General features: G+C 33.8%; 1 protein-coding gene, 1 long non-coding RNA gene and 1 pseudogene across 3 annotated transcripts; 1 reads left to right on the plus strand and 2 right to left on the minus strand.

The window, feature by feature from the left end:
- Positions 1-7,414: 7,414 nt before the first annotated feature.
- LOC145073832 (TATA-box-binding protein-like) lies at positions 7,415-10,563 on the minus strand. 2 transcript variants are annotated; one of them, XM_079020316.1, is made up of 10 exons: positions 10,326-10,563; positions 10,020-10,128; positions 9,111-9,198; positions 8,920-8,991; positions 8,751-8,801; positions 8,600-8,644; positions 8,415-8,507; positions 8,124-8,225; positions 7,973-8,046; positions 7,415-7,672 (listed from the first exon to the last, which is right to left on the minus strand). In XM_079020316.1, coding segments are annotated over exons 2-10 (603 nt in total). In that variant the 5' UTR covers positions 10,097-10,128; positions 10,326-10,563; the 3' UTR covers positions 7,415-7,671. The 2 variants fall into 2 exon arrangements, with proteins under 2 accessions (XP_078876442.1, XP_078876443.1); XM_079020317.1 differs by lacking the exon at positions 10,326-10,563 and adding an exon at positions 9,762-9,819.
- A 21,362-nt stretch (positions 10,564-31,925) lies between these two features.
- LOC145076709 (uncharacterized) lies at positions 31,926-33,397 on the plus strand. The gene is made up of 4 exons (XR_013692766.1): positions 31,926-32,527; positions 32,688-32,781; positions 32,994-33,109; positions 33,198-33,397. It is a non-coding gene; the product is annotated as an uncharacterized LOC145076709 (long non-coding RNA).
- A 21,916-nt stretch (positions 33,398-55,313) lies between these two features.
- Positions 55,314-56,688, minus strand: LOC145076632 (bZIP transcription factor 44 pseudogene; annotated as a pseudogene).
- Positions 56,689-72,089: the final 15,401 nt, after the last annotated feature.

Genomic DNA, 72,089 nt, shown 5'->3' on the forward strand with positions numbered 1-72,089 from the left:
AAGTAGAAGGACGATTTAAAAAAAAAAAAAAAAAAAAAAAACAACAACATGATTGATGATTGGCCTTGCTTAACCGTGTCTCTGTCTCCTTTGGAGACCAGATGGTCAAATCATGTTTCATTCACGTGTAATAAGCGTGTTTATAGTTACAAAAAATCATGAAAAACAAATTGCAAAGAGAAATTAAATATCCCCTTACTTTTCAATTTTTTTAATGCTCTTCATAAATTTTGAATAGAGAATCGATAATTAAAATAAACAATTCAATTTGAAAAATGTTCTTCATATAATTATCTATCATAAGATTAAATTTTTTATAGAGAAAACAAAATTAGGTCATAACACAATTCTCTACAATAATCATATCATATTGTTTAAACGGAAATCAAGTGAGTTTTGGCTTAAATAATCATCAAAGTCATAAAAATGTACCAATTTAGCCACTTTAGTCCTGATCAAGTTCAATAAGTTATCAAATTCATGATTTTGTTCGATTTTACCCCTTGTAACCTACGCCTCCAGGTTGGCGCCAAAAATGAAATACGGCTCCCGGATGGCACCAGAAATGAAGATAACTACTATTAACCACTTTTCTCTCCTATACAAGAACTTGGAAATGTTCCAGAAAAGTGTTGGATTCCATATACTCAAAAATCAATCATCGGATTCTCTCTATCTCATCAAACACATGGCAACAAGGTATATGTGTTTCAGATTTAGAAGTGGTCTGATTTCTAAATTTTTATTCTTGGATTATCCCAATCTGATTTCATGATAACTCAGGCTATAGGGTCGAAATCACAGATTTTGGAAAGTGATTGCAATTACGATCCTAGGAATTATCCAAATAATATTGATATTCTTAAGACCCAAAATCTAACAATCTTCTCACAATGGCTTATTTGTCCTTTTTTTTAAAAAAATACTTTTATGTTTCCAAAAAAAATTAGTTTCATGGTAGTATCACATTTGTAGAGAGGCGAAATTGAAAACGTTTTAAATTACAAGAGAATTTTAAGATATAGTGAGAAATGGTTAATCATGCTTAAGTTGCCTAGGAATGACGAAGAAGAAGAAGGTGGGCCAAGTAAGAGAGAGAGGTTCTTCAAAATTGAGAAATTAAAGTATGATTTATTTTAATCCATGTGGACGCTACACCAGCCTAATGGCATGCACAACCTACAAACCTATTATAGTTAGGGGTCGTTTAATAGTTGCTGATTGGGTTAAAGTTGAATGAGTTAGAAGCTAATTGAGTCAGAAATGCTGACTGAGTTCATATCTGACTAAGTTTATGTTGTTTGATAATTTATCTGAATGGAAAAAAATGACCATATTACCCTTGTGTTGTCTCTTGTGTTGGATAAAATAATTATAAAAACACAAATTATCATATAAAATCCAAATTAAACATACATCAATTAAAATCCAAATACAAAGTGTAATACAAAATCCAAATACAAATTGTCATACATAATAAAAAAAAAGTATATCATTTAATGTGAACCATTTGAAAGTAACTGATTAGCAATCTGGTCACGCAAAGTAATCATATAGTCAACGGCTTCTGAACCCCATTTTATGCCTTCTATGTTTTGGCCCTCACTTCCTCCACCACACACATTAGGAGTAACCATAGTGTTTTGTTCAAAGTTCATAAATAATTCATCTTGAATATTGTATTTCCTTATAAAATTATGGATCGCAACACAAGCAATGACTATATCTCTTTGCATTGGAAAAGGATAAGGATTCATTCGTTTTAAAATTGGAAATCTCGCCTTCAATACACCATAAGCACATTCAATGATATTTCTAAGTTGTGCATGAGCATGATTGAACCTTTCTTCCTTAGTTAAAGCTCTGTTTCTTCGAAAATTTGCTAACCAATACCTAGTATTGCAGTAGGGAGCCATAAATCCCCGGGTGTTGGTGTATGCAGCATCACAAAGGTAATATTTATCTATAGATGATTGACAAATTTATCATATAAATAATATAGATAATAAAACGTATAGTAAAGTTACAAACCTGGTGAAGGGAATGGAAATCCGGAAGTCGGGTTAAATGCAACTTCTTTCAAAACTATAGAATCATGTGTTATGCCCTCTCATCCAGCCCATACAAAGGTGAATATCATATCAAAATTACAAATTCCAATTACATTTTGATAACATTCACCTTTTCCTCTTCCCCTATAACGAGTTTGTTGATCAACGGGTACAATTGCATGTATAAGTGTTCCATCTAGTGTACTTATTGCTCTGGGAAATGTGTACATTAGCCGTCTATGTCGTTATGAGGTATTTCTTGTTGGAGTAGACGAGGTTGGTACTATAATTTCTTGTGCAAAACACATCATTGCATGTAATACCTCATGAAAACATTGATGAATCATTTGTGTGGAGTGATGAAATCCTTCTTTAACAGCTTGAAAACGTTCATTATGTCCTATAACATGTAAAAACATAGTCATCTTCTCTTCAACGCTTATCGTCCTACTACATTGCAACCAATTTCTTTGTGTAAAGTGCTTGCATAATAGTACAAATGCATCTTGTGAAAGACGTATCATATCGTAACATTGTATAGGACATCCGTGTATAAACTCTTGCGTATACACATACCCCTTTGCTACCTGTTCGCTAGCTCTTATTCTTTTAATTATTCTTTGCCTTTGTCGGACCAACATCAACCAATATCACGAGAATATAAGGAAATATAAAAAAGTCACATTCTTTATCCATGTGTCCTGTTAGATGTCAAATACAAATTACATTTAAATCAATAAAATAACAATCAATAACATAATAATTCATAACATAACAAACCGTAACATGTAAATACTAAAAGCATAACATTCCATAACATATAAATTCATATAACATAACTGTACCTAAGAAAACAATCCATAACATAACTAAGCCATAGCATACTAATGTCAAACAATGAACCATAACATACTAATGTCAAACAATGAACCATAACATACTAAAGTCAAACAATGAACCATAACATACCAATGTCAAACAATGAACCATAACATACTAAAGTCAACCAACTAATCCAAACTTTCTTCCCGCATTTGTTACCCACGACTCACAAGTTGAAAAGTTAAGGCACAACCAAATTTTCCTATTGCCAGCACTTTCAGCAAATAACATAAGAGCAGTGGTGTATTTCAGATCATATTCTCCCCACTCCAACCTTGTCAACTTCGCCATACAAGCATCCATCTCCTTGTCAAGATTATTTGCTTCTGTGAATGCTTGTGCAGCCTTGATAATTTCTTTTCCAACTTCTTTCAACTCATCATCAAGTGTGGTTTCTTTAGGACCATTTCGTTTGCCCCCCTTGTTTTTTGTCTGCCCAGATGATTCCTCACTAGTAGGTTGAGGCACTGTTGAGCTTGGGGTATCTGGATGAGGTGATGGTTCTTCCATCTCTGTATCCTCAAAAGCATGTGTACTGAAGGTTTTATTGGGATGAGGTAGTGCCGAAGATGGCCCCCAACTGTGAACACCGGTTGAGGTCGCCCCATCAAATAGTTGGGTACAAATATTAGGGCAAGGGAGGGGTGCATTTCTCAGCTTATCTACATACTTGTTCAGCTGTTTGAAAATTTAATAAATATTGTTAAAGTAGTAAAAAAAATAATCTAATTTAAAAAATATGTATATATATACCTTCACTTCCGCTTCCCATTCCTCATTAGTCATGTTAAAAGAATTTGTTACGGGATTGTAAATATTTCTTGTTTTGTTTTTAAGTTTTAACCACACTTCATACTTTGCTTTTAAATAGTCGTATCGGTTTTTCATTTGTTTTTTTTTTCGACAACAAAATTATGATCTGTTTTCAATTTCTCCGCGACCACAGCCCATGAGCTTGCTTTTAGGCCACTACCCTCCCATACATTACTTGTTAATTCTTGTATACACGCTTCCAAAAAAGTTTTGTCCACCAATTCTGACTTTCAACTAACCCTAGTTCTTTTATCCGTCATGTCTATTGTAAAAAGGAAAAAAAATAGCTAAATCATCCACATAACACACATTTACAAATAAATCATCCACATAACACACATTTACAAATAAATCAAGCAAAAATGTGATTTCATCATATTTTCAACAGCATATAACAATCTTTTATAAACAAAAACACATTATAAATTGATTTTATAAGCATACAACAATCTTTTATAAACAAAAACACATAAATGTGATTTTATCATATTTTCAACAACATAAAACAATCTTTTATAAACAAAAACACATAAATGTGATTTCATCATACAAAATAAATTTTGATCCCATAAGCATATAACAATCTTTAATTTCTGATTTCACACAAACATGTACAAACATTAGCTCATCTCAAAAACACATTATGAAGGGTTTTGTGAGTTCATGTCAATTGATTTTATGTTAACCCTTCAATCTAATTTAATCCAAGAATAATGAAAGAAGTAATTTCAAACTTTGATTTCAGCATGAAATCAGTAATTTGACAACAAACATGAAAGGTTTTGTGATTCCAGGAAGAAAAAAAAACAAACAAAAAAAAACGCAGAAACATACCTGCAGTCTCCTCACCGGCGCTGTGTGGTCTTCGACGGAGAAGATGGCGCAGGGGGTGTAGTCGCGGTATCAGATGTAGGCGATGGAGGCGATCAGCTATTGGGGATCGGTTTTTGTGTACACTATTGGCGAAGGAGGCTGGAGGCGAGAAAGGGCAAAAAAACGCGTCCCTTATTTTCCAGTCAGGAGGTATTTTTTGACGGCCCGAGTAAGCGGAATGGGGAGGAATGGGCTGACCGAATCAGCTATAATATGTCATTAACAAACATTTGACTGCTGACCGGGTCAGCAGTCAGCACTGACCGGACCCGATAAGTTCAAATCAAACAGACCCTTAGTCTTTATAGCCAAATCGAACAAAAAATTATGTTGATTCGGTCTGATCAAAACTTAAGTGGCTAAATCAAGATACTTTTGTGGCTTCCATGGTCATCTAAGTCAAAACTTTGAATTTGAAATGACTTTAAAATATTGTTTCTTTTAAAATCTTTGATTTCCATACAAATATAAATCTTTTGGATTTAAATATCATTGTATGATATGGAATGTTATAACTTTAATAAAAGGGAAAATGACTTAATAGGGCGATATAGTTTTGATTTTTTTACACATTTAGTTACTAATGTTTGTTTGTAGATCTTCGAATATTTAACTTGTTTTTTATACACATTCAGTCTTTATAACTGTCTATTCTAGGTTAAGTTAGGGAAAATGACTTAATAGGCTAATATAGTTACCAATTTGTATATATTTAGTCTTTAATGTTTTCTGTTGCAAAATAAGTGTTTGTTGTTTTTGTACACATTTAGTTCTTATAATTGATTTTTTTAGGTTTTGTTTATGACATCTTACATGAGGCAATCATTAGTGTTCTCATATATGGCTCGTCCCTCACGTATATAACCTAATTCATAAAGCGATCAAATGATGTTGGTGCCCTAGTTTTCTCTAACCAGAAGATGTCTTCGGCTTCAGTTTCATCTATCTCCATAGTAAATAACGAAATTATTTGTGATTGTTTCCTCCATAATTCCTTGGTATGTCTATTTTGACTAACTTTCTACAAATAGCTTTTTGTTCTTTTCAGATTGGCATTCTTTCTTACCCGGCTAATTATCTTTTTTGTTACCGGAGAAACCAGGTAAAAAGTGCAAATTTTGGCAATGGGTTAATAAAGAAAATATCAAACAGAACGATGTATGACACTAATTAATGATGGAGGGGGTTTTCATACGTTTCACGTATCAGAACACCTCGTTAAGGATTGTCTCACATAAGATGTCATCAGTAACATCTAAAAAAACTAATCATAATGACTGAATGTGTATAAAAATAATGATTTATTTTGTAACAAAAAACATTAAGAATTAAATATGTACAAGCAGAGAACTATATTATCATATTAAGTTATTCTTTTTGGTTTAACCTAGAATAGTTGGTTATAAGGGGTTATAAAGATTGAATGTGTACAAAAAAAAAAAAACAAATTAAATGATCAAGTATGGACAAAAAAAAACATCAATGACTAAATGTATATAAATTAAAAACTATATTGCCCATTAAGTCATTTTCCCTTAATAAAATCAAAACATATAAAGAACCTTTTGGATTAATTTTATAGCATAGTAGTTTCAATTATGTAATAACTCATGAAAAATAGGTGAAAAACGATGATAATAGATTGGAATTGGTTTTGTTAGTAAGTTTGTGATGATGGTTAGTTGAAAGCTGCCAAATTTTACACAAGCGATGATATAATTTGATGCAGTAGTCTCACCGATCAAAACTCCTATGTTTATTTTTAAACCGAGAGCAAACAGATTGTGTAAAAGCGTGGCACTCAAGTTAAATTTACTTTCGTTAAAATAACGAAATTTGGGTAACTTTTGACACATTTTTCTTTAAGTTATATGTTTTTTCATAGTTGTTTTAATATGCATTGTTGAATACTTGAATACCCTAATGTGGGGTTCCCATGAATTAGTGGTGGCCCTAATTGAAAGTTAGCACGATAACAATGATCTTCTAGGAATATATATATCTAATAGAGGGAATCCAGACGAAGTCAATATTAGTTTTGTTATATGTTTTAACAAAAGAATGTTATTTCAAACGTTTTTGTGATGCTGCTCATGTTAACAAGTTATTTTGAAGCATGTTTATGATGAAATAAATATTTCTAGTGGCATAAACTTGAGGTTATATTTGTAAAGCATATTGTAGCGATATATATGTTGTTTATTGTTTTTTTTTTATGAGAAATTCTACCAACTAAAATTATTAATGTATATAGGTGTCAAAGCTTCTTCGTGTTGATTAATGATTATCCTTGGGACTTTCATCTAGAGTAAGGTGAGTTCATTTTGATTTCTTAAATTGGATGCACACAAAATTTGGTTTTTATGCAAATTGTTTCTAAAAACATCTATATGTTATTGAAATGTTGAACATGCTATAAAATGTTATATATACCATTTAAATTTCATGCAGCCTTATGAAAGTTTTATAAAATTTATGTAGCCTTGTGGAAATATAAAAACATGTATATTTGTTTTCAAAACAACCACTTGAAAACCATTGTTATATGTCGATTTTCATAACTAGACAAATTAATCATTATAGAAATGCCAATAAAACTCATGGAAGGTTCAATTTTTTGCAAATAAAAAAATGCACTATTTTTACTAATTTATACAAAAAATGTTTCAATCGTTTTACAAAATTATAGAATTGACACATGTAACGATGTTTCCAAGTTATATACATGTAAAATGTGGAATATTATATTTAAATTACCACTTTTATTACATAAATTATAAAATAACCTTATACAATTTAATCAAACTCAGAAGATCAATATATAAGAGCCCTGTTTTGGATATAAAAACTTGAAATCAAAATCATTACAACTTAGAATAACAGCAATAAATTGAGACTAAGCTGACAAATACGCCCATTTTTCATTTCCACCATATATTTACAATACATTTTCTTTCATAAGTCAAAGTCAAAGTCAAGGTCAAAACTCCCAGAAGTCAACTTGAGCTCACCCATAACTTCATACCATCGAACCATATATCCCACATATAAATCTGCACCACAACATAAAATCATTGTTACTTAACTAATAACCTAAAAGTCAAAGTCAATGTCAATTGACCATTCTCTTTCTTGACATATTTCAAAATGCAAAATGACATAGATGCCCCTCCCAACAGCTCAATAACAGCTAAGTTTTTTGTATACGTAAATCGGTTTTTTCCATAATCTCATATTCGGGTATTCTTGTAATTTTGCTACTAATTTTGTATTTGAATCTCGAAAATGTGAGAGACCCTTCAGGGGTAAATACGTAAATGTCAAAATAATAAGTTATATCATATATATCATACCACTGCTGATTCTTCCTGAATTCAGTTAAAACTGGATATATATTCTCGAATGCAGTATAAGTCTCATCTCTAACCTGAAATTGCATAACAAACAGGCTATAAAAACATATTTTTTTTATAAATAACCTAAAGAAATTAACCATCAAAATACCTTAGCTCCTGTTAGAACAATTTTCCCAGAAACAAAAATAAGCAGAACAATTTTGGGTTGTTTCATCCTGTAAATTAATCCTGGGAATAATTCTGGTTCATACTGTATGAGAAAACAAAAAATAAATAAATAAATTGTTAAAAACAACATAAAGCTTTCTAGGGCTATTTTCAATGATGAGGATGAAAAGGGCATTTATGTCTTTTGCGCAGACAAAATATCAAGATTCAAGAGCAAGTCTTTGTAGGGGACAAAAAGTGTTATTTTTGGTATTTTTTTTTATAAACTTACACTTGAAAAGGCACCATGAGAGTATGCAAGACCTTCAAGTCTAATTGGAAATTTGACATCACATGACCCCACAATATTTTGTATCTTAAAGTCCTAAAAAGCAAAATAAAGAAGTTAATTATATCAAAAAAAGACACAGATAAATAGACCGAATATACAAATAATAACAAAATTAAAAATAATACCTTGAATTTTGCCGGGAACCCGAGTTTTTGAATAATCCGAGCATACTAAAGAAAATAACATATCCATCATAGATTTAGAAAAAAAAAAAAAAAAAAAAAAAAAAAGTACATTGCTATTTTATGACTTTATCCCTACATAAATTAACAATACCTTCCTTGCTGCAAGTTTTGATTGTTGTTCACTCTTGGCTCCTGTACAAACCTGACACAATCACCATTAAAACATTATATTATTTTTATGTTCTTCATAAAAATAAATAAGTAAATCTGATTCTACATAATGTTTTGAACCCAAAAAAGTTCAAAAATGCAAAAGTTACCATCTTTCCAGAAGCAAAAATTAGGGCTGTTGTTTTTGGTTCTCTTATCCTCATGATCACAGCAGCAAAACGCTTAACAACATTAACAAAAAAAAAATGTGATTCGAAATTAACATTTTCTATGATCAAGAATCTGTAAATTCACTTGAATAAAAATTATAAAAACCATAACTGAATGATTACAAGAGTACCTTGGGGTTATATTCAGCATTACGAGCTTGTAGTGCAATAGCTTTAAGATCTAGTTTGCAATCCAGATTGACTGTAGAAACAATGTTCCTGAATTTACAGATATGACCTTCTGATTAGCTTATATGATTGCTCAAGAAGGAGATTTTTGTCATTTTGATTATTGTATGCATGGAAAGAAATGCAGTGGTTAGTTCCAAATGTTGTATTAGCTATTTAGTATTTAACTATTTATCAATTTAAATCTTGAATGTTATTAATTTTTGAAGTTATAATTAACTGGTAAAAGTCTACTCTTGTTAGAAGGATTTATAAGTTGTAATTAATGAAAGTTGTGGGGGTATGTCTGGAAAGTGCAAAGTTCAAGGACTGAGTTGCAAGTTAAGCTAAAGTGAAGAACTGTTTTAAAAAGTATGTAAAGAGGGGGGAAATGGCAAAAATTTATTGTTTCTTTAGTTTGTATGTTTAATTTTGTTTGAATATGTCGTTGAACTTGGTCAATTAGAGAGAGAATATAAATTATTGATCAAAGTGCATTTCGGGTATTATGTTAGCAATTCCTTCTGTTAAATCATAAACAAATTGTTAGTAGATATTTCAATTTATGAGTTAACTATTTAACTTTATTTAACTTGAAGAACATATATACATACACTAATTCAACTTCCATAAGTAGCCACACTTGGAAAAAGAATCAATTCAACTAGTAAACTGCATACACATCGACATCCATTAAATCACCCACAATTGATCATCTTTTTTTTTCAACACATTTACACACCAAACTGTGCGTGTTAGCAAATCAATACGACCAAAAAGGTTGAAAATTCTGCACAAATCACACCTACTGGATTACCCGATCATTATAACAATGAAGAATACACGTAGAGATGAATCATAACTAGACTTACTGAAGAGTAGGAACAATTCCAGATGGATGCTTGGTGAGATCAACTGGTTGACTACCCTCCATTACTTGATCCGCCATTACTCGATTTATCACAAATCGCTACTTAGATCCTGAACCAAAAACAAAATCAACCTAAGAATATCTCCTATGAAATCGATTCAAAAGTTAGGTTTCTGGAACTTCGAAAAATAGTTTCACGAGCTATATAATCAACTCATCATCCATGTACAGATCATTTAAATACGGGTAGAGAACTTGGATCTCGTAACCAAAAGCAAAAATTCTGAAGAACGGGTTCTAATCAGACCTTTACAATGCGAAATTCCAATTAGGGTTTCTTCAATCTTTTGAAGCTTTAGCTGAATCAAAACGAAGATATGAGACAAAATTGGTGAGATTTGACAAAAGGGGTTGGACAAATCGCGGTGAAAATTTGAAAAAACCGATCTTTTATATGAACAGATGATTTTATAGCTTTCTATGGAGAGAGATTTTGCGAATAAAGAGGGAGGGGAGATGGGAGGTATGTGAAGCCGGTGAAGATGTGATGCAAGGATATTGGGGCGTGGGGTTTGTTGTATTTATATGATTCCGCAAATACCCTTTTGATGTGTTTGGCTTTGGGGGCATAATGGTAAACTCCAAAAAGAAAGTATACACTGACGGGTTGTCATGTGATTGTCGTTGAAGGACGAATGGAAGACATACACGTGGTTAGGAAGCTACTGTGATCAATAATATATAGTTTGACCTACAGGCCCATTGGCTTTGAAGGCTCATTTGTGAAGAAATCGTATATTGGGCCTCAATAGCCCTTTCCGAATTAATGTTGGGTTGATCTTTAGCAACGGGTCTTGGAATGATATGTTATATGGAGTAGTCTTTTGTGGTCCAATCTTTTTATGGACTTGTTTTTATACGGTTTGATTTTTTTGGTTTGGTATCGCTATATGGTTATTTTAGTAAGATTTGGTTTTTTCTTGTTTTAGTCCGATTTTTCTTTTTCTAGTTTTAGTTCATAACATTATCTAACTGTAAAACACAAACATATCATTAATATTAAAAAATTTAGAAATAGACATACTATATAACTTGAAGATATTATTAAATAACATGTAAAAACATAATTTCATAACATGAAAGGGTCATAGGTTCATAACATAACCAACTTGTAAAAACTTAGACATAGGTTCATAACATCAAATAAGTTGTAAAACTTGTAACATTCTAAATTCAAGACTATAGTATTAAGTTAATAAAGTAAATAAATAGATGATGATTTATTTAAATAAGTCATTATGGGATAATCATATCATTAGTTGATATTAAATTTAGAAAGTTAAAAGTGAAAATAACAACACTTCCAAGTCCAAGGGCCAAAAGTGCCAAGTTGACAAAGTGAGTTGACCAAAGGGTTGACTTGATTAATGGAATGGACTATAAAAGTTATTTAATGGATGAAGAAAGGCTTCTTATGTCAGAACTTAAGTTAAAATCACAAATATTGAGATTAAGTGGGTTTTGACCAACATGAGCAGACTGAGGGGACCAAATGGTATATTTTGGGAAATAAGATGCACCTATTCTCATCCTATGGAGATAGAGCAAGATTGAGCTCTACCATTCCTCTCTAATGATGCTTTTCATCTCTTTGGATTCTAGAGTTTGATTCAAGTGGAGATTTGATCATCCAAGCAAAAGGCAAAGGAATCAAAGGCTTTCTAAGTATAACTTCTCCTCCTCTAACTCTATTTTTGAGTTTATGATTGGGGTTTAACCCTAATGTCGAATTTGGCTTCAATTAATGATTAGAGTTTGGTTTTATAACCTTCCTTGAGTAGTTTTGATGATTCCAGTCTTAAACCAATCATTTCATTGATGGTTTTGATGATTTAGGTAAAAAGATCACCAAGAACCCTAGAATCCCAAATCAAGAGATTTTGTGTTTGAATGTGGAATTATGATGGATTCAATGGCTTGTATGATGTTTGACAACGATAAACCCAATTGAAATGCTCAAACACATCTATAATGGTAAAATGTTGCATAAACATAGATTTTAGGTGATTTTGGGGAAATTGTGATGAAAAAATGAAATCCTTTTTTTTGTGACCATTTGATGAGTATATGATACTCATAAACACGAGTTGATACTGTTAGAATTATTTGAATGCAAAAGCATAAAGATTTAAATGATTTTTAGTTGCATTTATGGAATATTTAGCCATAAGGGCATTTTGGAAAATATATTGATAAATACATAATTATTGACATCTAAGAAGTCAACGTATTCATGAAAACAAATTAACATTCTAGATATGTTATTGCAACATTAACATGAAGGAATGCTAGTGAAGTTCTAGCTATAGGAATTGTTTTGGCCCAAGGGTAATTTAGGAACATGGAATGGAAATGAGGATTCCATAGTTACATTAGGTACTTACAATGAGATTGGTTATGGTTGTATGTACTTAACAACACCCGATGATGTATTAAATGATTTAGGAATAAGTCATATTGTTTAGAGAGTGTTTTTGAGAAATCTGAGCTCTTTAACCTTTCATTTGAGTGTTTGTAAGCATTATGAACATAACATTTTAATTAAGGACTTAATGAATTAAGTTGAATGTTTTGACATGATAAAATGTCCACTAGTAGTGCTTGGAAACCTTTACATTTGTTACAAATGGTTACCTAAACGACCAAAACCATCCAAGCAAGTTTCAGCCTCAAAAAGTGATTTTTTTGGTGTGTTTGGGCTGCCTAAGGACGCGACTCGCGTGGTCAAGCATGCGACCCATTGATCGAGGTCATTGTCTCAATAAAAAAATACACCAACTAACTTATGTAGATAGGGTAAGTTGGGTCGAATCCACGAGGAGTTCATGGTTAAACTTTATGTTAAGTAATCAATGAAAAATAACTAATACTTACAATTATCACAAAAAAAAATATTTAAACAAAGAGTAAACCAACAAGCTTGGAAATTTATTAATTAAAATGAAACTCTCAATGAGAAAAGTAAGGTACTCCCGGTTTAGTTGTCGGACAATTCAAATTCACACACTTTTTTTCCCTAAAATCCTAGTTCAGTTACTTAAATGCTATTAGGTTCATTATCTTGTAAAACGTAGTGTTAGGTACTGTTGGGTTTTGGTATACTACAACATCCTATGGTGCATATACAACCCTAAATGCTTTGGATCTATGTTTTCTCTAATTATACATGCAATATTGTTTACAAAGCATTAGGCCTACAACTAGCATATAATTGATATAAACAACATGGAATTTAGTTATAGAGTTACCTTTTTGTTGTAGCTTGTAGTTTTGGCATTTAAGAACTTAGTGTCCTAAGTGTTGCACCTCAAATGGAATCACAACACACCTTTGGACAAAGGATGACTTTTGAGAAAATATTCTTACACTCAAATCGGCTCATGAACTCTTAGAACATCTAGTGCACGATTTTAGATGCTAAGGGGCTTCTTATATAGTGTGGCAAGATTAGGGTTACATCCATGTAAACCCTAATGCCATGACCTTTCATATTACCTAGGATCCACGGGTTAAACCTCCATAGACTATCCATGGACTACCACATTGGTTTAGCCCATCCTAAATAACAATTGGCCCACACTATAAGAATCATTGATTTACCAAATCAATCCTCATATAGTTAATTAGTCTCTTTTGATCACAAAATTAATTCCAAATTAATTCTTGATCAATACTATTTAAATCATATGATTTCATGTTAATATATTAGAACTTATAATATATTAACAAATCATAAATAACATCTTCTCAAAAGTCCATCCTATTAAATTGTCCTGGTGATATGCAACCCAAATGGACCTTGCTACTCTCGGGTCAAGTACATACCAATTATAGTTATGGGCTTAGACACCTAATCCAACATTTTCCCACTTGGATAAGTCTAATAACTATTATTGCAAGTATGACTCCACAACCCGACTAGCAATCGTAGCTCTTAAAAGTCGTTGTCGAACTCTTACATAGTCAATGACGCGTCCATTAGATAAGGGATCATATATTCATCCATTCTAGATATCATATGGACATGAGACATGGATTATAATCATTCTCTCTGTCCATCTGTTGTTTCTGGGTTTCCGATTTATGACAACCAACTAATTGAACAAATCAAATCAGTCTAGGCTTGGCCAAGCACTTAGGGGTGTCATCACTGAATCATCGAGGGGCCCACAGATATCGCTTTTATCCACATGGGGTAAAAGGAACGAATAAACTTTGACCCAAATTCTTGCTTGTATTTACTCATCAAATTACACACAACAATATTCAGTTCTATTCCTTTTTCCCTCTTAATGCCCTAGGCATTTGGAAAATTAGAACACGAGAATATTATAGCATATGCAATCGATCCTATACCCGAAGCATATGGGACACGATTCATAATGTCTAACATAAAGACATGATACTTGATTTGTCTTTTGCTATAATATTTCTATTTGCCATGTTCTCACAATTAGAATTATGAAGAGGGATATCGTAATCATAATCAAATTTTAGAACGCAATTAACATTTCCATATAGAATTTCCTTATGTCGAATCCTTTCAACACGACATTCATATATGTCATTGACTAAATTTGATTAAAACCTCAATCTAAGCTTTTAGAATTGAAACAAAGTATGAATTCCCCTCCCTTATTTATTGCAAAACAACTTTTCAAACCCTGCAACTTTGCGATTTGAAACCTTTTGTCTTTCTATAATTAACATTACTAACTCGTAACACTTTCCATAATAATTATGCTCCCACTAGCATAATAATTATTATCTTATTAGCATAACACTTGTGCTCCCACTAGCTTTGACATGTATTCAAAGATCGGCTGGACTTCTAGAAATCAATACTTATTGACTTTCATTACCAAAGTTCAGATTTCTTATATGAGATGCTTCGATAAGACTTTATCTAGGCTTTTCAAAATCTTACACCTTTCCTTAGATAGTTCACATGTGTGTCTAAACAATTTTAGAACTTACAACCATAAGTCTGAAATGTTTAGACCTTTTTCTATTTCTCACAATTCGAACTATGAAGAGGGATGCCATAATCATAATCGAATTTAAGAATGCAAATAACATAATTGCTAACTATTTAAAATCTACTTAGTGAAAGCGTTTCCTCACAATCATTTTCATGAATTTGAGAGAAACCTTATGACACTTAGATTTTATGGTGTATGTGTTCCTATCCATGTGAATTTGTCATAACCATAATCACAAGACAAAGTTAGTGACAAACCCAAACTCATTTGGACTGAACTTTTTCAATCTTAATTTCTTACCACCTGGCAGCACAAGGTCCTACCATTGCTTCCTAGGTTGTTATGCAAACAACTGAGAACTCATAGAACTCACATGCATAGTCAACTTATCTGGAATGTGCACAGAAACAAGAATATGTCAACACGATAGGTTACAAACCGCAAGTAGTGTGCTAGTGTTTAACAATAGGTTTACCTTTGATTAGTTATTGAACCTTTCAAGATCTTTAAGACTCTCACTGACCTCTTGACATATAAGATTCACTTTGTCAAGGAACATTACTTGACAAAAAATATTCAAGAGTTAGTGTGGATTCTAATCCAAACTAACACTTCACACAATTGGCCTTAGTTGGTCTTTGTTTTATCCAAAACATCACAACTTACCAATTTCATATTTACAAGAGTAGAAAATATTTTACTCTACATTTGATAAGTGTTATAAACCTTTTCTTAAGATTATGTCACTCAATGCTCAATCTTGAAGTATGACTCTAAGACTCGATTTGGAACGAAGTATGATTCACCTTTTTTATTTAACCATTCCAACAATTCATGATTCCTATTCTTAGCCATAGAAATGCACTAAGATGACCTCAGAGGATCAATTTTGATATGGTTTTCATAATAATTAAGATGATCATAAAACACGATACTAAAGTACTCTCTCATCTTTTCAGATTGGAGAAACTTTTATATTTCTGCCTAATTTGATTCTTCTCATTCGTTCTGTCATACATTGAAACTTTTCCGATGTTCATAATTATACTTAAACTTGTAAGCATAACCATATTTACTAAACTTTAGTAAATCATGACGAATAGTCTTATCGATCTTTGTGGTGGACCTCGACCGGTACACAACCAAGTGTACCTGATCCCCTGGTCCTTTACCTGAATCACATATACATGTGAACAAGGAATTAGTCGTAATTTCCCGAAGACAAAAATTCTCATTCATCACACAATACAAGTTCATGATTCCAAGTTTCTATCCAATTGAAACTTGGGTGATGAGAATCTTTCCTTATTTGGTAAATTCTCGACACTACCACAAACGAAAGAATCAAATCCATTTTTCCAATATTGCTATCAATAGAAACATATAAGCAACAATTTTTCACAAATGTCATTGCAATGAGATATAATAAAATAAAACAAAATTTTATTCATTTATAAAACGCGGAAAACTTTTCCTTACAATGCAATTACAAATGAAAACTAAGTTACTACATATTTCTAAGCAATCTATCATAATTCTTTAAGCAGCAGCTCAAAAATTTGATCATCGAACCATGCGATTGAAATCCATCTTCACGACCAGATTCAACATACTCTTCCTTTAAGCTTCCTTCCTTTTGCATGATCCTACAAAACATCAAAATGCAACCTTGTCACATCATGTATTAAGAATCAACAATTAGGAACTTAATAGAGTTAGATAGTGGACTTACCTGAAGCAGAACCATACAACATGACTAAAGTTCTCACTTCTCAGGTAGTTAGGGCAGCTTCGATTCCAATGTCTCTTTCCTTGGTAATAGAAACAAACACACTCATTGGGAATGGCATATGGAACAATCTCAGATTTGACCTTTCCCTTATGATCAAAACTTTTGATCATGGCCAATTCCTTTCCTTTAGGAGAAGGAATCATTTTTGGGATATCCATGTCATTGCCTATGTCAGCTTGAGAGGTAGATCTTCCATTCAAATTTGCTTGACCATTGCGCCAAATCATTGCTGATTTAGCAACAATCAGCAAATAAGTAAGATCAATGAGGGTCATGTCGTGATCTGTAACATATTAGTCCTTAACAAACTCACTATATGACTCGAGAAGTGACTGAAGAACCCATTTAATAGCCAACTTCCTTGGGAACACGATACCCAACATTCTCAGCCTGTCAATGTGTAACTTCATATCCAATACATGTGCACACACAAACTTTCCATCCTTGTGTTTGTTATCCAATAGGGCTTGAATGATCTTGAAATTTTCAAGTCTTCGAACTTGTGGGTTAGGGAGAATAATTGGAGGAGATGGAGGAAGTGAAGCATGACATTGTGGAACATCATCTTCATGTGGAAAGCTTGTTCCAAAATATTTGGGAAGACCATAGTTGTCCGAACTATACATCTACAATGGGAGAAATTCAAGTTAGTTGATATAAGTCCTTAATATAACGCCCAAATGAAATATTAAGGCTAGGACCCAACACAATATTTTACAATTTGGAAGAGGGATGCCGTAATCCAATTGCAAAATATTTGAAGGTAGGTAAATGACGATTTACCAATTTCCACCATGAAAAACGAAATTGACCATTAGGTTTTAAATGGATTAAAATTCCTAGATCCCTTGAGATTCAGTGAACTTTTCAATGACATGTTTAAATCTCAATTGTGCCCTTCAAGTTTGTGATTGGGGTGTCGAGGATCACAAACAAGGTGTGAATAACCATGCAAATTAGCTTGGTACACCCAATGTTACAACCACCTAATCAATGTGCCGGTTAACCACACACACTCCATTGATCTATGATTAACATCAAGCTACCCTTTGACACGCATTGTCAGTCCCAGATTAGTGTGCCGATTAACCACACACGCTCCACTAACGACTTAACAAGGTGCAAAGTGCAATTTCATGGAATAGCACCATTTTCACATTTTTCCTAAAGTAACTAAGATTGAGAATTTAATAAAAGTTTAGTTACTTTATAATTATCATTATACTTATAATGAGAATTAATGTCCTATCCTACCCGTTTGGCTAATGACCCTCCACCAGTCAAGGAAGTGGTGGGTGAGAGTGGACACCCATTAAACTGCCATTTTATAGGCAGTAACCTTATACCCCCCTTATATACCAGCTTCGTAAATGAGGCCTACTAACGGTAAGACTGAATTGTCTTATACATATATATATATATATATATATATATATATATATATATATATAAATATTAAACCTATAATATTATAATGGTATAATGGTAGAATTTTAACTTTTAAAACTCTAGGGTTTGGAACTAAAGTATTCAAAAGTGAGACTTTACAAATTCCAAAACTTGAGGGCAAGTTTTGAAACTTGTCAAAACTTTTCATTTCTCTAACTTATGAGTTTAATGAGGTTTTATGAAAAAACTTTTCAAGTTCCATAACTTGAGGACAAGTTATGGAAGACCTTAAAACCATTTAAGATGACTTTTAAAATGAGACTCTTGAAATTCCATAACTTGAGGACAAGTTATGGAGTTCATAAAAAAACATTTATGAAAAACTTTTCATTTTTCCATAACTCGAGGACAAGTTATGGAATTCATAAAAGGCATTTAGATCAAATATTTCAATTAACACAATAATCAATTAATTTTTCTATGATCTAGATTAAACTCATAAGTCAAGATAATTCACATCGACTATTTACAAGAAACTAGTCTATCAAATAAACTATTAAAAATCTTGAAACTATGACAATTATCTTTTAATTGGACAAGCATGATAATTACCTTATGAAAGAACACATTTCATGGTTCAAAAAATAGTTTGGGGGTAATGATCCAAATCCAATTTCTGGCCAAAACATGAACTGGACTCGTTGAGTTGGCCATTTTATGAGGGGACTCGACGATTCACCCAGTGGACTTGAAGAGTTCACTAGGTAGAAGACAGAAAATTAGATTTTTTCACTTTGAAAACCAATAAAACATCAAGTATAATGGAAAACAACCCTAGACTTTGATACCACTGTTGGGTTTTGGTATACTACAACATCCTATGGTGCACATACAACCCTAAATGTTTTGGATCTATGTTTTCTCTAATTATACATGCAATATTGTTTCCAAAGAATTAAGCCTACAACTAGCATACAACTGATATAAACAACATGGAATTGAGTTATATAGTTACCTCTTTGTTGTAGCTTGTAGTTTTGGCCTTTAAGTACTTAGTGCCCCAAGTGTTGCACCTCAAATGGAATCACAACACACCTTTGGACAAAGGATGACTTTTGAGAGAATATTCTTACACTCAAATCGGCTCATGAACTCTTAGAACATCTAGTGCACGATTTTGGATGCTAAGGGGCTTCTTATATAGTGTGGCAAGATTAGGGTTACATCCATGTAAACCCTAATGCCCATGACCTTTCATATTACCTAGGATCCATGGGTTAAACCTCCATGGACTATCCATGGACTACCATATTGGTTTAGCCCATCCTAAATAAAAATTGGCTCACACTATAAGAATTATTGATTTAGCAAATCAATCCCCATATATTTAATTAGTCTCTTTTGATCACAAAATTAATTCCAAATTAATTCTTGATCAATACTAATTAAATCATATGATTTCATATTAATATATTAGAACTTATAATATATTAACACATCATAAATAACCACTTCTCAAAAGTCCATCCTATCAAATTGTCTTTGTGATATGCAACCCAAATGGACCATGCTACTCTCGGGTCAAGTACATACCAATTATAGTTAAGCGCTTAGACACCTAATCCAACAGGTACATCATATGTTATTCAACTGGTTGTCTTACTCCCTAAATCTATTTAGATTAGGAACAATTAGTGAATTGGTAATAGAATGTCTTGCAACTACCTATTACAATATTAAGCATTCAATATCACAAGTTGGAATAACACATGTGGATTCAACCAATTGTCTTTGTTCCTAAACTATTGAACTTGGAACAATTGGTGAATTGACAATGCACTATATTAGTTATGAAATCAAACAAATTCATACAACCCAATTCCAATCATTATCACCAAAAGATTAACATATATGTTATTCCAACTTGTGATATTGCATGCTTAATATTGTTGGATTCAACTAATTGTCTTTGTTCCTAAACTATTGAACGTTGAACAATTGGTGAATTGAAAATGCACTATTTTAGTTATGAAACCAGGCAAATTCATACAACCCAATTCCAATTGTTATTACCAAAATATTATCATATGAAACACAAAATAACAGTTGAAATTAACTAGAACCAAGTAATAATCATGTGTGTTCATCCAAAAGTCCTAAACATCCCCAAAAGTAACCTAATGGTTTAGCCTTCCATCGAGGTCATAAAAACGGTAACTTGGATGAAATGAATAAAATGCATAGTAGAATTCATAAACAAACTTAAAATCATCCAACAGTTAAAGCATAATGATTATCAAAGGATGAAACAAATAAACCTTAGGGAAGAAGTAATCATTTCTAAAAATTGATCAAATTGACGAGATTCACCGGTTAAATGATCTTCAAACGTTTTTTGATGATGAATTGAATAAGATCTCGCCTTGAATCAGGATTAAAATGGAATGTAATTGTGTTTTGAAATGATTATAAGGGTTAGAACCCTCAAAAACATAGGTAAGAACTCTGATTTTCAGAAGTGGGAACCCTAAAAACGAGTGCATGGGTCCCTATTTACATTTGTGGCAAAATTTATGAAAATCGAGCGATGTGGGACGTTTGACGTGCTTGGGGACGTCTTAGACGTTGTGTATAACACATAGGCGTCCTTCGTACATCTTTGCATTCTCTCTCTATCGTCCTTGAATTGCTCTAAAAATGGCCTAAGACGTTCGGCGTCTTAGGGGACGTCTTAGACGCCATGTATGACGTCCTTCACAAATCTGAGCACCTTAAGTAACACGTCGTCCCAAAACGAGATGTCTCAATAACCCCCGATGTCCTTGATGATGTCATAGATGCCTCCTAAGACGTCAACTAGGTCTTCCTCTGTAACAACGTAAATTCCAAAACAAAATTTTCATTTTTCATCAACCAAATTCATATAAAAACATTTTCAAATATTTCCAGTACTTAGTTTTTGAAACATAACATATCCTCATAAAATCAACTCTCTCTCTCTCTCTCTCTCTCCAGTGTGTACGAGTCATGCCGGCGCCTTCCCACGGCCCTAGCTAGTACCTGAAACACAAACACAGCAACTGTAAGCATAAATGCTTTGTGAGTTCCCCAAAATACCGCATACAAAACATACGCCACTCGGGGCTATAATACGACCCTCTGGTCGATATGTCTCGGCGAGACTCTCCAGTCCCGTAGCTCATTGGACCCTCTGGTCCGGTCATAGCTCGTTGGACCCTTCGGTCCAGTCTATAACATCATACAACATACGTATACCACATAGCACATAATCTCATACATAACACATAAGACCCTCTGGTCAACACATAATACCACTCTAGGTAACGTATAGTGAGAAGACTCACCTCGGGTGTCTCGGTAAGTCTCTGACTCGGTAGAAATGTGATCTAGCCTCCGCCTAATCACATAAAGTAAATACTCTCATAAATACAACTATGCTCAAACATATATTAACACCCTCAGAAGGGTAAAAGACCATTTTACCCCTCTCTTGGCTTAGAGGCCTCACTGTTGACCAAACCCTAAAAGTCAACAAAAGTCAACGGTCAAACTTTGACCCGACTCGTCGAGTGCACTTGGGCGACTCGGCGAGTCTACACGTGTCCACTGACTCTCTTAGTCCCTCTCTTGGCACGTCGAGTCCTTCCCCTTACTCGACGAGTCACACTTGGCATGAATCGCGGGGCCACCCCGACTCAACTCGTTGAGTCTCAAGAACAACTCAGCGAGTTCCGCCTTGAACTCTAGTCCCCCTAACTCTCCCCGACTCACCGAGTTAATTCCCCAACTCGGCAAGTCTACTCACTGAGTGATTTACGGGAAACCCTCATCCTACTCGCCGAGTCTGATCTTCGGACTCGGCGAGTTCATTCCATGCACAAACTCCATAGTCCTCCTGAGGTCAGATATGTTCCTTAAAATCACGTAAAGTTCAAACCTTGACACTCATATAACATCTAAATGGTCTAACATGGTGATTTAGCCCCAAAAATGACATCCCAAGCTCATGGCTCCCAAAATGACTCATAAAGCTCCAAGGGTTAAGGTCTATGGACCTCTTTGGGTCCAGATCCAAGGCATAGACTAAAGAAGGGACCAAATGCTCCACTTATCCATCCTCTAAAGAGGTTAGAAAACCCTAACACTAAGATTCAACACCAAAACTGAAGAAGGTCCGAACAAATACCTCAATATGAGCTCTATGAACTTAGAAGTCACCAAAATCACACCTCCTTCACCCTCCTCTTGCCTTGGTCACTTCCTTCTTGCAAATCCACCAACAAAAGGATCAAGAATGGCCTCTCCTCCCTCGCAAACGCTCTAGATCTCTTAGGGTTTCTCTATGGGGTTTGGTAGCCGCAAATGACGGCCTTAAGGGCCTTTAAATAGGTCCCAAACATAGGAAATCAGGGTTTCATTAAACAACATGGACTCTCCGAGTCCGACTATGAACCCAGATACGAATCCGCGACCATACTCGGCGAGTTTAAACACCAACTCGCCGAGTCTCCTCACAACTTCCAAAAATACAAGAATAAAATATTATACCTGGGGATCCGGATGTTACATCCTCATTTTCCTGCTCCGAAATATGTTGAGATGTTGACTGTTTTGACCTTGGCGTCCTTCAGTGAGTCATAAACACCTAATCCACGCCCCTCGCCTTTCGGTCACATTTTGGTGATGAAAACAACAGAATCAGCAAAACACACAAAACATGAAATTTGTGGGAATTTGTCTCTAGTTTCTGATACTTCTTGTGTCAGGTAAATCGAAGCTCCAAAGCTTTAGATATGACCAAAAAAATTGAAGAGTGATCAATTTTCCCAACAACATTTTTCTTCATAACTTTGCACAAATTGTCCTCATGCTTATTAGCTTCCTTTTGCTTGTTTTCCTTGCAGATTCCACCCACTTTTAGATTATATAATTATCTGCACATAATGTTCAACATTCCATTAAAGTAGTGCCATTCTTGGGTAATCACACATCAATTCAATATATTTAATACAATTTATTGTGTTATAAATATAGATGGATCACCCGCATGTAGGGGTCAGAATGCCTATCTCAATCTAAAATTTGAACTTTAGTATTTTCTTCATAACTTTTGCATATAGACTCAGATTTCCCCAAGGTTTTTGTCTACATTTATATTTTTACATGATGAGTGGTTTAAAGAAATAAAATTTAGTAATAGAACCTATGAGAGGTATTTTTTTCATTTTAATAACTTATGTCCATATTGCATCATTTGTGTTTGATGAGTGCGCTGTAAGGAAAGGAACTAGAAGAGGACTAGCTAACTTTCATGTGATTAAGGTGAGTACATGTTGGCATTTTCCGACTATGGGGGTACATGGCAAAATGATCTTATGATAATGAAACACCAATAATTTAATAAATGTTTTGAAATGAACATGTTAAATACTTTTTAAAAGATTTATGTTTATTCTTTTTCAGCAATTAAAAAAATACTTTTGAAAAGAATGACTTGAAAGCAAGAACGTTTTAAAAGCAAAGAATGCTTTAGAAGAACAAATGTTTTGATATGTGACATGTGTTATTTCAAAGTGTATCTTTTAGTAACCTATGTGTAACATCTAGTTCCTGGTACGTATTTAAATTCAAGTGATTTTGTAATTTACTGTGGGACTTGGCGAGTTGGAGGCCCAACTCGTCGAGTAGACTCGACATTATGCAGGGGTTTTAATGATCTACTCGACAAGACGGGAGACCGACTCGGCGAGTAGGAGCTGTCTGGACAAAACCCTAATGTTTGGGGTTTGCACCCTATTTAAACACTTTATATCATCCCAAACCAGCCTCCATCACCCTCCCAACTCAGAGAAACCCTAGATTGAAACCCTAAACCCTTATTGAATGTTCTTGAGCCTTTTGGTGCTTTTTGTGTGTGTTTGAAGTTGGAGAAGAAGAAGGAAGCTTGGAAGTTCATGTAGAAGCAAGGAGATCCAGAAGTTTTACATCATTCTCAGATCATTCAAGGTAAAAAGTTGGAACCTTGACCATCTATCTCTTACATGTTGATTTGGGGCTATTTCTACCCCTTTTTATGAGTAAAGAGAAGAAAAAATCGGATTTTGTGGGTGTGCTTAGAGTTGCACTTTGGATCTGGGGCTATTGGGGACTTTATGGCATAAAGGTGCCAATTTTGTTGCCATAAACACCCCATGCATCTTGTAGACCTCCTTTTATGGCTTTTTAAGCCAAAGGCCCCATGCATGTACATCAAGTTTGTAACTTTACGTATAAAATGGACCCTAAGAGGCTAGATCTATGGTTTTGATGCGTTAAGACCCATTATAATCGACTATATAGTTTTGGAAAAATAGGGACTTGACGAGTCGTTCATGGGACTCGGCGAGTCGGGGTGTATTTTCCACCAAATCCTTTTTGTTTATGGACCAGATGTTAAGATCGAAGGTTCCCCAGTTGTTTAGGTTCGCTAGGGACCTGGAAATCATAGGACTCGGCGAGTGGATGAACAGAATCGGCGAGTTCAAGGAAATATCCCAACCACATGAAGACGGACTCGGCGAGTTCAAGGGGAACTCGGCGAGTCATAGACTGAACACCTTCTTATGGATGAAGATGAACTTGGCGAGTTCAAGGAAGAACTCGGCGAGTCGGTTGAAGATAGTCCGATGTGTTGTTGAAGGCGAACTCGTCGAGCTCTTGCTAGACTTGACGAGTAGGGACAAAATTATGGCATTTTGTGGATATGGGGACTCGACGAGTTGGTGGGCCAACTCGGCGAGTCGAGTCAACCAGATGTTGACTTTGACCAAAAGTTGGCTTTGAACAAGGATTTGACTTTGACTTTGACTTGGATTTGAGTGACTCTTGTAAGAGTTATGAGTATGACTTGATAACTTAGAAAAGTTGTCGTGTAGGGATTGAGGATTCGGGGAGAGTTGATTTTCACATCGAGGACAGTGTAGACACCACACGACATTGAGGTGAGTTACCCTTCAGTAGAAGTGGGTCTAAGGCACCAAGACCGACCCACTAGTAGTTGATTACAATTGAGATGATTGTCTTTGTGATAATTTTCTGGTCTACTATTACTTGATGAGTTATGTGACAGTATGATATGTTCTATGTGATAGAGGTATAGGAGGGGAATTGTCCCCCGATTCGGTCGTTAGGAACGAATGGTAGGTAGGACACCCCAGATATGTTTAACAGCTTGCTTATGATATGTTATTATGTGATAGTAGTAGGGGGTGAAATAGTCCCCGTGACCCGGGTAGGCAGGAACCCCATAATGGCCTGACATGGGTAGGTCAGCACCCCAGAATGGCTTGACATGGGTAGGTCGGGCACCCCATAATTGCCCGATAGTATGTATGATTGTATGGTGTGTGGTATGATGGGGGAACTCACTAAGCTTCATGCTTACAGTTTTTAGTTTTGGTCTTAGGTACCTCTTCAGCTAAGGGGAAGGAGCCGACAGGGTAGCAGCGCATCGCACACATATGATTTCCGCTTTGAGAACTGTGGATTATACTCTGATATTTCACTATTTGATGACTGAGACTTTTGATTTGGGACTTGATGTTTGAAATGATGACAATGATGTTTTCCGTGAACTATTTTAATAAGTAATATAATTAAGCAAAAAAATTTGGGTCTCGGTTTTGGAATGTTACACTATGTTATGATAAATGACGATACGATATAAATCACGAGAAATATGAAAGCTAAAAGAAAGAAAATATGAAATGAAAACTATCCAAACCATGATTACTAATAAGAGGTCTTGAGGAATCTAAAACGGTGATACCTCCTTTTCGCGAAGTAGACGTTCTGAAAGCATGATGCCTTGGTGGATTGGTTTGCTCTTTCCACCTTGGTTTTGGAAATCGAAAATGGAAAAGAATGTAATGAAATGATGATATAAGAAATTTGAAATGAAAATGGAAATAATGTAATGAAATGATAAAATAAGAAATTATACTTATGATATGTTATGTATGAAATGATTTTACAAGTAAACGATTGAAAATGTTTATATGGTATGTATGAAAGGAGTTTTCCTTGAAAATGATTGAAAATGTTTTGTGGTCTAAAACCCATGTAAGTGAGATATGTTGTCTTACATATCTTTTATTAATGCCATGTATCCTAAGTTGCACTTAAGAAGAAAAGATGATAGATGGAAGTTAGAAGTTAAGAAATAAAGAATGGAGTGGAACTTGTTAAGCTACTTATTAATTGTATTGGTATAATTATTATTTGCTTGCCATGGTTTTATTAATGCTTAATGGTAACACCTAATGTTTTTTTGGGAGTGAGTTTTTATTAAATGTGTGTTTATTCCCGAAAAGATTTTATAACCATAGCTTTGAAAAAAGTTTAAAAATTTTGGGGTGTTACAGCTTAGACATATGTTCATAGTAGACATAGGTTCGTAACACCAAAGTGTCATACCAAAAGCGAAAATTCCAAAAATTATAGGTGTTTTTGTAATATTTGTATTCTTAGTCAGGGGTGAGTATTATTTAACGGGAGTGATGTTGGAGATGTACTTGCATGTAGCTCTTGAGAATCAAAATTTAAGTCTTATTTAATATCTGTGTTAGTGTATGAAGTAGATCTTTTTCCATTTTTTCTTCCAATTTTTTTTTTCAAATATGATAGGCCTTATACATAATCTGTGTTTGTTTTGTTGTCTCTCCACCAAATCATAGTAGTTATAAACTAATAGTTGCAAAACACAAATTATAAGTTAAGTAAACTAATTAACTAAAGGGTTGTTTGATAGTTTCTGACTAAGTAAGATTTGACTTAGTCAGAGCCTGACTGGGTCCGAAGTTTGACTGAATCTATATCTGACTGAAATCATGTTGTTTGATTATGCGTCTGACTAGTTGTGTTGACTGTTGAAAATGACCATTTTACTCTCCTATTCTATTTTTTAGTGGTATGTCATAAAACCAAAAAAAGTACATTGCAGGTTAAAAAAACTAACCAACAAACTAAAATACATTGCTATGTAGTGCATGTATGAAAAAGAAAAAAATACATTGCATTTTTTATAGTTTTTTTCACCAATTTCTTTTCAATAACCTAGATAACAAAACCATCAGGTCGTTTCCATCATTAACCTTCTCCACCGCTTCCTTCATTTTCAATGCCAATTCCTCAGCAAAAATCAAAGACCCGATGAAGATGTTTGCATCTTAAAGGTCTAAACATAAGCTATCCAACTACAAAAGAATCTATTTTTTAGTATGAACCTATCTAACTACAAAAATCAAACAAAAAACATAAATCAAGATACTTGATTCACCTTTTATAACCAAAAGGTAATGAGCTGGATGAACACCCTAATGGGAACAACCTTGATTTTACATAAAAGTTATGAGCTATAATCCCAGGTGAATTATGAACTAAAATGCAGACTCATGGTTGATGTATCTACAAAAAAACGAAATTGCAATTTCACCCTCATCCTCACCTTCACCACTACCATCCACGTTCTTGAACTTCCCAAGCTTAATAGTAACTACTTCATCCTTTTTCTCATCTTCTTTTTCAATTTCACCCTTATCAAATTCAAACTTTGGATTACTGAAATGAGAATTCACTCTTTGGATCGATGAAGGATCTGGCTTGTCATAACTAGCAATCTCTCTAGAAATCTTGCTACCCCCATATTCAAGAAGAAGCACAATTGGTGAACAAGACAATTAAAAGGTTCTTTCACACCAATAATTGATTTGTAACTGAAAACAGGTAGTGTAATAGTTATTGTAACTAGTCTTGAAGGTCAGTCACATTATCAAACTCATATAAGTCCCTATTAGTTGTCCTCATAAGGAATCCAACGAGAAGATGAAGCAACCCATAAATAAAGAAAATCATGGCAAGGATTATGATGACGAGTAGAACACATAAATTACCAGAACTAGATATCAAGTGTTCTAATTTTCATCAATTTTTTACAAAGAGATACTAGATTTTACATATGACTTCAAAAAAAAACATTACCTAAATGGTTGGCGATGGGGCGGAGGTTGGTGGTGCTGCTTGCGGATGAGGCTCTGCTTGAGTCGAAGGCGGAAAAAGTGCCAGCGAGAGGAAGATAATAGAAAAGGTTAAAGACGATGTGTGGAAAATGAAGTTGTTTGAGAAGATGCGTGTTTCTATCAGGGCACCAACGTCATTACCCGTCAACTATTCGGTCAACGTTATTTTTTTCATATGATTGAGTCAGTCAGAAGACTTTTTCTTGTGTATCAAACGGGCTAATCGGACTGAGTCAACCAAAAAGTGCTGACCGGACCCGTTCAGGAGGATATCAAACAGGAAGTAAACCAAATTAATTATAAATTAAAGTAGACTAATAACTAAACTATAAAAGCAATAATATAATTACAAAAATTAATATCATGTTGTTTTAAAGTGCTAATGGAGTTGGCAACAAAATAACCACATTGGTCAGCCATCCAACAATATGACTTAGGTGGTGTTTTTTTTAGCAAAATGTCTTTTGACCTCTTATGGCTGAGGATGGAAAAACATTTAAGGAAGAAGACAGTTTGTTTTTAGAATACAAAAAACATAAAAAGTATTTTTGACTTATTTTTCCAGAAGACAAAAGACATAAAAAATATTAATTTTAGGGATCACTTTTTGTAAATTAGCCGAACCCCAAATAAGAGCAAACAACTCCGCAAATCGACCTACCGCACCTTTATGTAAATGTCGACAACTCAAAGAAAGATCACCATCTCCACCAGCGGATCTGTTGTATCTCCTTTGTCCCTAGCTCCATTGACATCATGTCAACACTTCGCCCACCAACCGATGTCACCGATCTCTTGCCCCCTCTTTACTATCTATTTCTCTCTCGCATACAACTCCAGTTATCTCATCTACCATCAATCACCTATCCATATACATTAACCCAATCAATCTCTCTCTCTCTCTCTCATGTACCAAAACAATCGTTGACTGCCCCTTCATCATCAATCTCCAATCATCCACCTCCATTACCGACCTTTCTCTCTCATTTGCACCAAAATAATCATCGACGCCATCGGTGGAACCCACCTAGCTTATTTCTCTCTCTTCGTATCTTTCTCTTTCTCTTTCTCTCGCTCTCGCTCTCTCTCTCTCTCTCATATAATTTTGGTATTAACGACACATAAGAGTTTAAAGGTGGGATTATGGTTGAGGTGGGGTAGGTAGGACCCACTTATCTTTTTTTAGAATAATAAACACACACTATTTAATCATACTCGTAAATATACATATTTTTCTACCACAAGAATTGAACCGTCAACTAACGGTGAGCGGAAGTACCCGGATAACCGAAACCAACCCAAAACCGGACCAAATTTACTCTAACGGTTCGACTAGGGGTTCCTTAGCATGCCAATATTTGATCCCCATTTTAAGATTGGTTCGGTCCATCAAAAACTAGTTAAAATACCAAAAATACCGAAACTGGACTGGAAGTGAAAGAGTCGCAATCTATCAAATATTCATGCAAATCTTTCAAATGTTTTGAAAACATTATCCTAATCTATTCCTAGTTGAAACCAAAGGCTACTAGCTCCTACAATATAACGTTTATGAGACACATTTCAAGACTTATTCTTACAATGTACCTTTACATTTTTCCTTAGCAACTGTTGTATAATGTTCGGTTTTTTAAAATGTATAACTAATTTGTTTCAAGTCAAAATCACTTGATTTTTTTTAGAATGTAATTTGGAGTTTGTAGTTTATTTTAGAATACAAAAAATCATTTTTTTGTTATATATTGAATCGTTAAGAGACCCTAGAAGACAAACATATCAATGTTGAGTATTTTTTGTTTCAACAACTTTTATATTTTGTCCCGATCTTTAAAATACGCAGAACTCGCTCGTCTTAAGTCATAACTACTTGGTTTTTTCCCCATATGTAACTTAGGTAGTGTTTGTTTTTTGTCTGCACATCTGCGTAGTCTCTTCTGTCTGCGCCACGCATACCACGCGCAGACATTAGCATTCGCAGACTGTTTGTTTTTTTGAAGACTGCAGACCTAAAAATGTCTGCGCGCCCTCTTCTTGGCGCAGATGTGGACCAGAGTCTTCTAACATCTTCTAGCCTAAAAAAACATATATATCTTAATTTTTTAAAGTTTTTTTTTTAATTTATATTTTTTCCAATTTTATTAATGATAAACAATTTGAAAAAAAAATTACAAAACTTAAAAAAACGTTCGACGATACAAACATGATATTTTTGACAAATTTATAAATAAAAATTTATTACAATAATATTCGTTGAAGTTGTTTATATAAATATGAAAAAAATTATAATATATTTTTATATTTTTTGCCAAATTTTGTAAAACATTATTTAATACAGTATCGTCAGTTTCTCAAGAAAATATTTATGGTACGTTTTTAATGGATTTACTTGAAAAAATCGAAGTTTATTTCCATCCATTTATGTATCAAATTCTTTGATCACTAATTATAATGTTTAGTTATAACTTTGCAACCAAAGTTGTTGGTTTTTATCAAATATATACGTTAACTCATACCAGTTTTATTTTTATTTTTTATACAATAATACATAAAAATTGATCTAGATTCGTTAATTATTTATAACAAAGTCATAAAAATATTTAAAAAAATCACTTTGAAGTTTAAAAAAATCAGTTTATTTAGATTTCAGTTTATTTTAGTAGCCCACAGATGTTAAAAAAACAAACAGTCTTTTTTTTTTTTCAGACTGCAGACGTTTGGTCCACCGCTTCTACTGCAGAGGTCTACAGATGTGGTCTACATACTGTAGACATTTTGTCTCAGGAAAAACGAACAACATCTTAGGTGCTGTTTGTTTTTTTTAGGCAAAATGTCTGCAGTCTGCGGACCACATCTGTAGACCTTTGTAGTAGAAGAGGTGGACCAAATGTCTGCAGTCTGAAGAAAGAAGACTGTTTGTTTTTTTAATATCTGCGGGCTATTAAAATAAACTGAAATCTAAATAAACTGATTTTTTTAAACTTCAAAGTGATTTTTTTAAATATTTTTATGACTTTGTTATAAATAATTAATGAATCAATATCAACTTTTATGTATTATTGTATAAAAAATAAAAATAAAAATGGTATTAATTAACATATATATTTGATAAAAACCAACAACTTTGGTTGCAAAATTATAACTAAACATTATAATTAGTGATCAAAGAATTTGATACATAAATGGATGGAAATAAACTTCGATTTTTCAATTAAATCCATTAAAAACGTACCATAAATATTTTCTCGACAAACTGACGATATTGTATTAAATAATATTTTACAAAATTTGGCAAAAAAATATATGAATATATTATGATTTTTTTTTCATATTTATATAAAAAACTTCAATGACTATTATTGTAATAAATTTTTATTTATAAAGTTGTCAAAAATATCATATTTGTATCGTCGAACATTTTTTTTTAAGTTTTGTAATTTTTTTTTTAAATTGTTTATCATTAATAAAGTTAGAAAAAATATAAATTAAAAAAAAACTTATAAAAAAATTAAGATATATATATATATCTTTACTATATTATTAAACATATTGCCTCTTTCTTGAAGAGGTACAATATATATTACACTCATTTACAATAATCTTAAGCATATAACACTACACGGATCATATACGTATTACACTACCCTAATCTCCTAAACCACAACAGCCTCCATCAAACCTATTCTCATCCGTCTCCATGGCTGCCGACCTCCCCCACCGAAGACGTCCCATCATCAAACCAAAGAAGATCGAAAAATCTTTAAGAGTTGGCCTGAAAGGAAACTCCTACAAATTCCTCTTCGGAGACCTGAAAGAGATGACACAGATGTGTCAGCGCCTATGGGTTTACTTCTCCCTCTATCTCCCTCTCGCCTCTCTTTCTCTCTTTCAATCGCCATCAGCAGGAAATGGAAGCCCTCTTCTTTCCGTCTCCTTCCTAATCAACTTGACAAGCGTTTCTACTCATGCCTTTCTGTTGATCCCATCCATTTCGGGGAGCCGGATTGAGAGGGCTCTACCGAAATCCTAATTTCAAATTATCAGCAATGGCTAAGCGCGAATTGTCAAGCACATTGAAAAACTTGAAGGTAATTATAAGTCGATTCTTGATTTTTTCAATACTTTTCAGTCTTTACTATGCATAACTTTTTTCTCAATCCCCGATTTTTGAGTTAGGGATAATAATCCTGGTAGGCCTATTCCTTCTACCAAGGTAATCATCATTGATTTTCAAACATTTACTTTGTTTCAAGTAATTATTTGGTTTGAGTTATTCTGTTTAGAGAGCGTCACTACAACTCTGGCATTTTTATATTCGGTTATGTTTACATATATGAAGTTATATCTCAAATTCTGTAGTGTTTACCTTACAGGCAATGTCTATGATGGGCCTTTATGACACGACTTATTGGTTATCATGGCTTACTCGGCACTCACCATCTCCACAACCTGTGGTCTCCCGTCATGGTAGTAAAGTTTACATGTTTCCAATTTTTCGCTTAGGTTATAAGTTTACATCTTTTATGTTTGGCAAAAGGTATACCAAAACACAGGTACAGTATATTTTAAATCTTTCATGACAAAAAATGAAATGTGATATGATATAATGTAAATGTTGTGATGTTGTAGTATGTTGAAGTGGTCCCTGTGTTGACATGTCTTATTGGTCATAATTTCAGGGCATCAGTCGTTTGTGGTGACATGTCTCATCAAGATAGATATTGGGTTCTGAATCAATTCCTTCCAGTAAAGTCACTGTTATTTGTTCCCACAGATGTTGAATCAATTCCTTCCAGTTAAGCTTCATGAAAAACAGAAATAAAACAAGAGTTTTGAATAATTTTATTTATGAATGAGGTGATGATGACATTGTTTCTTTGCAGGGTGGTGAATAATTATGATTTTCTGAATGGTATTGAGGATTATGTCCATCGAAACAGAATAACTAGGAGGCAGGGTATTGGAATAGTTTGGGTTTTGTTGTGAAAAAGTTTGATTTTCAAGGGCATATTTGTCCAAAAATATTAGTATTAGAAATAATAGTAATGATTAATCTGGAGTATGGAAGAGTTTTTTAAATGAAGGGGTATTTTTGGAATAAAATAAAAGTGCAGGAAAAACATGAATACTTTGAGAAAAAATGATTTATTAAAAATTCAATTTTATTCTAATTGATTATAAACTTTCATCCCATGGTGGTGATTTTGAATGCATTTGTTAATCCGAGCCAACGATTAATATAAATGATTCGCTCAAGTACATTTAAGACATCGAGAAAATACAATGACAATATATGATATCTTTAAGCCGATAATCCATGGTTCATAATTTAAATTGAGCCAAGTTCTTAATTTTTCATGTATTCAAAATCTAAACCATAAATTTGAAGCGTCGGACATATATTTTTTTATTTTTAATTTCAATATTTAAGTTTTATGAACCTACATCCTACATCCTGAAAATGTAGATATTCTCAATAAGATCTTGTGGGGCCACTCACCCTTTAGTTTATTTTGGTTTTAATTTTGGTATCAAAGCATTAATTTTCATTTTGCCAAGCTTTGATTTTGGTTATGGCTTGTTTCAGTTTGTGTTTTTTCTCTTTTTTAACAAAACCAATAAAATGTTGAAGTTGACCGTTCAGGAACCTCAAAATAAGAATCAATATTGTACAGATTTTTTTGTGATCCATATTTGATAATACATGTTTATTAGCTCTGATTATCTAAGTAATCGTTTCCAACTTTTACAAAATTGAATTAGTTGTATTCAACAAACAAATATACAACACATTTCACACAACAAGTAGTTTATATGTATCAAAGCAATAACTAATTTTAGATTAAAAGATAAAAATTTATAAAAAATAATATTTCTCATAGATTAAAAGAACCACTGCATCAAACAATTTAACAACCGACACACTCTAATTAAAAATGAAAATGATGACCGTTAATGCAAAACATTGATGAAATTTTATTTCCAAGCAAGAATGAAGTAATTTTACATTTAACCCAAAGCAATATTTTGTACTTAATATAATATTAACCTAAAACAATAACATTTTTTAATTTTCAACCGAAAACATCATATTTTTACTTTTAATAAAGAAAAAACAGTGTAATTTAATTTTTAATCGAAATCAGTAACTTTAAATCATGAACTTTCATTGATTGATTTGGATTAGTGTAGGCTTTCATCGATTTGGATTAATACACTCGTCGCTTAGCGCGGGTAAACGGCTAGTATATATATATATATATATATATATATATATATATATATATATATATATATATATATATATATATATATATATATATGTTTTTTTAGGCTAGAAGATGTTAGAAGACTCTGGTCCACATCTGCGCCAAGAAGAGGGCGCGCATACATTTTTAAGTCTGTAGTATTAAAAAAAAAAAAAAACAGTCTGCGAAGGCTAATGTCTGCGTGTGATCTGCACGGCGCAGACAGAAGAGACCACGCAGATCTGCAGACAAAAAACAAACACTACCTTAACGTTTGTAGTTCATTTTAACTCATTTTTTTGTTACGTATTGAATTATTAAGATGCCTCTGAAGACAGTATATCAAGAGGGTGTTTGGATAGGGAAAAAAATGACAGCTTATTGCTTATTGCTTATTTTCACCACAATAAGCTAATTTAAGTGTTTGGATAGAATGCTTAAAAAATTAGCTTATTGCGGTGGGAATAAGCTAAATAAGCTGATTTTAATAAGCAAGGGGGGTAATGCTTATTGCTTATTGCTTATTGCTTATTAGTCATTTTACTCATATAAGCTGTTTTGTTTGCCAAACACTTCAAATGCTTATTGCTTATTGTTTATTCCCACCGCAATAAACTAATCCAAACACATTTTAAAAAAATGCTTATTCCCACCACAATAAGCAATAAGCAATAAGCTAATTAAGCTAAAAATGCATTTATCCAAACACCCTCCAATTCTGAGTTTTTTTTTTTGTGCAAACCTATAAAAAATTGTAAACCAGCTCACATAACTAGTTTACTCTCAAAAATCAATGAGAACTAATATCGGGTTATCCATTAACCATTGATGACACCTTCCCTTTGAACCATTGGTGAAGTCTCCTAGTCTCCTTTCTCGTATCATTGATGGCGACAATGGTTCGTTCTTTTCTATAGTTTAAAAAGTTTATATATTTTATTTTGATTATCAAACACTTATACACTGAAGGTATTTTTCGTCATCTTCATTCAAATAATATTATATTAAAACTTGGATGATTTTTTTGTATTTATGTTCACTATATTTGGATTACATTTTTGTTTGTTGTTATATATTATTTCAAAAATAAAACATTCCAATCTATTATACAACAAAGATACATAATTAACATAATTGTTGTAGTCATAATTTTTTAACTTTAAATAAACATTAGAAAAAAGACGTACTTGTTCTAGAAACTTTGTTTACTTCCTCTCTTTGTTTTAGATCTACAAAACCATATTTTTTTTAAAGCAGCTCATAATAAACTATAAGCACATGATGCACATGTTTTTATAATAATATAATACTATTTACAACCAAACGAATTTTGGCTCAGCTTTAGCTCAAATTATTAAATGTATGAATCTTTTAAAGAAAATGAAAACTTATTTTACATAAATATTATTATTTATTGCTTTCATAAAAGTTAACTTGGCTCCATGTATTTCGTTTAGGACCAACTTGATCGATATCGTGGAGCCTGACTTCATAAAAGTTAGAATTAGAAGTTTTGAAAATATCAGTTCGTGGTTAAGATCATAATCATAATAATTTTTTAGATTTCAGTATATGATTCAATTCGATAAGCTTAAAAATACAATTGGTTAAGAGTTCATATGGGTAAAAGATTGGTCGTCACAAGTACATGTAAAGTGAATGTGCAACAAAATTGAATTTTGCATCTTGATAATCTATGTTGACAAGGATGATTTATGCTAATAGTTTTCTAATTTTTTGGAAAAAAATAATAATATTTATAGGAATAATGAATAAACTACTACGAGAAGTTGATTATTTTGGAACGACAATGCAATTATAAAACTAACAAGATACTAATAGGGAGTGTTCGACAAAACCAACTGGTAGTGGGTAGCGGGTTCCTTATAGCTAGTAGCGTTTTGTTAAACGTTACGTGAAGTAGCATTTGGATGTGGAGCGTTTTGTTTAAACTAAACGCTAAAAACTTATAGTGTCAAACGAAGTTTTCTATTAAAAAAGAAGCGTTTTGTCAAAAGCTAGAAGCTCTCAAATGCTTCCAAATGCTTCGTGCCGAACACACCCATAATGAAAGTTACAATGGACAAATAGCCATAATTGGATTGTGAAACGAATCAATCCAATTTGATTTACTTCTATTGAAAATCTACAAATACGATTGCAAAACAAATATAATTGGTTTATTTGGTTTGACAAATTTCAAAAGTTGTTTCGATCAAATATTCTAGATGACCCAAAAAGTCGTAAGACTACAACGTCAATGTACTTCTTATGAAGAACTTTGAGAGTAATTCGGTTCTCCCAATTGATGATATTCGGGTAGTAGTCGCTCATGAGATGTCTAGTCTCACCGTAAGACAACTTAGCTCCATATAGAAATCGTAATAAGGCATGAAACAAGAATATGATCTTAAGTCTCAATATAAATGTTGCAACACATTCATAGAACAAATTACATCTTAACATGACGGTTGTCCTTATTAACTATTGTTGGTAATTTGTTTAAATGAGACTCTAATACATATTGCATGAATAAATTGATAGATATGGGTATGAGAGTTATTTCCTTATTGTTGCAATGGGATTGTACAAATTGATGGGACTTTATTGCTTAGGATGAAGTCATAGACAAGACTTAAAGGTTTCTTTTACAAGATTGTCTTTCGAACGTGTCAAATATACATTTTGCAAACATTAGCATTATGTTTTATATAAATTGAAATACTTATTTCTGTGAAATCATATTTAGATGGAGCAGTAGCTACCAATTGTGATGACGCCCACAACTACAAAGCTTTTAAAACATCAAACATTATTTTTTGATTTTAAAGGTAACAATATAATAATTTATATACAATTATTTTTAACTATTGTTATTATAAGTTATTTTAAGCTGCTTGTTTGAAATTTTTTAATGATTATATAAATATATTTAGGAAATATTTTAGTTAAACTGATATTACAATTTAGTTTTCGCATTTATCACTATAATTTATCACATTTAATTATTTACAAAATATTATTTGGTTTTTTAGTGGAACTGAAATTTATATTTAAGTTAACACTGTAATGTTATATTTAAATTAAGAATTTAAGTATTTTGTTCAAACTGTTCAAAAGTTGTAGCTTTAAATTGATAATGGTTTACATGCAACAACATTTTAAATCTAATAAATTAAGTATAATATGTTAAATTTAAAGATATAACTTTATAAATAGAAGTAAATATATTATTTTAAAATTGAAATTTAGTCTATTTATGATTGCACTTTAGGTTTGATATTTATTTAACTTTATTAACCAACTTACAATCATTATTAGAAAGACACTACAATTTATCACTTTTAACTATTTATAAAATAATATTTGGGTTGTTTAAGTTAACTAAAATTTATATTTAAGTTGAGCCTATAATGTTATATTTTAATTAATAATTTAAGTATTTTATACAAATTGTTCAAAAATTATACCTTTAAAATGATAATGGTTTACATCCAACAATATATTAAAACTAATAAATTAAGTATAATATGTTAAAAGTTAAAAAACATAATTTTATAAGTAGAATTAAAGATATTATTTTAATATTGAAATCTAGTTTATATATGATTACACTTTAGATTTGATATTTATTTAACCTAATTACCAAATTATAATTATTATTATAAAGAAAATTGAAAAGTCATGGGAGTTTCAAATGAATGTGGTGAAAGGAAAAAAGAATGGGGGTTTCAAATGCATGAGATTCAAGAAAAAATGCTAGCTTTATAAGTATGTATGATTAGATGTAAGTTTTTTTTAATATATATTTAATGTAATTTTGAATGTATTAAAATAAAAATTAATGTGCAATAAATATACCTATCAACTTTTAAATTTATAAACCTAACTACTTATCTACTAATGCACCTATAGGCAATGTACATAGTCAATTTATAGTATAGTAAAGTAAGTTAGGTATCGAACATAGGCAACGAGATTTAGCTAATAATATAATTACTAAAAAATAATCTAAAAACAATAACTAAAAAGAGGTTTATTTAATTTTGCGAGTTCATATTAACTTAACTAAAACTACGCAAACACTCAACTAAGAACGATTGTAATCAAGATTATGAGAACACTTTCGTTTAGCTTCAAATCCCCCCCCCCCCCCTTTTTTTTCTATGGATAGTCTCGAAACATGGATTTATTCGGTTGGTTACCAATATTAATATAACTTGCAGTCTTGATCCGGTCTCCTAATATTTTTACCAATTCATGAACACAAGCAAACACATAATTGATTATTAAGGTTAATTGGGCTATGTAAGATATATCTAAGATAATTATTTATGATCAAGACAATTAATTAAACACAATTATTATCAAATTATGTTCTCTAACACAACTAAAGTTGTTACCTTTATTACTTAATCTAAGATTTGATTAATCCTATCTCCAACAATTTAATGATCATAACTACTAGGTAAACAAGTTCATGCAATTCAAATGGTCATTAAACTACACTTAACTTGAAGCAAAGCAACAAGGATTTAAACTTTAACATGCTAGGTAATGATAATCAAACACAAGCTTAAACCAACTTCATAAAATCCATTAAAAGCAAGAAATTAACACATAATATTAAGGTTCATTTACACTAAATGAAAGCTTAATGATTTTGCTACTGATGGCAGAAAATAAACACAAAAACACATAAGAATTAGACATGATTAATATAATGCAAACCAAATATAATGTGTAATCTTCAATCTTTTCCTCTCCCAAGGGTTGATTTTCGCAGGTTTCTGGCTTCTGAAATCAACTATCTCTCCAGAATATCACTTCCAATCCTCAAAAGTTGATATGTCCATGGATATTTATAGTTTCCATAAAACATATCTCACATCGTGAGAATTAGGGTCTCACATCGTGAGATCAGTATAAATCTGTGTCTGACAAGGAAACTTGCTCTCCGCGTTGTTATCTTCTGGAATAATCATCCTCACGATGTGAGATTATAGTGATCATGTCGTGAACTTCATTGTTACACGTATGATCAAGATTCTTTAAAGAGTCACGCCGTGGTACTCTCCAGCCACGTTGTGGGGAGCGTTTTTGCTTAATTTTTCTTACTTTTAAGCTCCAATCCTTCTAGGTTCCAATATTTATTAGTTTTGGTCCTTTTCCTTCAAGAGTGTCATCTTTTGCTGCAAAATGTAATTTAACTTAATAAGTACCAAATATCTTTAATTTTAACCAAATTATAGCATAAAATGTATTAAAATTATGCCTAAAAATATGTATAAATATAGCAATATCAAAATACCCCACACTTGGCTCGTGCTTGCCTTCAAGCATAACTTATCTTTTAATACATTACATAGAACCATGCCCACCTATATCACACAAAACAATCTGAATTGAACCCACTAATTATGCCTTACCTCAATGCATGTATTTGTGTCTAAATCCTATTTACCTCACAACCCTAAATACTTACAATCCTCATAAACGCTTCCCACTTATTTTGAAAAACATTCATTTTATGCATCCCACCGAACCCATCCTCAGAAAACTTTCTTAACCTTAAGGTAGTTTTTGTTAGGCTCCAAAGCATACATATGGTAAATTAACCTAGCAAAGAAAAATTACAATAATAATAACTTGTGACAACCGTCAGATTCTGGTCAGGTCAAAGTCAAATAAAGTCAACAAGTCAAACTGGTCAACCCAACTAACCCTTGTGTACTAGGGCTTACATTAGGTAATTCTATACAACTCGCTATTCTAATGAGAAATCATAAATTGAAAAGTTCATACATCTAGATTTCCTTAACCTAAAACCGTGGTAAGTAACGAACCAAGCCGATAAAACAATGTTGCATACTCATTGGGAGTGTGTAAGATCCTTAAACATGGCTTAACGGAGCTTACGGACCTTGCGTTGCGAAGCCAAACACTCACAAATGTCACACATGAAACCTCTCTCAATCATTTTCACTCTATCTCTCTTTATCTAGAAATGTCTGCCAAATCTCTCCAAGAATGTGAAATCTCTCCCAAATCTCTCTTTGTATGAGAAATCTCTCCAAGAATGTGAAATCTCTCCCAAATCTCTCCAAGAATGTGAAATCTCTCCCAAATCTCTCTTTGTATGAGAAATCTCTCCAAGAATGTGAAATCTCTCCCAAATCTCTCTTTATATGAGAAATCTCTCCAAGAATGTGAAATCTCTCCCAAATCTCTCCAAGAATGTGAAATCTCTCCCAAATCTCTCCAAGAATGTGAAATCTCTCCCAAATCTCTCTTTGTATGAGAAATCTCTCCAAGAATGTGAAATCTCTCCTAAATCTCTCTTTGTATGAGAAATCTCTCCAAGAATGTGAAATCTCTCCCAAATCTCTCCAAGAAGGTGAAATCTCTCTCAAAACCTCTTTTGGATTTATTCTGATCATTTGGGGCATTCCGACACTTGACTTGGTGAAAAACCACTCGATACGGGGAGAATCCTGGGAAATTAGCCTCTTAGGGCCGAAGCCTCTCTATAGGGGCCAAAACCCTCCTTGAACCGGAGTCTCCTTGAGGATCCGCGGTCATCTAGCCGCAGCCACAGCCAGCAAGCCGCAGCCACCGACCGCAGCCGCATGGAGCAGCCCGCATCCGAGGTTCGCTTCCGGTTCTCCTGAATTTGGACCGCAGCGCCTCCTTTCTTCATCCGCGGCTAAGCTTCCCTTCTCCTCGGACCGCACCCAGGCGACTAAGCCACTCCGGTTTTAGGCTGCTGATGACCGAGACTTCGCCCTGAACTTCGGATTTCAGCATTTTCTACCTGGTTTTCAATATTTTTAACATTTTAAGCCCCTTTTTCATCCTTTTAACGCAAGATTTTCTCCATAAATCATATTTTAACATATAAGACCCTAAATATTCATAATATAAACATATTTTGATGGAAATATTTATTTAAGAATAAAATCTATTAAGTGATATCACGAGGTGGAGTGTGGATCTTGCCATAATATTTGACACAAACAACCACCCCATGCCCATTCCTTTGACCAGCTATGGCCCTCCCCACCACTCCTAGTCACTTCATGGTCCTTTTCCACTCATCTTTCCAACAAACTCTTACCCAAAGAGCTGGGGAATTCTCTCTCCCTTCACTTTACTCATTTTTCCTTATTTTCACCAAGAAGATCAAACACCATTTCTCTCAAACTTTCTCCCTCAAAATTCGAGATTCAAGGCTCATTATCAAGCTTTCTCACACTCTTTGTAACTATAATTCATCCTCTCTATGATTATTACACTCCCCTTTACTCATATCATAGAATGCTTACACAAATTCCATCACTTTGATGTTTGATTCTCTAAAATCTTCTAGGCATCTTCAAGTGTTCTTGAGTTGAACACTTCTCTCCTTCAACATCCACCCACTTACATCACATAAGGTGAGTTCATACCCCTACATTTTCATGTTTTTTTAAGTTTTTAGGGGGGGAATACAAGTTAAAACACCAAGAACACAACTAAACTCATTTAACAGCCTTCATCAGAAAAGTTCAACTCTATTCACGGACTGTTTTGGGCAACTTAAACATTTTAGTTTCAAAACTGTTTTAGGTGCAAGTAGTTCCAGTTCTTAGCTTTAAAATGACTACTTGCACATCTCCACACGATGTTTCTACAATTTATGGTAATTTTAGCAAAACAGCCTATCATTTCAAGATAAAATCTGGACCAGTCTGTGAATATGAACATTTTAACACAAGTTAAAGGCTTCCAAAAATCATGATAAAAATTATGAATAAACTAGACACATTTTAGGAACTCTCAGAATTTACAGATTCAGTTTTCGAGTTTGTATGATTTTTCTATTATCTTTCTAAAACAGTGTAGAAAAGTTAAAAACTAGTTAACAGCTTATGAATTTCAACAATTTGTAACATGTTGAGCAAAGTGTTAAATCTTTGATGACTTCATATTTTACATGTGTTTCTTGTTGTGGTATAATTATATAACAGAAAATACTCACTGAAGTGTAAGAATCCTCCATTATTATCATCAGTACAAAACAAAGCAAGATAAACCTAATTATATTTTGCTATACATTCGACTTACATAGGAAAGGGTTCTTATACACCACAAACAAACATACTAAACTATAATAGGTATAGTTAAGTTGCTTATACACTTCAAACATCTTGATAAACTATAATAGGTATAGTTTATGTTCATTTACATTACAAAAGGTTTTCATACAAAAAGGGGTACAAATACAAAGTACCGGTTGTATACAAAAAGGGGTACAAATACAAAGTACCAGGTTTTCACACGAAAAGGGGTACAAATACAAAGTATCGGTTGTATACAAAAGGGGTACAAATACAAAGTACCAGGTTTTCATACGAAAAGGGGTACAAATACAAAGTAACGGTTTTATACGAAAAGGGGTACAGATACAAAGTACCGGTTTTATACAAAAACGGGTACAAATACAAAGTATCAGGTTTTCATACAAAAAGGGGTACAAATACAAAGTACCAGGTTCACATGAAATATAGTTTTAATACAAAGTACCAAGTTTTCATACAAAAAGGGGTATAAATACAAAGTACCAGGTTCACATGGAATAGTTTAATGATATTAAAACTATATTTCATCTAGAATTGTTAGACTTCAGCTATAATTGCTAAGTGTATATGCTAGAGTTATATAAGAATCTAGTCACAATCGACTTAGAATTGGTGGGCCCGCCTTATCTCCTGTTCCTCGTTTGGTTGCGGACCTGGGGCAGACCCATTATATTCATCGGTTTGTTTAACTTAATTTTTATATAATTTATATACGCTGAGTAATTATAGAAGGAATCTATGGGTTTTTTTTTCTAGGATTCATTATTGTCACAACTGGAAATTGTGTGTCATGTAATCTATACATTCAAGCTAATGTGAATCAAAAACTTCAATCAAATACATTATACAAGTACTACAAGTAGTCATCAAACAATTGGAAAACCCTAGAAGTTCTTGTTAAGTCTATTTTGGACTAGAACTTCCTTATTGGATCCAAATGGACCAATAAGCTTCCAATTGGACTATCATGGGCTTAGAACCCTAATTGGGCTCTAATTGGACCCACATCTATTTATTTCAATATTGTGAGCCATGTTGGACCTAGAATGAAATAAATTAATGACTATGAACCATAATTAACCTAATTTGACCCTAACAAGTCATAAAAATCACATTTAAATTTATTTGGACCAAAAATCACTCAACTTAACCATGAAAATTGGGCTTAAGTATTTAAGGCCCAAACACCCTCATTTCCTCCATCATTCTCGGCCCAAAAGCTCAAGCCCAAGAAGAGGGTTGACCTTAGTGTGCCACCTCCTTATTGTCTTGTGGATCTCCATGCAAATCCATTCCATGTATCCATGCACATCACTTCATGTCTATATCCCCCTCTCTCTTCTTGAACTCGGCCGAGAGCAACACCACACACACACAAAACACTCACAAACTCTCTCTAAAATTCACTCAAGACTTCTTCCTCTTCTCCATCCAAAATCTCGAAAATTAGGAAGCATTCAAGGAAGTTCTTCCACAAAATCATCATCTAAGGTAAGGTTTTGCTTGGATCTATGACTTGTATTCCTTATTTATCAAAAATCTCTTCCTAATCCATGCAAAAATCATGATCTTGCACTCTAGAAACCCCATAAACTCGAAAATTTCATCAAGGAGTGCAAAGGCCAAAAATCACTTCATTTCTTCCAATCTTTCTTCAAAAACCGAATCAACACCCAAGGTGAGCTTCATACCCCCTATTTTCTGTTTTTATGAGTTTTGTGGGGGGGGGGGAATACAAGTGAAAGTGTAGATCTATATGTGTTTGTATGCCTTGTATGATTTCCATGCTTATATGTATGCATTTGTGTGTTATAATGTTGGATCTAGCCATAAAACCCCTCAAAACCGAGATATATCTTGTGTTAAATGATTTTAGCTTCAAATATATTTCTAAATACAAAGTGTTTCAAGAAAAATGACTAAGTGGTTTAGTAACAATTTTCTTTGGGTTAAAAACACAAATTTTGGGCCTAAAATGTGAAAAATACAAAATTAAGGGTCCAAATGGGCATATCGCGAATTCTGATGGATGAAGTGTGCCAAAACAGTTTCCATAAAACAATTTCTGGAAATATACTCATTTAGGGGATTAAAAACATAAATTTCAAGCTTAATGGGCTAAAAATGACATTTTCGGCCCAATGAGGCCCATTATGCGAATTTTTCTGTTTTGGAGGGCCAAAACTGTGATTTTCTGTAAAACAGTGGACCATAAGTGATCCAAGTCCTTTTCAAAGGTTTAAAATGCTTTCTAAATTTAAAAAGTACCAAAGTTGCAAAAATTTTCCAATTTGGGCCAAAATTGTCAAAGTTGCGAAAAGAAGGGATTAAAACCGAGAAAACTGCATTTTCAGGGACTTAAACTGTTTTCTATGAAAAATATGCTGAAAAATATTAATTTCAATAATTTTTGGTGTTAAAATGTCAAGAAAATTAGTTTAAGGACCAAACCGGGAAGTATTTAATAAAAGGGTTGAAAATGTAAATTTTACAAACAATGAGGGGCTGAAAACAGAAATATTTCAAGGCAAATTCAATATATACAATTTGATCAAATAATGGCACCGCGACTATCGACGAAATACAATATATTACAATACCAAAAGTCGTTGTTAAACGAATTGGCTCGGTCTCGAGCCAATAGAAATCTACAACTACTAACGCTACGACACTACGATTCATACAAGTAACGTTTGGTAATACATATACATGCGAGTGTGCACAGACGTCTACGCACCATCTTTGGGCCCCACAAGTGTAAAATCTTGTTCGTTGAGCCTAGCTAGCCCAATGACCTGATCTTAAGGCCCGAAGACATTTTTTTTACGGAGTGTTGGGTTTTACCGATCCGACACAATGTAAATGGACTTTCAATGGCTTGTATACTACTGGTCCCCAAGGGTCCTTTGGTATTGCTAGTAAAGTCTACATTTCATGCGAGGCGGGTCGGGGACCCCTCGTACATTTTTATCCCCAACCGGTTAATGGAGTCACCGGGGTCTTCGTGACCTCTTTCTCTTCGGACGTGGGACTACACCTAGTCATGGCGATTGGATAACGTGATTAGTACGGACGACGCCTTCGGGATCGTTAGTATAACTATAAACTGGGCGTTTGTGTAATGCGGGTTTGTAGTAAATAATCATGCTCGAGAACCTTCCAACGTCGCCTGGGACTGACACTATACGCTATGCAATGGTTTCAATGTAACTTCATGTAATTCAAGGAACTAGGAGAACATCGGGTTTTCCTAGGGTTTTCAATACATACAGATTTGAAATGCATACGACTTCAATGAACATTTTTTTTTTACAAGTATAGAAACAAACAAGCATACCTATGGATCTTCACAAACGTTTTCCAAAGCTTTTCTTTTCAGAAAATATCGGATTTTCTGGTGGTTTTTCAAACAATACAAACATTGGATTTCAAACACTACTTATGAACTCACCAACATTTCATATGTTGACGTTTTTCAAAATACTTGTATTCTCAGGGAACCAGTGAACCAAATGAAATCATATTCAGTGACGGCTTGCAGTTTATTTTCGAACCGAACAATTTAATTTTTTGTTGGAATGTAATGTTTAACAATGTATGACATGTAAACGCTACTGGTTGTACTATATTAATGAATGGTGACGAATGTTGTTATGTTTCATATATCTTCAATGTTATGGTATTCAATTGAGTCACGACAGCCCCCGGACGTTTCCGCCGTTTGGTTCCGGGGTGTGACAATTATCTCATAACATAGAAGCATTCATTTCATACATAATAAGGAAAATATTGGATTTTCTAGAAACATACTTTGTTGCTTTTACAAGGGAAAACGGTTTCATTCTAAAAAAAACTCTTATGAACTCACCAACTTAATTGTTGACACTTTTTCAAAATTACTTGTATTCTCAGGAAATCAGTGAAACAGGAAAAACAACAGCATTTTGAGGATGGGACGATAAATCGTCAAACAGTTCATTTTGTCATCATAATGTAATTGATTTTGAAACATGTAAATTTGCTATGATGTAACTTTCTCAATTATATTTATGATGGGTGTATTTACTTTGAGCACTATTATACTCGTTGTTGTGATACTATACATGAAGTCCTCCACCCCCGAACGTTTCCACCATCCTTGGTTTGGGGGTGTGACATAACTTGACAATTTTGCCTTATTCTTGAACTTTCTTCAACTTGAGTCTTCAATCATTTAAACTTTTTGAAACTTTTCTTCATAATATTTCTTGATTTTCATAGCTTTATAGACTCTTATTCACTCAAAATTTGCAACTTTTTTTTCCTTTCTATTTTTTTTCTTTTTTTTTCACAACTCATTTTTTTTCATTCAAAACTAAAATTCATAAAAATAAAACATATTCTTAATCAAGGGAACTCAACTTCAACATTTATTAGTTAAAGGTATTAGTCTAAAGTGCAATGACTACATAAGCTCTCCTGGATACATTTTGTTATACGGTGCTAAAGATATTATGTCCCTCAAACTAAATAAGATTGCGTTTTGTCCCACGATTTCAATAAGACCGGGAAGCCACAAATACACTATAACATATTGCCTTAACTAAATCTTAGGGCTCGCATTGAATCATCTCACATAACACTAGAAAAGTAGCCCAAATGCAATAATATCAAAATTATAAAAATGACTAGATTTATTAGACTATTTTTGCAAGCCTATTAATCAATTTTTTGAAATTTCTAGCATTGTTCTTAATTATTTTTATGCTTGAAAATCCTTTTTTGACTGCCTACCCCACACTCATTTCATACAATGCCCTCATTGTATGCATAAAACAATTAAAGCACATAAAAAGGCAATAAAAAGGAGAAAAAAAGAACTGACTCCCCTGGGGTGGTAGAGGCAAGATCGAATTCTGATCGTGGTGGGAAAGTTCGAACATCTTGAATAGATTATCTAGAATTGGACTTTTGCAGCTACTCATGAATGTTCCAAATAAAATGTGAACCAAAGACGTGCATCTTCAAAAAGGTGTGGTACAAGGAACTTCAAATAAAATGTGAATACACCATGTTGTTAAGTCGAAAGAAAGTGCAGAAACACGACATCTAACGGATCATGTTGTGAGAATTAAACCTTCATGACGTGAATATGAATAAATCGAATAGTAGATTGTGATTATATATGTATCACGGCGTAAAGGGTAAAAGTTCACGTTGTGAGAACTGGGTGCTGGCAGAGTACATTTTTTCCTCAAATTCTTCATGTGGGAAACCTCAAATGCCCCTCTTAACTGATTAAGACGCATTTTTGGACTCTTGATTTTTTTTTCTATAAAACTCTCTCTCTCTCTCTCTCTCTCTCTCTCTCTCTCTTTCCTCTAATCTATTTTCGCACACGAACGCCACCCCATACATATCAAAAATTATGGTCTTCGGATTTTAACTCGAACTCTCACGGCTTCTCCCTTTTTTCTCTCGATAAATCAACAATTCTGCAAACAAAACAAACTCCTAGGTTTCAAGAAAACAAACATTCCAACATTCGATTCCATCATTTGTAACATCACGACTCCCATGTATAATATTTAATTATTTACATTCATAATGTCAGAGTAACTCGGCGAATTAGATGCCCCAACTTATAACAACCCTATATTTCAAGTCAATGTAATAGTCTAGATCAACCATTGTAACTAGTTTTAAAGTAATAAAGAGAAATTATTTGAATATTATGTGCATTTAATTATTTATAAAGATGTATAAATTAAGATAAAAATGATTGTCAAAAATAAAATGTTAGATAAACTCGATACCTATGAAGAAACTTATAGTGGTCGTGACAAGGTTTCCGGATATATAAAGAACGCTAAAATCCGAGTTATAACGAAGAAGTTATGACCTATAAAGAATGTTTTATCTACATTTTGTGTATAAATGTTAAATAAGTAAAATAACGTGATTACAAATGTTATACTTTACATACAAAGTTGGTAATGCACTAAGGGTTATCATTCAAATGAAACACACTTTTGAAAAACTATAATAGGTATAGTTTACGAGATATTGATGATATTTTACACTCTATGAATACTATAGAAAGGAAATACTTACATTTACAAGGAAAATGGACTTTTCATACGTATATCTATTTGAATCAAACTTTTGTGAGACATTTAACTTCACTTACTTTCGAGTATGCATTTCAATTCATGCGTTATAAACCATAATCTCCTGTAGGGAGAGTGTGATACTTGTGTATAGATCTATACGGGATTAACAATCACGCACCTAAACTGTTAGCTACAAGTGGACCGGCAGGTCTGGGGTGACAAACGTCATATCATTCCAACGCCTGAAGAATGTTGTGACAGGCAGTCTAGGTCAATAGTACGGTTATAAAACTCACATGAAGTATTAAAACATTTGATTTACGGGGCTATCAAACGCTTTATTGATTATATATACATATATAAGTCTACTTACACTATTGTAGGTATGGAAAATACTTATGCATTCCGGTTTTTGGAACTTTTAAAAACTACCATTCATTTATAGAAAATATTGGATTTTCTAGAAACAAACTCGGTTACCTTATACCAAAAGGCATATAATTCTTATACAAAAACATTTATGAACTCACCAACTTAATTGTTGACACTTTTTCAAAACTACTTGTATTTCTCATGGATTCAGTAATACAGGTAAACCACAGCTTTTGGGGAAGGAACGCTAAGGCGTCAAATTTCAAACTTATTATATCATCATAATGTAATTTCTTTTGAAACATGTATTACAATCAACAATGTAACTTTTTTTTAAATTATATTTATGATGGTTGTGTTTGCTTTCTTTACTATTTATTTAACTGTTATGATACTACATGAAGTCATCCGCCCTTGAACGATTCCGCCGTTCAGGTTTGGGGTGTGACATAACGGCGTTTGAAGAACGTCGCGACAGGCAAATCATTTGTGAGCACAGTTATGAAAACTCACATGATAAACGACAATACGTTATTTTTATGTTAAATTAATATTATATTTATTTTACGTAATTACTCAGCACATCAAATGGTATTATTTCCGAATAAAACTACATGTTACAAAATTAAGTATGACATTTACACTTATACTTTTCAGTATTGGAATTTATATAAGACTACAATTCAGTTTTATGGAAAATATAGGATTTTCCAGGATAGATACGATTACTTACAAACAAACAACTTACAATTCAGTATTATAGAAAATATCGGATTTTCTGGAAACAAACGTGATTTCATCTTATTGAATGGTATATATTTTCATACAAATGCTTATGACCTCACCAACTTAAATGTTGACACTTTTTCTCAAATAACTTGTATTCTCAGGAAACCGGTAAAACAGGTACATCCACGAGTTTTTGAGAAGACGGAGCATTATAGATTCATGTCTTTTAACTTTTGTTATACATTTTGGTATCAATATAAAATGATTTGAACACATATATAAAAACTTATACTTTATCAATGCATGGTTGTTGTACTTTGATTACTATTATGTAACTGTTATTATACTGTACATGACGTCCTCCGCCCCCCGAATGTTTCCGCCATTCAGGTTTGGGGGTGTGACTAAACTCGCCGAGTAGAGGAGTTAATGACCGCGTGATTTCTAGAGTCTACTCGACGAGTTGGAGGACCCCGACTCGACGAGTAAGAGTTGGGTGAGAAAACCCTAATTTTCAGGGGTTGTGTCCTATTTAAAGGACCTTAAGCCCTGAGAGGCTAATGAGATGTGTGTAGTATTTTGGGGAACTCACCAAGCTTTGTGCTTACCGTGTTATGTGATATGTTTTTCAGGTACTTCTCAGGATCACGGGAAGGCGTCGGCTTGATTGTACACACGAGATGAAGTTTATGTTTTAGAGGATCATGGATTATTATCAAACAATTATTGATTTGTGTTTTGTGATAATTTAAACAATTGTGGTTTTTGAAAAGTGATAATTTGAAATTTCTCGGCCAGAAAAGACCGATTTCTTTTATGCTTTTAGAATAAAATCAGAGTAGTCTTTCAAAAGGTGTTGCGGAATTTGTCCCCAAAACAAAATATGATAAAAAAATTTATCAAAACATTTCTTAAAGAAATGAACTTTCATTGTAGTAAAAAACCTCGGGATATCATGTTCCAATACAGATCAAAAGCATAAACAATACCATATAGGCCTTACAACATTTATTTATATGTACTGGCCTATAATCCAAAATCCCTCGTCATCGTCCAACTATGCTCTTGTTCCACTACCTGTAATATAGAAAACTGAGTGGGTCAGGCTTAGGAGCCTGGTGAGCATATAGGGTTTTCAACCCACAATAAATAAATTTATTATGCTTAAACATCAAACAATCAGCCTAATTATCCAACCCCATTATCTTATTTATTTCTTAAGGATTTACCCTAAGAATCATCTATCACTCATTCCTAAGGATTCATACTAAGGAATAGGCACGAAGTCACATCGTCGTCGGGGTTTATACAACATGCACTAAGTCCATAGCTTCCAAGGTAACCAAAGGAATAGGCACGAAGTCACATCATCGCCCGGGTTTATACAACAGGCACTAGCTGCCAGGGTTTATACAACATGTGCTAAGTCCATAAATCTCATTTATCGACAATATTATTCACGGGAATCCACCTGCAATACATGTCAATGGGTTTTTAGAGTACAACTGCTGAACATATAGTTCACACACTTACAGGTTGTGAGCCTGCTAGTGTTCCACGGACCGTCTAGAATAGTTAATGGTTGTCATCCATACTCTGCTGAATGACGGGGGCCAACGTTTGGGTAAGGGCTTCTCTGATATTACATCTGTTATCCTCATCTCATGATCTATATCACCGATCATCTCATTTATCCAACTCATCTTTCAACATATACCAACTATTTTATCTACCCATGTTTTACTCAACATTTTTGTAGATATAAAATACATATACAGTTTAAAACATGTATAAAACATTCATTCAACATCCATCTCAAATAAACAAACAACATATATATATATATATATATATATATATATATATATATATATACACACACACACACATAGCACGTATATTATATATAATACTTCATATCTATGTGTAAGATGAAACCAAGATGTTTTCTCAAAAACCGGGTTTCTTGCGGGCAGAGTTTCGGATCGAAAACTCTTTTTCTCAGGATCTTCGGGGCGTTGGGACTTTCTTCGGGCGTCAGGGATGATACCGGGACTTCGGGGGGTTAAAAGTAGGCTAAAGAAGGGTTTTAGAGTGAGAGGAAGTAGAGTTTGTAAACAAAATACGACAGCCTTGCTTTCTATTTTGTAGGGGCTGAAACTCGACATTCACGTCGTGAACCATAAGTGCTCACGTCGTGACTTTGATCCTGGTCACCTCCTAGGCTTGCCATGTGTCTTCTAGGCACGAAAGGTGTCGTTCAACAAGTTCACGTCGTGAATTTCCATGTTCACGTCGTGAGTTCAGTCAGACCTCGAAGTTTGTGTTCCGAACTTCATAAATTCATATCTTTCACATACGAACTCCGTTTATGACGTTATTTGTATCCACGCGTAGGTGAAATTCTGCTCTACACCTTTCATCTAGACTCCGTTGGCAAATTTTGACTTCATTTTTAATATTATATTTTTAACGGGCCGGGACAAAAAAAAGTCCGTTAAAAATTCATAACTTCTTCATCCGACGTCCGTTTTCGTCTGTCTTTTTACCGTTGCACTAATATTGACGAGATCTTCGATTCTCGTTTAGGTTGTGTCAGCTAAAAACCGCTCGATCTAATATTCAAATTTCGGGTTGTATACTGCTAAGTCGAAACTTTAAAAAAATCGTAACTTCCTCATACGAAGTCAGATTTAGAAGTTCTTTTTATGCACGCTCTCGGTTTAACGAACTCTACGACTTTCGTTTAGATCACTAAGGCTAAAAATCATTTTATCGTAAATTCATTATTTATGTCACACATTGTCGTATCAGTTCTGTCGCGAAACTCCGACAGGTCATAACTTCTTTGTTACAACTCAGATTTCGGCATTCTTTATATATTCGGAATCCTTGTCACGACCACTACAACTTCCTTCATAGAGGCTTTATCTAATAATAATTTTTGACGCTTATTTTTATTCTTAATCATAATAATTAAGTTTAAAGCACATAATTCATTTTTATTACTTCAAAACGAGTTCCAATGGTTGACATACACTATTATATCATCATTAATGCTTAGCCCAGAAACACGGACGTTACAACAACCCTCCAAAAGTTCTTGAGTATTATGTTACAAAGGATCTCTAAACCTTGTAAGTTTTGTAAAAACAATCATTTTTAGCACGTTTCTTTGTGGATTTGGTCCCTCTTAAAACTAAAATGAATAAATTTCCCTCTTTGTATATTTTTATACTTTTAACTATTTAATTTATAGTTTTATTCATTAAGAAAATATGACCCACAAAAACACATACACACACACTTTCTCTCTCTCTATCACACACACATACATATATATATATATATATATATATATATATGTGTGTGTGTGTGTGTGTGTGTGTCAAATACTTCCGACCTCTCAGTCGTTGGAGCCGATGTCCCCGTCGGAGTAAAGAAACACAAAAGACATACACATTGCATGTGTGTGTGTGTTGGTGCGATACCGAGAGGAATAGATGGTAAAAGCTATGGATCTGACAAGGAACAACCATCCACCACCATTCAAGATCATACTCTGACATCTTCGTCAATGTCATCACCACCATAGGCGGAGTCAGGATTTGAGGATAAGGGGGCTTAATTGTGCCCGACGAAGGTCTTGGACGATAGTGAAAAAAATGATAAAGAAGAAAATGTATAAATAGGAGTTAGATGCTATATTGGCTAATTGAAACCAGGTCACGAATGAAAGATAAAATAGTTACTTACTTTACCAGTTAATTGGCAATTAAAAGAGATATTAATAAAACCAATTAAAATAAATGGAAGTAAATAAGTAATTAAAATAAATAGGGTGATGTCGATGAAATTCTAGTTTTGTGCCTTAATTTTAGTCTATTAGTCTAGCCTCATTACTTTCCTATATAATAATTGAATTTTTAAAAAGATATTGGAAGGGCCTTGGCATCACAAAAAAAGAGGGTTGGCTTTTAAATAAATCATAGACTCGTTGTTTGTATATATCATACTTTGATGTTTTAAAGGAGATTGAGGGGGGCAAAGCATCCGTCAGCCTCCCTACTATCTCTGCCCATGATCACCACCATCAATTTCTCTACCTTTATGTTTCTCTCTAACGAATATCCACCACCAATATCTCTGAGACAACAAAATGCCCCCATGCTTTCTCCTTCTTTAATCTCTGGAAAACCGTAGCTTCCATCATTCTAGATCTCTAGTGAAACTTTAGCTGCCGCCGGCGTTCCAGATCTCTAGAAGTGGCTATTGGACTTGTTTTTTCACGAGGTTTTGGGTGGTTTCTTTAAGGATTTTACGTCGAGGATGAGGGGATTCAACCGATGTTGATCTCATATGTAATGGTTGGCCGAAAGTGAACTCCGACGAGATAGGTGTGGCGACACACAATGACGATGGTGACCGATTGAGGAACTGGCCACGTGGGCTTGGATCGAACCTCTTGGTGGTTCGTTCGATGGTGATAGTATCAATTTTGATTGACTTGAAGGTGGTCATGTGATCGTTTCTTGTTTCCCAGTGCCAATTTATTGTTTTTTTGGTGAGAGTATATTTTGTAAGAAGAATGGAGTTAGAAAGAAAGAGACATATGGAAAGAAAGAGAAGGAGGGAGATTGTGTATATGTGTTTATGTATATATGTATGTATGTATGAATATATATATATATATATATATATATATATATATATATATATATATATATGTGTGTGTGTGTGTGAGAGAGAGAGAGAGAGAGACGACTCATTTTCTTTTTAGTTATTTGAAAATAAAATCAAAAGGAAATTAAATAAGGGCAATTTAGTAATTTCATTTTTGGAAGGGACCAAACTCACAAACAAACATGTTGAAAATGACATTTTTACAAACTCACGGGGTTTGGACTGAATCACAGGAAAATGCAAACCATAGAAACCATTTTTGAAGTTTACTCTAAATAATATCATATGTGTATAAATTAACTAGATGTGATAATCATGTATTACATTAGTTTATTTAAAAAAAATTAAATATAAAATTTTAACAATTTGAAAAGTTTGAATTTATAAGAAAAATAAGAAAAATTTTGAATTATTAAAATTAATAAGGTTTTAATATATTGAATATATTACATATATAAACTCTTTCTAATAAATATCTTACATATATATTACCTTACATATTAAATGTGAAATTTTAATTTAATAAAATGAAAAATACAATAAAATGACAAGTGGAAAATAGAAAAATCAAAAATTATAGAAAATATCATGTGTTCAAATAAAAAAGAACAAGACACACGTGGCAAAAAAAATTATTTATTAGGAAGGATTCTTTTAATTAAAGAATAACCTTAAGAATGAAAATATAATTTAAATTCGGAAATGTCATTGTAATATAATGTAAATCCGTAAATAAACATTAAAGAATATGAACATTTTTAAAACTTATCATTATTAAATCTAAGAAAAGGATCAACCAACTTTGTTTTGACGATTACACATGCTCGATTGCAGTTTTCGTAGAATGCTAAACCTATTTTGCCAAACAATAATAAAAGTTTAAATGACAATCCACCCTCTAAGCACCCAATGGGCTAACCCCACCCAACCCATGATACCAAATGACGAATCTACCCTCTAAAAGATCTCGATTCTCAACGAGGAGATTCTTACTACACTTCACTTCACTACTGAATCATGTCTGCAGAAGCCAAAATAGGCTGATTCGCATAAAAACTACTCAGTGAGTTAACCATGAACTCGTCGATCAACTCAGTGCCACCCATGCCATACTGCTCCTCCACAAACCCACAACCGGCGTCGATAGGTTGATTCATGAGCGCCATGATCTGATTAAGCGACTCCAACCTGTGGCTGAGCTCCGCCACCTGAGCCCTTAACACCGAGTTCTCAGTCTCCACGCTCGTATAATGCTGAATGGTGGTGCTAACATTAGCTATAACCAAACTATTATCCTTTCTGAGTTGACTCAGCTGAATCATGAGATCCTCCAGGTGCTTTTGCCTCCTCATTCTCGACCTCCTTGCTGATTCCCGATTTGAAACCATTCTTTTCCTCTTCCTCTGATCCATTAATTGCTGAATATCTTCGTCTGAACCCGATATCTGAAGCGGGTATGAACCACCTGATGACGTTGTCGCTGTACCACTGGAGGAAGCCATGAAAATACAGTAACAAAATCTCGGACTTGGAGATTTGGAGAGTGAATTCGAAGAAAATAAACAGGACCCAGATGGTATTAAAGCTTTAATTTTATTATTATTCGGATAGATATAAGATTCTGTATAGATTTAGATCTAATTAGGAGTGGTTTACAGTTATAGCAGAAAACAGGGCAAAAATCATGTAACGTAATAGAACCAGTAGAGAAAGACAACTGAGAACGATTGAACTAAATGGGTCCTGCGCCAGTAAGTGGAATTGATCATAAACTCAAAACAAAACACTTCACTTAGAATTTGAGACATGTATTTCAAACATTAAGAACAATTGGCTTTGGTTGAACATTAATGCCGATTCTTTTTGGAGAAAAGACACCCAGAAGAAATAAGATTATAAAAAATGACTAAAACCAGGTGTTTTGCTGCAGATTATTGTGAAAAAGCAGATGAAAATTTGAAGGTTCTGAAGATGATTGATGAAGAGCAATGGTAGAACCGTGAATTTGAAAACAGAAAACAGAGTAAATTTTCTGTGGAAAATAAGCTTAAAAACTAATGCAGGAACATGAAGAGAATATGGATCTTAAGGATCCTGGAGAAGAGGTGGAAGAGAAGGGGAAGATGGTATGGTGGGATTGTAGTTGGATTTATAGAATTTTTTTGGCGGAACAAGTAGCAAAAAGGTGGTCTTGTGGAGATTTTTTAACATTAAATTTAGTTACAACTCTTTGAAAAATGAAGTAAAGTGACAAATCGTTAAGTATTTAAAATAATACAAAGTAAATGATTTTAAAATATTACTAAGAAATTGATTTTAAATACATTAAAGTTATTTATTTGCTTACTATTCTTACCATACAAGTCACTAAGTCATCTCATTGAATTTTATATAATTTAATCGATTGTTATATTATTATTCTATTTCATATAATTCTATAAATTTAGGGGTGACAATATGTGATCCAACCCATAACCCGACAGTAACCTAACGTGAAAATAAACGGGTTTGGGTTGAGAATTTTGACCCGCCAACCTATTTATTTCATGGTTTGGATTGGGTTATCTGTTTGGGTTCGCGGGTCAACCCGTCAACCCGATTTATATATATATATATATATATATATATATATATATATATATATATATATATATATATATATTATGTTTAAGAAATATATTTAATTATTTATTAGTTTTGAATATTTGATTATCGTTTAATCGTTTTCTGAATTCCAAAACTGCAAAACATCTTCGAGTCGACTTAGCGTGCCCTAGCCCCTAAGAATCCCCTATTCAAAAAGAAATTCGGTTTTCAGTCTCCAAACTCATGACTCCGTGTCTCACGTCTTCGTCGATTGAGGCATCGAGTCATCGACTGTCGCAGTGTCGCACGAACACTACTCATCTTCTCGTCCTCCGACTGTCGTACACCACTCGTCGTCGTCACACCTGTTTATGACTATATGTTTATGACTTTATGTTGAATATTTAAGACTTTATGACTTCATTTTATTTGTATTTTTTAATTTCATTGTAAATATGTTGCTTATTAAATGGGTCATACGGGTTGGGTTCGACCCACTGACCCATAAACCTATATATTATATGGGTTATATGGGTTGGGTTGGGTTGATGTTTTCAACCCGCCAACCCACCAACTCATATATTATATGGGTTGGGTTGGGTTAATGTATTCTGACCCGCCATCCCGCTAACCCGAACCCAACCCAATTGTCAGGCCTAATAAAATTCTTATACATCTTGAACTCTTAGGTTTAAACAAAACACATGTTGGAACTGAACCGAATTAGAACCAGTACCAATTGGGAACCGAAATGTAATTTGGTTCGGTTTTTGGTTCCTCTATATCCATAAATTCAGTTTTTCGGTTATGGAACCAAGTTCGCCCTGTTAAATTCTACAAAAGCTTAATGGAAAATGTATTTTAAACTTTAAAAGTTTTTTTTAATTGAATAGTCCAATTGTCAATGCACTCCATATCAATTAAACATCAATCTAACATCCTATTATCATTGAGTTTAAGAACGTCAATTAGACATTCCATCTCGTCCAACTCTTCCATTAATCATGCATTATAGATGTTATCTATGTTATCATTTCAATCATCCAATATTCTCTTTATAGAAAATATAATATTGAATTGATATATAGTTTAATAATACTTTTTTTTCATCATAGATTAAATGTTTTAATTTATTTATAAGAAATTAAACTTACAAAATTTATAGTCGGGGGCAGTTTTGCCAATGTTTTATGAGTTATGAACTTATGATAATAACTAACACGAAAATATGTAAAGCTTATAAAGATGAAAATGCGGGCAAGTATAGTATGAGTACTTGTGATCTTATTATGGTTTAGTTCAATCCAATTAATGTCACCTTATTGAGCTATACATTGTAGATGCTCTAAGGCTATGTGATATACATTATATGCCACCACCATCCACCCTTCTGTCACCTCAAAATCATGACCAAAACACATCCTTAGGGTATGGTCATCACATGAAAAGAGAAGAAAGAAAGAAGAGAGATAGAACTCGTATGGTATATAGTTTATATAAAGGTTGTAAACTCTATGTCATTTCAACCATCTAATATTCTTTTCGTAAAAGTGCAATAATGATTTGATATAGTGTAACATCCCAAAAATACTAAGTAAAATTTTTTAGTTCAAATCCCAAAACCATACAATCATTTGTTCAAACCAATAAATGTATATAAAATTCTCAAAATATCAAAGTATATCAAAAAGATAGTGCAAAATAAATCTTTGTGGGATGTAATACGAGCAAGTTAGATCCTGCCCTTTCAAACTAAAAGTACTTGAAACATTTAAACATAACAGCATAAGCACAAAGCTTAGTGAATTCCCCAAAAGACCACATACCATACATAACATAACAACTCTATTTTCACTCCAAATGAATGGTATGGGCCAAATCAAAGTATTACAATCACTTCTTTTCATAGGCCAAATCATGGTATTTACTTGTGCAAGTTCCATGGGGCCAGATCCTGGTCTTCCATACAATTGCCAAGGTCCAAATCCCGGTCTTTCATACCAGTGTCAGGGGCGAAACCCTAGTCTTTCATATAATTTTCAGGGGTCAGGTCTTGTTCTTCCATGCAAGAGTCACAAAGACAACTAGCATCATACATAGTATAGTGAGAAGACTCACCTCACAAATGCGATCAACAACTAACAGGCCTACATAGTTGAGAAACGGGTGCTATACACCTCCTAATGAATCATAAAAGGTAACTAGTAGTCTACTTTCTAAAACTAGCCATTTTACTAAAAGTCAAACTAAGTCAACAGTCAAAGTCAACTTCTAGATGATCTTCATGTCGTGGCCATTCAAATTGATCATGATCAAATCTGCTATCATGTCGTGGCAGACAAGCTACCACGTCGTGGCAGAGTCCAGACAAAACCGTCCCGACATTTTCCATTGCCACGTCGTGGCACCCAACTTGCCACATTATGGCTACCACACTACGATAGCTTAATGGATTGAGTCCTTAATTTGAATAGTTCCTTGATTATACATTCTAGAAAGCTTATTGGGACCCTAATGGTCCATAAAAATCCAAACTTTATGGACATGCATAACTTATGTATTTCCTTCACCAAATAATGTCAAAATTATGAGAAAAGGACCTAAAACCCATGCATGGCTCTCACAGCCCATTCATTTTCTAGATCTAGGAGATATAGTGACAAGAGTACCAATATAAGCCATAAAGTTGCAAACTTTATCTCATCTCATCACTTAAACTTCATATATGGGCAAAAATATGCTAAGAAAGCTAGATCTATAAGAAATGAATCATAAAAATGGGAGCTTGAGGACTCACAACTATTTTAGAAGATGCACAAAAGGATAGAGGTGGCTTGCTTGTCGGATTCAATCACTAGAGAATCCTTATTTCTTCCAAGATAAAAAAAAACATCAAAGATGAGCTCAAAACTTGCAAGGAAAGGATGGAGGTGGCTTGCTTGTTGGATTCAATCACTAGAGGCTCCTTCTTATTCCTTCCAAGATTACAAAAACACCAAAGATGAGCTCAAAACTTGCACGGAGGCTATCGTTTTGTCTAGGGCACTTTGGAGGTGATAGAGGTTGAGGGTGGAAGGAACCCTATAATGGGATTTGATACAAAATATAAGTGTGTTTTTCATAACCACAAAGGAAATCTTATAAAAATAACAAGTTTATTTTTAAGTTTATATACAAAACCAAATCATCTAGGATCTATTTATAAATGTTAGAATAATATTAAAAACAACCATATAATGTTTTAGAATGACAAACTTTGGAGCCTTTTGATGCATTTGGTTTTGGGGAGTTGATGAAGATGAAAGATCAAAGAATATGATCTTCTCTACAAGTATCCACCATCAAGACAAGAATCCGAAAATGATTTTTTGGAAGAAAAAAAACTTATTAACCTACGGTTGTAAGAAAATTAGTTTTTTAAAAAGTGTTTAAACTAACTTTTATGGTGGAAGAAGACAGTAAGTTAATAAAACCATCTTCAACCTTTAACACTATTTTTTTACGTAATATCTATAATTATAGTGTAAAAAATAATGTAAACACTAAAATCCTCCAACCCATTACACTATATTTAACACTAAAAAATATTCTATGTATATTGTTCTTTTTAGTTTTAAACTAAAATCCAACACTATATATAATATTACACTAAAATCCAATACTATATATAATGTTAGGTATAATGTAGGGTTGAAGTATTATAATGTAAGTTATTGTGTAAAAGGGATATTTTAATGTATGGTTAGAGATGTTCTAAATCAATAGCTTATACATGTTTTAAGAGAAATTTGTCTTTTGCAACCCAAAATATTATAAAGAGTTTTGAAAAGTTAAAATTCTTAGTTTATTGAAATTATTTTTGAATGATTAATGAGAGTAATTTTAAAAGTCATTTTGGCAAACATTTTTTTAACTTATTAACTTTTCAAAAAAATCAATAAATTAATAAATTGTTTTTAAATAAATCTCAAATACCGGATAAATATAAAAAATATCTAGTTATTATTTATTTATTTATTTTTTAAACAGCAAATATACTAAAGTATTTTTAAATTATTTCATCTATGATTACTGTAAGACTTGAACATTCGACCTTGAAGATGGATGACAACACCGAATATCATTGGGCTAAAAACTTTTTTTTGTTACTAATTCATTATTTGACATTAATCCGCATTTTCTTATTTAAGAATAATCACTTACAAACACCACTATATTTAACAATATAATCATTTACAAACACCACTAAATCAAATTTTATATGCTTTTAGAGAAAAATACAAGTGTTGTGGGGTCAGAAAACACAAAAGAAGCCGCAACCTTAGACATCTAGCCGTGTACCAACATCACTCCCCAAGGGCAGATATATGTCATTTAACCTTTGCATGCAATGACAGATGTACATTATTCAACGTCACTTGTACATATTCCTCCAATCACTCACTGTGGTTCATTGTATTTGCTCCCACCAAACTGTTTGTTTGGAATACAACCAAAAAGTTTATGAATACGAAAAGGACAAATAGAGTAATTTATTCAGTTTTTTTTTTAAAACAATCTAAACTTAAGAAAATTTCTCATATAACCATTAATTTCTGAGTAGCTACCGCAAAATGTACAAAATGCATAAAACGATTTCGTTTGGGAAAAAAATTCATACTACGAAACAAAAGAAAACAAATACTGCGAAATTCTTCCAACGAACGAAATTGTTAATAATTCTTTTACGGAAATCATGATTTTTTATAAAGTTTTTTTTTTGGTGTGCGCGCGCACGCTAGGATATTGAGATTTGAGATTGCATTTTCCTAGCAAAAAGAGCTTTATATTGCTGTAATGAAATTTTAGAATTAAAGATATTTTATAAAATCATATAGTTAAATAATACAAGAAAAAGCAAAGAAAAAGTGTCTTATATATGGAAAGCCCATTGGGCAATGTCTCTCCTAAGGTTTAAGTTATACTTGCTACGTCCCCCACAGCAACTTCGACAACACCTTCACACCATATCATAGGGAAATGTTCAAAACCCGAAAAGGATAATGAAGAATGAAGAGGGATGAGAAAGGCTTCTCATGTTACAACTCGTGGCGTTGACCACAACTCATCACACCATGCATGATGCAAAAGGGGAGTGGTTTTTGCGCGATATAATGTGTGTCATGTAGGCAGCACACACCACAGATTGATCATATAGCCTAAATGGATGGTTATTAGACTAAGATGAGTGGGGGTGTTAACACCCCTCGCTATGTTCGTTATTGTTGTTGGAACACCACCCTCTAACACTCGCTAGGGGGCTTGCTATCTTACCCTCGTTAAGCATGTGGCGAGATGAGAGAAAAATATTTGTGCAATCTGATTGGTAGAAGCTTATTTGAGTAGATTGCAATTTGCATTTTTATTTAAATAAAAAACAAAAAAAAAAAATTAATGAGTGTTACCACTCACTATTAAAAGCTAAGAATATGTCTTAAATGGAGAAAAATAAAGTGACATTCAAAAAAGAAAAATAAAGTGACAATGTGTTAAGAATGTTATTACTCCTCTTAGCAATTTCTTAAATATATCTAACTAGTGGGATGTGTTGTGGTGGATTTTTTTTTTTTTTTTAATTTTATACTTTTTACATTATGTTTGGAAACAAAGAAACATTTCTATAGATTTTCAATTAAATAGGGATCATTTTCCTAATTTTTTGAAATATAGAGATCATTTCTAGAAATTGCATACTAGACGAGACTGGTTATGTAAATGTTTAATTATATAAAAAGTAGTGACTATTTTTGTACATGTTTGATACTGTAGGACTAAAATTGGAAGTGTTGAAATAAAATCTATATTTTATTTAGGGTGATTGTGACTTATTGATTGCTTATTATACCAATAAATAAATAAATAAGTTGTAATTTGGTTTTTCTGAACTATTGCGTTGTTATTATGTTAAATAAAATCAATTTAAAATCCAAAATAATATATATATATATATATATATATATATATATATATATATATATATATATATATTAATGAAATAAAAGTTAGGAACGGGAAAGTTCGTAAGCAATTATCGAAATTGGTCCCTTATTTATATCTATTTGGTGAATTGCATCTGGTTTCTGCTTTTCTTTCTAGGAGGCCCTTTTAGGCCATTTTTGAAATTAGAGCTACACACGTGTTAGTCCTATCTGCGTTTCACCGTCTCTGTAAGTCAACCAAATTAAGATCGGAGTCATTCTTCTTCACCGCCTATCTCTCAATTACTTTAGTTTGCTCTCAGATTTTACTTCCCGATGTTTCCACCACCACTCACTTTATCCTCCCCAAATCGAGTCTCCTCCATTCTTCTACCTTCTGCTACCTCCACCGCTTCTCAGCTTATATGTGCTTTGCCGAAGCACCACCACCAGCAGCAACATCTTGCTCTGTTTTTTCCGTTAAATAGATTGGAGGTCGTCGCCCACATCAGCCTTGTCCTCAACGTTGGTCATATCTCCTCCAACAGGTTTGGTTATGTGTAGATCCTCCCTAATATCCCTCCACCGCCTACCAGCGACGGATCACCGACTGCTTCCACCTTTGTTGGTCGTCGTCAACCACCATCTGTGTCGATGTTCTTTTGAGGTGGTTTTAAACTTCTACATCTTTGATTAGAAGTCATCCGCTTTTCCTTTTGTCTGCTTATTTGTACTCAAGAGGCGATTAAACCAGATGGCTCTCGGAAGAGCAGGGATGGATGCGTCGGTTTTCGTTGGTGCTGCTTCGTTCAAATCTTCGCCTCCATGAGCCGGGTTGTTCCAATTTTATTTTTCGGTTGCCTCTTTTTTGTCCCTTCTACTTCTTCTGATTGTGATGTTTGATTTCAGCCTCTGTATTGAAGTAACCTGGACTCCATGCCCCAACTTCAATCTTTGGTTTTCAAGTGTTCTCTAGGTTCAATACCAAAGTGACGAACTCGGATTTTCTTTTTCAGCTTTCTTATGCTTTCGTATTTCACTGTCTTTGAGATTTTAATAGTGTGTTTGGCAAGCAATCCCATCTAACTTCTCGTAAACCCTAGTCGTGCCTTGCACTTTACCTTCTACCTTTTCTGTTTTCTGATCATTAACATGTTGTTTTCCAATCTATTCTCCACTGGTATGTATTTTCCATCTACCTTCTATTTTCTCAATCTTCTGGTGGCGATTTTCGATTTTCTTATCGTCCTTCTCTTTGACAGCAATATGGCTTCTAAAATGAAGGTGTAACATCCCAAAATTCATGACTAAAAATTTCTTTTAATAAAACATTACTTAAAGCAATATTATCAATCCAAAACATTAATTTCCAAAACACATGTTCGTTATCAGAGTAAAACATTCCCAGACTGTCTAATCTATGGTGTGTGCCATGCGATCACCCCGAGCTCTTCCCTCCGCTACCGGAAGTACCTGAAACCAAAACTGAAAACCGTAAGCACGAAGCTTAGTGAGTTCCCCAACCTACCACATACCATACATAACCACATACTGCACATACTGGGCCACGCCCGTTATTTTGGGCCTCGCCCCTACCTCGGGCCTCACCCACTACAACGGCCCCGCCGCTCCAGGCCTCGCCTAGCTTCGAGCCCAGCTCGAATATAGATCTGTTTCACTTAGGCCTCGCCTGTCATTGGGCCTCGCTCGCCAACAAATACTAGCACATAAACATATCGCAACACTTACACACTAAACATACACTATCGAATCTTGTTCTAAAGGCATCGCCTATCTTGGGCCTCGCCCATGTCCTGCAACTGGTGAGTCATGGAACCCCGTCCACACTCCTACTGATAGTGAGATACGGGCCCAGCCCACACTCACTCTTTCCCTAACTTGGGCCTCACCCCTGTTCTGCTGCTAATGAGATGTGGAACACCATCCACACTCTACTATTGGTGAGATACGGGACCTCGCCCACACTCACCTCCCTACTAGGCACATACATGTATCACACAGACGACAAGTATAAACTATCATATAAACCATTCCTTGGGCACCCGCCCGCTATCATTGGACCTCGTCCTGATTATCATACTAGCATATTGTGCCTAGGGCTAACCCCCGGGTCTTCTACTCATAACTACATGGGTCGGCATTGTGGCCTTAGACCCATTCACACAAAGGGAAACTCACATGCACTTGCTGAACTTGCTGATAACCCCTCTAGCTGCTGCCCGGCAACTCTCCGAACTCCTGCTCCGCTAGCTCCCCGAGCTACGAATATCAATGCAACACTTAGTCTAACTATCTCCTGAAAGTCAACTAAGTCAACTCTGGTCAAAGTCAATCTTCTTTGTCAACCCTACTCGTCGAGTTCCTAAGCTCAGAGTCCTTCCATTCGCGACTCGACTCGCCGAGTCAGTCCATGACTCGCCGAGTCCACCGATTTCCGAGTCCTGACCTGTCCAACTCACCGAGTCTCAACTCGAAGGGTTTGGGGTTTCGCGACCTGACTCGCCGAGTCCAAGAATAGGCTCGCCGAGTCCAAGGCAATCTTCAACAGACTCGCCAAGTTGTTCTTCCAACTCGCCGAGTCTCTCCAGTCCTTAATCCATATAGTGGCTTTTCGAGACATGCAGGGGCTCCAGATCATATATCCATACTCCCAAAGCTCAATCCTCACGTAAAGTTGCAAACTTTACGTATAACTAAAGAGATCTAGGCTCAAAACACTCTAGGGCTAGGTTTGAGGACAAAAGGGCTTCACCAACTACTCATCTTCTGATGCTTTACGACATAATGGACCATCCCAACACTAGATCTGAAGTGGCATCAACATATCTAAGCCTCAAACTCGAATTGGGTCTCAAACAACCATAAAACCCCCAAATCTCATAACAAAAATAGATCTAGATGCAAAGGAGGGAAGATAGTAGCTTATTACCTCCAAGATGAACACTAACTGAAGTAGATCTCGGATCTACACCTCTCCTTTGAAGCAACCTTCTTGATCTTCAAGTTCCTTTCCAAAGTTTCCTTCCTCCAAAGCTATTTCTCTCAAATGATGGAAGCTCACACGAAATCTAGGGTTTACAGGTTCTCTAGGATGATATGGAGGCTGAGGGAGGGACATAACACCCTTTATATAGGATACAACTCCCGGGATTAGGGTTTTCGTCGTTCAGACCAGACTCGCCGAGTCCCCTTAGCCGACTCGCCGAGTCGGTCACTTACTCCTCGACCCAGATCCCGCTCGGACTCGCTGAGTTCCTCCTTGGACTCGACGAGTCGGCCCTTAAAATTAGGGTTTCCTTTCTTTTCTTAGTCTTCCTGATTTTGGGTGTTATAGAAGGGCAATTGAAGCACAATTGTACCGCCACTACAATCACATGGGTAAATAATTCCAAAAACAATACGAATAACACCACCCCCACAGGTATGTAATTTCTAAATTAGAGTTTTGAGCTTAAAGAATTTACATTTCTTGCTATGACCTCTTATATCTGCATCAAACTACAAAGCATATCCAACTCCAGGCCTTGCTCTCTCTTTGTGTTTCAACGCTTTTTTGGTTAATATTATTAAATATGTGTTCATAAATAATTTTAATCTTTTTGGAGTGCAGAAACAAAAAAAGATTTCAGGTCTTCTGTTATGGGTTGTCTGCTAAGATATTTCAGTTCTTGGAACCAAGAAAAGAAGGTATTTCGTTCAGGTAACTTTAATTCTTTTATCACCTTTTATATACTTTTGAATACCAATTTAATTTTTTAGATGTGATTACAGAAACGGAGTTCATTGCTACATTCCAATGAGTCTGAAAGCTTTGACATGGATCTTCTGTTGACAACAGTAGGAGGAGTTCACGGCCACTCCATCACTAAAGGGAAATAGGTGAGTTACTACTTTTAATTCATTTTATTGGATGTCTCTTTCTACAATTTATATGATCATGTTCAACCACAAGTCTAAGTTTGTGCTTGTGATACTATTGATTTGAGTTTTCTTGTGAGCAGAACTAATGTTTTTTCTATTTTTCTCATTTCAACACAGGATTATTTTACTTGATAACTGCAATTAACTCTATCATGTAGCCAACAATAATTTTACTGATTGGAGTTGGAAGTTGGAAAACGGGAAGTAGCACTTGCTGAGAAAACTTGAATGTTATGGAGACACGGGCAAAATGGTCATTTATATGCAGAGCTCAACACGTATAAATAGCAGGTATACATGACACATCAAAATCAATTTTATTTTAATTTGATTTACTGTTTATTTTTTTATTACATAAAATTAGTTGACGTAACAATAATTTGAGAAAAGATATTCCAAATAGTAATAACTTCATGCCCAAGTGACATTAAAGAAGTCAAAGGATGATTGGGTGTAAAATTAGGAAAAGATGCGTTCACACAATTGGCAAGATGGCAACTACATCGATAGGAATTTTTTGGCTTTTCTTGCCTTTGCACTCTCTTCTCTCATATTTGGTTATAATCTTTGTACCCATAGATATCTTTGATCTTTGATTTCTCTAAATTTAACTTGTAAATAGGTTGTATAAGGCAAGAGTTATCTAAATGAAAATAATACAACCAGTTCTTGCTAAAATTTGTAACCTTTTTTAATTTGAAATGCAGGAGCTCCCATTATTCTTTTTAGAACAACATCCGACCTTCAATCCAAGAAAATATCTCCTTTTGCTGATACATTATTTGCCAAATATTTGTCTATACATTTTCTCAGGGTACGATTATCGAGAAGTGTTGGAATCCTTTATCCGTAATTCAGATGTTAAATGGCAAAATCGTAAATTTCCATGTGCACAATTACGATTTGCGTTACTTGAATTGGGGAACCCTAAATCACCTACCTCCAGTCTCACCGCTTCAAATCCATAATATGATAACAAACTTTACCACACTAATTCACGAAAATGTGTTTTTTTAAACGTATTTATTATTATATATAATTTTATGTGCATATGTTTCTTTGAGGAAACAGTTACAACCTACCCTTTTGATCAGTTACAGTCAGAGGCACACACAATATCTGAATAAGATTGTTGATTTTAAATTCAATGGAATTGCAGGAACTTGCTTTTACTTCTTCATCATTTGTATTAGATAGGTTTGAGTGTTGTTTATTCAACTACAAGTAATATGTTATTTCTGCATTTAATTTTTAGTTAAATACAAAAAATAGCAACCTACTTTCATAACTATGTCTATTGTTTCATCCTCCTGTTATAATATTATAGTTCAACATTGATTCCAATCCACATGCACCATTCCGACCCACACAACAAGATTTCTGACCAGCGCAATGCGCTGGAACGCATCTAGTTTAAATTTAATGCAACCTAGAAATTCAAATATACAAGTTTAAGTAATTAAATAATGAGATCCATGTTGCAATGGGATGATTTGATTTCATCTATTAACATTGCAATATTAGAGTAAATTACACAAATGGTCCCTATCGTTTTGGATAATTTGCACGTTTGGTCTCTAACTTATTTTTAAAATCGGAAGGTCCCTACAGTTTGTTTTTGTTGCGCACTTGGTTCCTGTCTTACCTAAAAAGACTATTTTGCCCTTGATTTTTTAATTTATTTAAATAAGGTGGGGTAGGTAAGGTAAGATGGAAGTAGGGTTGGGGTGTGTTTATCTAAATAAATTAAAAAAAAATCAAGGGCAAAATAGTCTTTTTAGGTAAGACAGGGACCAAGCGCGCAACAAAAACAAACTGTAGGGACCTTCATAGTTAAAAAAATAACTTAGGGACCAAACGTGCAAACTACCCTAAACCATAGGGACCATTCGTGTAATTTACTCGCAATATTAAGACGATAGTGTTTCATTAATATATGATAATGATAATTTTATTAAGATAAAATTGCAAGAATGATCATGTGGTTAGGTCGAAATTGCTACTTTGGGCCAAACATGTTTGGACTAGCACTCATGGTCCAAAGGTTTTCATTTTTTTGCCACTTTGGTCCAATTCACTTTAAACTTTTTTATAATGACTATTTTGCCCTTGGTATTTGCTTTTTTAGTTTTTTTAATTTATTTAAATACTTTTATAATTAAAAGAAAATAAAAAATACATGTCTCCCTTTTATTCCCCTCCACTAGTCAACCACTAGCAGCACAACCGGTTACCACCACCACCACCCTCGACTTTTCGGTAAACACTGCCACCACCGGTTAATACCTCTCTCTCCCACCATCACCTGCCGGAAAAATATGAACAACCACCACTTTCACATGCCGGAAACCACCGCCACACACTCTCTCTCTCTCTCTCCTGATGAACCCACAGTCTTTCTCCAGATTTTCTAACATACATGAATACAAAAAAAATCTGAAATTTAACATACATGAACACATAGACAATCAAGAAATCTGAACACACACACACTAAAAAATCATAAACTTAAAAAACAAGAACACATACAAAACCCATATATTTTCTATCACTTCAATTGGGAGACGAAGAGACATAAATGTAGATCGGAGATCGGAGCTACAAACTTTGCTTGGTCCGTTATCACTTCAAACCTTCACAAACGTAGATCGATCTTCTGCCTCGTATCACCGTCTTCTCCTATAAAACCCTAATCGTTCTTCTGCCTCCTATCGCCACCGCCCTTCATGGTGAAACCCTTGGTAGTTTTGATGCCTCTGATCGATGAAAAGGAATTCCAACAACTAGACAAGAAGGGAGGTCCGAAGATATGTTTGTGGTGAAGGGGTGAAGCAGGAAAGGAGAGAGACGCTCAAACCCAACAACGTCGCTCAAATCCTTACGTTGGCGGCTAGGGTTTTCATATGGATTGTCCTCTATGTCCTCTGCTCCGATGACGACTTCACCTCTGCAAAGCCTACATCGATACCCCCTCGTTCCAGCTGCCATCATTGCCTCTTTAAACCCAAACTTTGTCTCTCCCCTTCTCCAGCGATGGTGCCTAGTTTCGGATTAAAAGGGAATCAGATCAGGTTCAAAGATTGCATAGTCGTGGTGGCGGCCAAGAGTTAACAGAAGAAAGGAAGACGGCGTCGGAGGTTGGTGAGGGCGGCGGTGAAGGCGGATAGTGGTTGCAGTTAGGGTGTTATTGTGTGTGTGTTTCCCTAACAGAGAGAGAAAGAGAGGTGACGAGAGAGACAGAGGGAGAGCATTTTTCTTTTCTTTTATATTTATTTTGTAAAAAAATTGAAAAAACAAAATGCAAAGGGAAAAATCGTCATTTAAAACCATAATGGACCAAACTCGCAACAAAATAAAACTGTTTGGACCATTGGTGCTAGTCCAAACCTGTTTGGCCCAAAGTGACATTTTTCAACATACCACAGGGACCATTCTTGCAATTTTGTCTTTTATTAATTTACACTCACATAACTTATGATAATTCTTAAGCTATAATTAATGGTTCATTAGGTTATAGCTCTTAGGAGTGGTACATTTAGGCCTGACAATCGTGTCGTGTTCAGGTTGCCGTGTCGCGGGTTGGCGGGTTGACGGGTCAAAATATACCTAACCCAAACACGACCCATTTAAATATACAGGTCACGGGTTGGTGGGTTTGGAACCTAAACCCATATATGACCCGCCAACCCATTTATTTATACGGGTTCACAGGTTGGCGGGTTCGTGGGTCAGATTTGGGTTCATGGGTCCAAATTTTAGACATTTAAGTCTTAAACATCCTAATGAAATTAAAAACATTCATAGAAACATGTTACAGACTTAGCATTATAAGTTACGACTTACGGCCTTAGACCATCCACTACGAGTCAAAATGTCAAAATTGTTAAATGGTCTATGAATCAATGATATATATTATATAATACTTATTAAATATTAATACTTGATACATAAATACATTTAAAAATAAAATGATTTTTTTATTAAGAATATAAACGGGTTGGCAAGTCAACCCATTTATTTTTTGAGAAACCCATATATGACCCGTTTAATAAACGGGTTGGCGGGTTGACCGGTTGAAAAACTCAAACCAAACTCATTTATTTCGTGTCGTGTCGCGGGTCGTGTCAAGAATTTTCAGCCCTAGATACATTTTATTATTATTCTAATGGTGCGAAATCTCAACGTCCCTGCTATATCCTTACTAATCCTATGAAAAATAGCACTGTTCCACATATCTACATACTTTTTTTAAATACACAATCTTAATAAAAACAAAATAAAATTTTCATTGAACCAAATGAAAATTACATTACTAAAAACTGAAAATAAAAATTACTTACAATTAAATCAAAAATTTCACTAAAACCTAAAAGCTATAATTCTTTTATATATATATATATATATATATATATATATATATATATATATATATATATATATATATATATCATTTTGCATTGAAGCTTGTTAAAAAGTTCAAGTTGATCGGATGGAAAGTCTGAAAGGTCTAGTATGCTCAAGATTCATATTAAAGTGATATTACTAATTAACATATGATACTAATGGATCACAATAACAACTTGATATAACTAATTATTTATTAGAAATTTATTTTATAATAAATATTCAATAAAACTCTTATTATTAATTAAAAATTATTTATTTCATGGATATATTAATTTTCAATTGCAAGTAACATAAAATATTATATGTTATGATTTATTAAGTCATGTACATTATTTTGGAGTAGAAAGACTTTTGTCTTTTAGCCAAAATCCAAAGTTTATATTTTATAAAAGAAGTTTACAAAATTTATAAACTTTTATCTTCTTTTATATCTTTATAAGAATGAATAAAAGAAATATGACATTTTGATTATTTAAATCAAAAGAAAGCATCACTTAAAGTTATGGGGATCATTAGAGACATGGTAGGTGTTAAAGTGCTAAGACCTTATGGGTATTACCTTTGCTTTAAGACCATAACATAAAGAATTTCATTTTTGGTGATTTTTTAGTGTAAAAAACCGTGACCTCCCTCCCCCAC

This window comes from Lactuca serriola, chromosome 9, assembly GCF_051521515.1.
Source record: "Lactuca serriola cultivar US96UC23 chromosome 9, Lser_US96UC23_V15, whole genome shotgun sequence".
NCBI lineage: Eukaryota > Viridiplantae > Streptophyta > Magnoliopsida > Asterales > Asteraceae > Lactuca > Lactuca serriola.

What these genes read in the sequence shown, in the direction of transcription:
- LOC145073832 (XM_079020316.1), bottom strand. Translation starts at nt 10,096, where the DNA reads ATGGCGGATCAAGTAATGGAGGGTAGTCAACCAGTTGATCTCACCAAG. An exon ending in GGAATTGTTCCTACTCTTCA is followed by an intron (nt 9,199 to 10,019) that starts GTAAGTCTAGTT and finishes CTGTAAATTCAG; the next exon opens with GAACATTGTTTCTACAGTCA. An exon ending in CAAAACTTGCAGCAAGGAAG is followed by an intron (nt 8,645 to 8,750) that starts GTATTGTTAATT and finishes TATTTTCTTTAG; the next exon opens with TATGCTCGGATTATTCAAAA.